The sequence below is a fragment of the Myodes glareolus genome, chromosome 17, assembly GCF_982192425.1.
Source record: "Myodes glareolus chromosome 17, mMyoGla1.1, whole genome shotgun sequence".
In the NCBI taxonomy this organism is placed as follows: domain Eukaryota; kingdom Metazoa; phylum Chordata; class Mammalia; order Rodentia; family Cricetidae; genus Myodes; species Myodes glareolus.
In genome coordinates, this window is record NC_142042.1 from 26,956,806 (window position 1) to 27,028,529 (window position 71,724).

The 71,724-nt window shown below is 45.1% G+C and overlaps 2 protein-coding genes across 9 annotated transcripts in view; one reads left to right on the plus strand and one right to left on the minus strand.

Annotated features, from left to right (window-relative positions):
* Positions 1–4,387, minus strand: part of Lef1 (lymphoid enhancer binding factor 1) — a 113,512-nt gene extending 109,125 nt beyond the window's left edge. The window contains exons 1-2 of one of the 7 annotated variants that reach the window (XM_087897567.1): positions 2,943–4,387; positions 721–787 (exon numbers count right to left, since the gene is read on the minus strand). In XM_087897567.1, coding sequence (XP_087753693.1) covers positions 721–787; positions 2,943–3,149 — 274 coding nt within the window. In that variant the 5' untranslated portion in view covers positions 3,150–4,387. Of the gene's footprint in view, positions 1–720; positions 788–1,795; positions 2,117–2,942 lie in introns of those variants that run through there. The other 6 variants (XM_087897565.1, XM_087897568.1, XM_087897566.1 and 3 more) reach the window with 6 other exon arrangements.
* Positions 4,388–7,995: 3,608 nt separating this feature from the next.
* Positions 7,996–42,934, plus strand: LOC125414821 (uncharacterized). Of its 2 annotated transcripts, XM_085677708.2 has the most exons (5): positions 7,997–8,188; positions 8,585–8,685; positions 34,443–34,576; positions 41,000–41,092; positions 41,627–42,934. In XM_085677708.2, the coding sequence occupies exons 1-5, from the start codon at positions 8,151–8,153 to the stop codon at positions 41,672–41,674; spliced, it is 414 nt and encodes a 137-aa protein (XP_085533834.2). In that variant the 5' UTR covers positions 7,997–8,150; the 3' UTR covers positions 41,675–42,934. The 2 variants fall into 2 exon arrangements, with proteins under 2 accessions (XP_087753548.1, XP_085533834.2); XM_087897422.1 differs by lacking the exon at positions 41,000–41,092 and having other exon boundaries at positions 7,996–8,188.
* The last annotated feature ends 28,790 nt before the right edge of the window (positions 42,935–71,724 follow it).

Sequence of the window (71,724 nt, forward strand, 5' to 3'; positions counted from 1 at the left end):
AGAAGGAAGGCTGATATATGGCTCTCTCCCTGCCCCTTGGTCGACACACTGATTGTACAAACATTCCATTCTAGACAGGCCAATTGTTAAGTAATTAAAGGAGACCAGAAATGTCAACTGATTGACAACTGAACCCTATGGTGATCTGATTAAACTTAGAATGAGCAAAGAAGGACTCTGTGTGTGTGTGTGTGTGTGTGTGTGTGAGAGAGAGAGAGAGAGAGAGAGAGAGAGAGAGAGAGAGAGAATCAGCAATGGAGTAAATATCTATTATTTACCCCAAGATGGGTGTAGCTTTTAATATGGTTTATATTTTAGAAACTAGGTTCAGTTTTAGTGAGCCCTGACCCATCTGTCCACATGCTCCATTTCTTCTTTTCTGTACTGAGAAACTACACACAGCAATTTTGCAAATGAAAAATTCTAATTGATCACTGCTGACAAACACTCCCCAGAAACATGCTTTCTTCTCTAAGACTCTGGAAGCCAAAATATACCCCAAAGTCCAGACTCATTTAAGGGCTGGTTCTAGATACACAATGAGAGAGAAACTGAGTCTCTGGGCTTTCTTTCCTAGTCGGTCAAAAGAATACCTATGTGGGCACAGCCTTGCATATCTGGTCCCAGCCGTCTGAACTAAATGGAAGTTATCAAAACCAGGCACTCAGATTGCACATGTCCTCTGGGAAAGTCGGGGGGAAAGGGAATCTGGCATCTTACCGTCATCCGGGTGTTCTCTGGCCTTGTCGTGGTAGGACTCCTGAGAGGGCTGTGCTTGTCTGACCACCTAAAGACATGGAGAGCCACCCCCAAAAGAAAGAAGATCATCTTAGAGTTTGTAGCAGTTATGGTGTGTCCACTGGTAATTCAAAGGAAAGCATTTAGGTAAAGACAGGCTAGGCTAGGCTTGAGTACTGGAAAATCTTTTCAATGTGTCTTTTTGGGTGATTATTAGGAACTCTGAATCAAAAGGTAAGAAAGGTGGCAAACAAAACAAAACTGAATTTGGGGATGACTGTCCTGCTCTAACAACCCTTCAGAGCTTCCTGGGTGCCCCAACTTTTAGGATGTGTTAGCCTCTTCAGCCTTGGTTCACTCTATCAAGATCTGATTAAATGCACCAGAATGTTGTAACTGAAAATGAGATCTGGAAACATAAACACAACAACCACTTTGCTGAGGTCTGGGGGAAACTGCCGAAGAGCTTCTTTTACAACTTAAAGGCTGAATGCTAGCAGGCTAGCAGCGTAGAACTGGTCTGTGGTTAAAGGAGGAAAGACTGAGAGTCGGGTAACAGACATCAGAAAGGTAGCCCAGTTAATATCAGTTTTGGTAAGCGCCACCGACCCGACTCAACCACGTGCAAATCAGTGGTATCACCCTTTCACCATCTTCCGCTGGTCTGCCTGCTCCACTTCCACCGTGGAAAAACGGGCAGTTGAAGCTCCCAACCCCAGGGGTTCTCGATTTCCAAAGGGCTACTTTTCTCCTCGGACTAGTAAACCGTGGAAATGGGAGGTAGATGGAAATCTGTAGGCCACTCTAGTAGAAGGAGGCCCTCTAAGGTCTGGCAAAAACCCCGGAGCTTAGGTGGTATTTGATTCTTTGAACCTGTGTCCTCCAGGCGACCTCATCCTTCAGGCACACAGAAAACTTTTTTTTTTTTAAACCTGATTTTAACTGCACCCTAGCCGCCCTCCACTACTTTTTGCAGGACTTTGGGAACTGAGAGTCCTCTTATATTCTAGGAACCAGCCCCCCCCCCCCACCCCAGACTTCTCAAGAGTGTACTCACCCCTGCCATCGGGACAGAGAAGGTAACTCGGAGGTGTTCTTAAAAGTACTCTTTAAACCCAAAAAAGTCTCCGCCCCCGAAACCACCCTTCCTTTGGGGTGGGGGCAGAAGGCTGCCATTTAAGGAAAAGGGTATAGTCTAGTCTACAAGTTTCTCTGGAAGGAAAAAAAAAGTTGGGGACATCATTTGGCTATCAGAACTTTTCTACTGGATGTCCCCGTGAGGTTTCCCCAGCTGCTGAGCCAGAGCGGCTGGTGAGGTGTGGGCTTTGGGGATCTACGCCCATCCGATGCTCGCGCGCGGCCGGGCTCTCTGCTCTCACGCGCCGGCACCCACGTGTCTCTATTTACTCTACTCGGGTTACCAGCGCCGTCGCCTGCAGCTGGCCCCGAGATCTGATAAGCGTGTCCCTCCTCCCCAGCCTAGGCCCGGCTTCCGCTGCTGCCGCCCTGCTCTCGGGCTCGCCTTTCTTCTACAGAGATCCAAGGCCTGCCTAACCCCCAAATAAACGCCTTTCTTTCCACTTTAAGTGCCGGAGTTGCGGGCGGAAGGACTGCGGTGGCTATGCTGTTGAGTGGCTCGGATCGGCTCGCCCACGGCTCCCCGCAGCAGCCTCGCCCGCCGTAGGGACCCAGCCCTCGCAACGCCCCCGCGCGCGCCCAACTCCAAGGCGGTTGGGACGGCCCCTCCTGGCCAGCCCACGCCCGTCTCTCCTTCCTCCCGCCTGGGGCTCGGCTCCTTGGAGCCTCGGTGGTTTAACGCACTTTTGCATGCTGTACGGAGAGAGCTAGCGGATGCATTTTGTGTTCCGCCCCAGGATGGACTTCGCAGTTGTGTTTAGAAATCCCTGCTTTTAATGCTTCGTGACCCTCAGCCCCGCCGAAACTTCCGAGGATGAAACGGGGTCGGGTAAAGGCCAGCGTTTCCTGTGTATTCACCACGGTTTAGCCACAGACCCACTTGGAAAAAATTCCCTTGACCGCCGCTCACACACGTGCGCACCGTGGACCAGGGGCCGTTATTCCCCGCCCAGCCCGCGAGGGACCAGGGCGCAGCGGCCACAGTGGCACAGTGGCCGCGCGCTCGGCTTGCTTCCTCCCTGCGTCCCCGGGACCCGCCACGCCTCTCAGGACAGCGGCCCACTCACCTCATGCCCGTTGCTGGCTGGGATGATTTCGGACTCGTTAACCAAGGATGACTTGATGTCGGCTAAATCTCCCTCCTCTTCGGGGTGACTGATCTCGGCGAAGATCTTCTCCTTCTGGGGATCGCCCTCATCCTTGAAGGGGATCATCTCGTCAGTGGCGCAGAGTTCCGGGTCCCCCCCGCCGCCTCCACCAGAGAGTTGGGGCATCCCGGCGGCTCTGTAATCTCCGCTCCGCTGCGGGAGCACTCGACGACGGCAGGAGAGGGGGGTTCGATGTGAGGTGGCGGGGGTGGGGGAGATGAGAGTTGGAAGACTGCGTGTGCGAGGACGACTAATGGAAGCGGGTGGGCAAACGGGGAGGGCCCGAGGCCGGAGCAAATGCGGGAGCCGCTGCGATCGCGTCGCTTTCCCACTTCACTTAGAAGGACGCCGGCGCCCGGCCCCCAGGCGAAGGGCACCAGACTGCGAGGGCGGCAGCCGCCGGCGCCTCTGAGAGCGTCTGCGGCGCTCCGCGTGCGCTAGGCTAGGCTGCCAGGGCCGGGTGGCCACTCCGCCTTACTGGGGTCTGTGGGCCGAGGACACCAGTTTCGGAGGGGACACTACTTTCCAAAGTGCAGAGGAGGATCCCGTGGCGCGTCACTGTGCAAAACTTCTCCACCGTGGATTCCTCGGATGCCGATTTCGAAGTTGTTTTTTTTTTTTTTCGAGAAGAGGCGAGCTGAGCCAAAAGGCTCCGTTTGCCCCAGCAGAGGTGCGAGGAGAATCAGAAAATACCGAAAGTCCACTTCCTGAAGAGTAAACAATAAAGAGCCACCCGGGCTGCAGACGTCCGACTTAGAGCTTCTTTCCTTCCCTTTCGCTTCGGTTTTCCTTCTGGAGGAGCATTTAATCTGCTGGGGGGGAGGGGGCGGAGGAGGAGGGGAGAAAAAGAGAAGTTTGCCAAGAATAAAGTTTGTGCTGATGAGCGCTGGGAATCGGCAGTGGCTGGCACGGCGGAGTCTTGGGGAGTCACAGCAGGAGCCTCGGGTCCAAATGTTCCAGCCTGCAGCTCGGGCCGGTACACACACACACACTCACACACATATTCTCTCTCTCTCTCTCTCTCTCTCTCTCTCTCTCTCTCTCACACACACACACACACACACACACACACACACACACACACACACACACACACACCACGAGCCGGATCCCTCTTTGTTCCCGGCTCGAGTTTCTGCCTGGCTCGCTGGCTCTGTTACTCGCCTCTTTCCCCGCCTCCCCTCTGTCAAAGCAAAGAGCTGCCGGTGGCCCCACGGCTCCTCCAGGCCGCCGGGAGGAGAACACCCGGAGCGTGGCCGCTTGTAAGGCTCCGGGCGAGTCCGGATGCCAGGGCCCACGGGAGCGCAGCCGGGTCCCTCCGGTGTGCGCTGCCCAGCAGGTGAGCGGTTGCGCCTTCCCACCGCTTCTCCTCGCCGCGCCTAGCCGGCGCTGCAAAGCTATTCACTTGCGTCGCTTCTCCTCCCCCGCCCCTCCCCCGCCCCCTGCTCTCCTTGGCTGCTGGTTGGAGGGGTGGGGAGAAAGGAGTCAGCTTGGAGGAGGAGATCCAGGTTTTCCCCCAGCTCTAGTTCTTTTCCCAGCACCTAGAGGACAAGTCATAGTTTGGGGGCCGCCGTGGGGTGCATGCGTGTGTGTGTGTGTGTGTGTGTACGCGCGCGCGCGCGCGTTCATGTCTTGAGAAGAGAAAAAAAACGCAACCTGGAGAAGGAACGGGTGCTGCTTGTAACCCACCCCAAAGCACGCTGTTGCCGGGGTGAAAATGACAAGAAACTCTACCTGAAAGGCTTAACTTCATCATCTAAGCATCTCTTCTTCTCTTGCCCCCACTCACTCCTGTCCTTTGCCGGTCTCTCTCTCCCACCTCCTTTCTGCCGCCCACTCTAGTCCCCTCACTCAGGCAAGGGGGAGGAAGATGAAAGAGAAAGCCGCCGGCACTGTGGTCGACACCACGTTGATAGATGCTCTGACAGAGGGAATGAAGCGAGAATTAGGGACTAGGAGAAGGAAAAACAGAAAATGTAACACATTGCTCACCTAAGCAGAGAGAAGAGACCCAGCAAGCACAAGGAAAAGAGTTGTGGCTGCACTAAACGTATATCACACGCTCTTCGGAGACAAGGGAAAATAAAATCTCCAGGCTTACCAGGGGGAAATGGACCAGGAAAGAAGGGAGCGAATGAAGACTGGACCTTAATTATCGCTTTTAAAGCACTATTGCTTTCATTGTGTCCTTACCATCGAACTACGTGAATTTTCGGATATGCAAAGATTCCGTGTGTAGAAGATGAAAACGCATCCCAAAACGAGGGAGAAGGACCTAAGAGAGGGAGGCATGACTGCGCAGTTGCTGACATCCTGGACAACAACGCTGAAAGGGACCCTTGAGAACGTAAATCCGAATCCAACCTCAAAAATTCCCCAGTTCCCACTCTCTCTTTGATGCATTTTGTAAAAGGATAGGACTTCTTTTTTTTTTTTTTAAGGGGATCGCTTTGTGAAAGTTAATGTGTGAGGCTTAAGTTTGGAAACACATTACATTTTGTTCCTTAGCTCTTAACCCCTCCCCTCAGTCAAATATTCAGGCAATATTACTGCACCAATGCGGTAGCCATCTCTAAAACCTGGGAACAGTAAACAGGCGACGGGAAGAATTGTATCTCCATCTTCCTTAAATTGAAAATAGCATAGAGAATTATGTGTTAGTGTCATTACATAAGAACGCTTAGGCAAAGATCTCTCTTTGAAAGATGAAATTGTGGGCATTGTAGACTTTAACAGTTCTTTAAGTAGGCATTTAAAACTTTGCTTACAGATAACTGCCAGTTTAAGGGCATGCTAGGAAGTAGTTTTCAAAGCTATACGTCAGTTCAGTTAGTCCCATAGGTAATATGTAATTAATAGGTAATACGTCCCAGATGGTCATATGTAAACTAATAGATTTAGAAACAACTAAGACGCTGGCGAAAGAAGTCAGAAAAACGAAAACTTTTTTTTTAAATTAAATAATCGACAAAGCTATTCTTCCCAGAAGAAAACTGAAAAATGGCATTGTACTTCAGTGTGTCAAGGAGAATAATGAGGAGGGTCGGGAATAAATCCATTTTTATAGTGATGGTATGTAACCTCCATTGCTGTTAATGTGGTAGGCGAGGAGAGGGGCCACAGTTTTAGACATTTATAGCTCCTGCTAACATAAATTTAACAAAGTCAGAATTCCTCCTCCGAGTGCGCCAATTTGTGCAAAAGAACCCGGGAAGATGTAGTTTCATCAAAGCAGCCCGAGTAGATCGGTCCTTTTCATCAAACCCAGAGGGGGAGGGGGCAAGAAGAATGGCCAGAGGGTATTTTTTGAAAGCCAAGAGGAGATTAAATGACGACTCTACATCTTCCCTGTTTAAGTGTTGCAACTAATTCGAATTCCCATTTTCTCCCTCGCGTTAATTATCTGGACTCTGTGAGTCATACGGAGCTCAGCTCCAGGTGTCCCGGAGATTAGGAGCTCAAGAAGATGGGGAATTTTGGCGCAATACCTAGCGAGAACGGTTTACAAAAAGGCTGAGATAGGTGGCTGCGTTTGGTACCTTGCGGTAACCCTCCTTGGAAACATTGGCTCTAACGAAAGCACCTAATGGCCTCGCTCTGTGTGCGTGGCGGTGAGTGGTCTCCTCAGTGTGCTGTCTTTAGCAGTGTTCCAAATCTTAGATAAGGGCGCCCTTAAAACCATGCGCCCACATGTTTTCGAGCTTTGACGGCAAAGGAGGGTGACTTTTCCCTGTGAAATCTGCCCCTCTTAAGAGAGAAAAGCAAGGAGATGCAGGAGGGGCGAAGTAACCCCAGGAAGTGGTGTCTCTGGACTTTGCTTTCCTGGCAAAGGCATTCCAGCCGCCTGGCAGTCTCTCCTAATTCCTGTGGGGCTGTTATTAGCATAAGCAGCCGCTTCTTCGCTTCTTGGGGTAGAGCGAGTGGGAGCCTAGGTCTGGGATGTGGTGGGTGCGGTACAAAAGCAGCCCCGCCGCCCCCTTTCCTCGGATGTAGAGGCAGGTTATTCGTGTGAACTCTAGCGAACCACTGGAGGTTGGCTGTAGTAGGTTTACTCCTTCAGGATGTGGGTTTCAGGGGGCGTTTTGATGTGATTTAATTCCGACCGTGAAACAATTGCTAGGGGCTGGCTCCGTTGCTGTTGGTTTCTCCCCTCCTGGTGGCATTGGGTTTAGTTTGGGAGCGAACTTGTTTTATATCAACACTTCCTTTTGCACAAGGCGCTGTCGCTGGTGCTGTGCCTCTGAGTAGGGGTGGGAATGGGGAGGGGGAGTGTAGAGGGAGCCAGGCGCCCAACCTCACCCAGGCTGCGGGGAGCAGAGTTGGCCGTGCTGACCTGAGGTGCGCTTAGCCCAGTGGGCCGCGGGGGATGGGGGGCGACAGGAGGAATGACCCAGACCCACACTAGACCCCTCCCCCACTTAGCGATTTTGCAGCTAAGTGGAGTCCACTGCAGACGGTCCAGCGTCCTTAATTACAGGGATGAGAAGCGCAGTTCCCCCGCACAGCCCTCTCCACCCCCTAGGTCCTAACCCCGTCTTCTTTTTGTGTGGCCTAGACTCTCTGCCAGCTGCAACCTAGGTGGGATCCCAAAGGAAGGAGGTGGCGGGGCCTACGGAAGAAGATGCTCTGAAAGACAGCCGAGAAGGGACTAGAAAAACGAATTCATGTGATTCCAGGGGCGGAACCGAGACCCCGGTTTCCCACCCCAGCTTCGGCAGGAGGCTCAATCTGTGGGCACCCTTCAGTTTAACCGACGTCGCGGAGAAGGGGGATGAGGGAAGTGGCAGTTTGTGTCCCAAGGGCTCTTCCGCCTTAGACAAACAAACCCAAAGCCCCCTCCTCCAGGGCCAGGGAACTCGTGGGACCGTGAAAACCTGCAGACACCGGGTTTCCGCGCGACCGGCGCCCGTTGGCGTCTGTCATGGCCTCCCGGGCGGGAGGGCAACTCGAGCGCGGGACCCGCGGCGGTCAGCACTGTGTACCCTCCTCGAGGGAGCCCCATCCACTCTGGTCCGTGGGATGTCAACCCCAGACCGGAGTGCCATGCCAGCCTGGACGGCGTGGAGCTGAGGGTGGCTGAGGGCAGACGGTGGAGTGGACAAGCAGGGTGGACACGGGGGAAACAGAATGAATCAGAAGGGATGCGGAGGTTCGGCTCTGCACCGGTAAGTGGAAATCCCGCACCTAGGAGCCCGCGTGACATAGGAACGAGGGGACACCGCACGTGGACTTCGGCTCTGGTACACACGTGCCAGCGGGGAACCGCTAGTCTAGGGGGCTCAAACATCACATTCTTTTCCTCCGTTTCTCAAAACTTTTCTCACTCCCCTTAATATGGCGTGGGCACCGGCTTCTAGAAAGCAGGCCCCTCGGTCTCTCTCTGCGGTCTCTCGGCCCCCTCCATCCGCCCTGGAGCCGGGATGCGCGCGGAAGGGCCGCCCGCGCGCGCGGGGCTCGCCTTATATCTGTGGAGGGCGGCGCCTGCGCAGGGCCCGGCGCGGCGGCGCGGCCTTTGAAGTCGTGGCGGCTGCGGCTTTCATCCTTTCTTTTTTCCCTCTCAGGCCCCTTTGTGTGACTAAATTTGGCAAGAATATGGATCCCAGCCAGTCTTTCCACGTGTGCTCCCAGCTCCCAGCTGAGAAGGCCAAGGGTTCTCTTCCGGGTAAGGAGACAGGGAGAAAGATCAAAGAGTTTGGGGAGCTGGATCTGAAATGTGAATTGAAAATAAAAATCAAGCCTGGACACATTCCAGTTTCTAAAGCAAAACCAACCCTCTGCAGAGGCCATCTCGCCACAGCGCGCTTTCTCTCTGCTCCCTTTGCTCCTTTTTTTTTTCTCTTCTCCTTCTCAAAATCACTCGAGCACATGGGATAAAATAAAGGCAACATAGGGAAGCACTTAGATTCTCCAGATTTTGTTTTGCAGTAATTTTATTAGGGAAATATCTTGTTCATAATTACCGTTATGTGGGGCCAAATTTCTTCAGCCATAAATATTGTCTTCTTCCAGCATGCTTCACACTTTCTTCTGTGGCCACATTTTTTGAGAGCGAGCGCTGACACACGTGGGTCAGCCCTGTTCCTGCGTCCTGCTATGTTAACCCCTCTGCTCACGGGTCCGGTGCACTGCACATTTCGTCCACAGAAGTTAGATTCTGGAAAACTGATGTTAATACCATTTTTAATCGCTTTCCCAGTCTGCCTCTGATTGGAATCTGTCTCATCGGTGGGTCAACCCACATGTTTCAAAAGCGAGACTCCGCAGAAAAGCTTGAGTCTATGGCGGAAGGCCTGTAAGTTTTCTTCTCAGACACATTTTCCCCGATAGTGTGATGCGGAAGCGGACATTCCAGGTCCAAGACAGGCTCAGCACTGAAGTTAGGTAGGGCATCTGACCTCTCGTAACCTCATTTTCTTTGCAAATGACTGTGTAGTAGCCTACCTTTCAAGGAGATAATGCTTGTGAAACTGCGCAATAGGGTAAGGCATTGGACCATGATGCGAGAGGCTTCTTTAAGGGGAAAAATCTGTTCGTTGCAGAATCAAAGTTAATAAAGCCCCGGGAACTTTTACCACGAAGGAGATAAGCATGTTTGTGGGGGTAACGAGTACGTGGGTAAAGTGCTTGAAGGATCGGCAGAAGGAACTCTGACACGCTGGCGGGAGGAGGTCCTGAATGGTAGGCTAGACATGTTTTGAGAAGCGGTGAGACTCTCCCCAGAGTCTGTATCTTAGAATATGGTATCCCGGGCTGCAGGGTCCCAAGCTCATAGTGCTGTGATGACGGTGACCAAGACTTCCTGGGAAATGACAGGAGCAAAGCGGAAGACTTAGAACAGCTGGCTCATGAGTGATACTAACTCACCCAAGGTAACCCCACCGATGGAGTCACTCTCTGGGCCGTCTCTCAGCATAAGCTCTTCAAAGCAGCCTGTGGACAGACGGATAGCAGTGTAGTCGGCATGAGAATGTCCAGTGTTGCGACATGGTCCCCGACTGGGGACTTCCAGGGCAAAGGAAACAGAATCCTGAGATATCACTCGGCCTTCTGCTGCCTCCTGCTAACAGCAACACCCAGCTTCCTGATTTGAAGGACTCCACAACCATTTGGCTTGATTGACACTTAGGAGGCTCCTTCTATTTGTATATCTTATATTTCCCCAAAAGTCACAGGTTAGAAGTGGGTGCCAACCCAGGTCAATAGCAATTCTTCCTTCCTTTCTTTCTTCCTTCCTTATTTTATTTTTATTTTATTTTGTTTTGTTTTTCAATACAGGGTTTCTCTGTGTAACAGTCCTGGCTGTCCTGGAATTTCCTTTGTAGATGGGCCTGGCCTCTGCCTCCCAAATGCTGGGATTAAAGATGTGCATCATCCCCACCCACCCCCACCCTTGCACCCCCACCTCCAGCTCCTTCCCTGGGCGCTCTCTCTCTCTCTCTCCCTCTCTCTCTCTCTCTCTCTCCCCCTCTCTCTCCTTTTGGTTTTTTGAGACCGGGTTTCTCTATGTAGCCTTTGCTGTCTTGGAACTCACTCTGCATCTGCCTCTCGAACGCTGGGATTAAAGGTGTGTGCCTGCTGGTCTCCTTTCATATTTATTTTTATTTTATGTGCATTGGTGTTTTGCCTGCATGTGTGTCAGTGTGAGGGTATCGGGTCCCCTGGAACTGGAATCACAAACATTAATGAGCTATCATGTGGCTGCTGGAAATTGAACCCAGGTCCTCTGGAAGAGCAGTCAGTGCTCTTAATTGCTGAGTCATTTTTCCAGCCCCCCCTCCATTTTCTGTTTGTTTGTTTTGTTTGTTTGTTTGTTTGTTTTTCAAGATGGGGTTTCTTTCTTTTTTAAAAATTGTTTTTTATTGAGCTATATATTTTTCTCTGCTCTCCTCCCTTTCTTTCCCCTCCCCTTCTATCCTCTCCCATGGTCCCCATGCTCCCAATTTACTCAGCAGATCTTGTCAAGACAGAGTTTCTTTGTGTAGCCTTGACTGTCCTAGAACTTGCTCTGTAGACCAGGCTGACATCAGCCTCACAGAGATCCCCCTGCCTCTTACTCTTGAGTTCTGGTATTAAAGGCATGTGCCACCACTGCCTGGCCTCAGACACAAACTTTTTAAAATTTAGTCCTGGCCGGAGGGGGAGTATCAGCAAAGCATCGAGGGCTGCTTAGCGCTATCTTATTTGAGTGGGCAATGAGGAGACCACGGAAATACTAAAAACAGCAACCAAACTGGGTCTCTTTAAGAAACTCTGAAGAAGGCTACCTAGCTAAGGGATTTACTTCGTATTGTAAATCTGTGTCCTTGGTGGACATGGAGGGGCCTCTTGAATGGTGGTAAATGTGCCTCATAAGACGGTCAGCCCTGGTTTGTTTTCTGGGGCTTCCAGGACTCCATCAGCATTGGGAAAGCCCCTAATCCCTGGTTTGAGGCTAGAAACCAAAGCCACAGCCTTCTTTCTTGCCTAAGGGCATCAGTAGAACCAACTGAACCAGAGGGAGATTAATGCAGAGCAAGGTCATTAGCCGCATTGTCCACCCAGTTACTCCCAGCGCACATTGATAGAAATTTCACCTACAGGGACTGCAGGCTGCCTTTGATGTATATGATCTATAGTTTAGTGTTCTGGGAAAGTGCCCGACTGACAGGATCTCCATCCAATGTCTGGAAAACACATCTCCACGGCACAGATTTTTCAGTGTGGGTTTCATCAAAGTCAATAAACTAACCTGGATGCCTGGGGCGGAGCCTCCTGGTTTTTATAACATGACTTTTGTTGGGGGGAATCATACTTAATCTGTGCTCTTTCCATTAGAAACTGGGTAACTTCCAAATTTTCATTTATTTCTCAAAGGAGAGAGTCAGCTACCCAACATTTGACCTGGAGAAAGCTTTCATTTTATAAGTGTTGCTGTCCATAAAAATAGACTCTCTGGATGAAATTATCTCTATTAATGTGTGCGCGTGTGCATGAGCACAAAGCCTTGTTTCTAGCTCTTAACCGTGTCTTGTTTGCACAGCTACATGTAACTCAGAATATTCAATTAGGGGAGAGAATTTAGAAGGTTGAAGGTGCCAATACAAATAGTTTAGATTACAACATTGTCATCTGGCTTGAGCAAACAGTTATTTGGCAGAATAAGTCTAATTGCCTTATCTGAATGTGGCTTAAAAGGTCCTTCGGTCCCATTCTGCCAATTCCAGATCTCAAGCCTGTTTCCCTTAGGTTGAATTGGCAGAAAGCAAATCAGAGAGATGAATGACTTTCCTATCAAGTTAAACACGTTGACTGCCAGTTCTGATTGCTCTCCAGACTCCTAAATGCGTTTTAGGGCTTGACTTAAACAGATACGTGGTCTTTGTTCTTTGGTTTCTCAGGGTTGCCTTCAGACAGCCTTCCTTTGCAGTACAGGAGCAGATAACTGACCTCGAAGAAGCTCCCACTCCTCTGGTGAGCTCAACCTTCCTGTGGTAGACAACTCACTAGTCCTCAGCCTCCACTCCGCTGGGGTCCCTGCATGTCCCCCCACACTTCACAATAAAACCCTTTGTTTCCTGTCTCCCATGCAAGACTCCCCAAGTGTTGTGTTAACTCGTTGGTTGCTGCCTCTTAAAGCCGTTATATAAATAGTTGATATAGGGAATGTACTGGCTGGTTTTGTGTGTCAACTTTGACACAAGCTAGAGTCTTCAGAGAGAAAGGAGCCTCAGTTGAGGAAATTAGTCCTTAAGATCATAAGATCCAGCTGTCAGACATATTTTCTCCCCTAGTGATCAACGGGGGAGGGTCCAGCCCATGATAGGTGGTGCCATCCCTGGGCTGGTGGTCCTGGGTTCTATAAGAAAGTTGACTGAGCAAGCCAGTAAGCAACCCCCCACCCATGGCCTCTGCATCAGCTCCTGTCTCCAGGATCCTATCCTGGTTGAGTTCCTGGCCTGACTTCTTTCAATATGAACAGTGCTGTGTGAGTCCAATGAACTCTTTCCTTCCCAACTTGCTTTTTGACCATGGTGTTTGGTCATAGCAATAGAAACCCTGATTAAGACAGAGATTTATAAGAAAATAAGTCTATATTCAGTACAGTCATTAAATATTTACACCTATAGTTCTATTTCATTAGAAAGCAAAATAAGTTTTTGTGAATAGCTCAAAATTGTAACAACCAACATATGAAAATCCATCAATGTAATCCACCATATAAACAAACTGAAAAATAAAAACCACAAGATCATCTCATTAGATGCTGGAAAAGCCTTCATCAAAATACAACATCCCTTCACGATAAAGGTCTTGGAGAGAGTATGGATACAAGGAACATACTTAAACATAATAAAGGCAATATACAGCAAGCCAACAGCCAAAATCAAACTAAATGGCGAGAAACTCACAGCAATCCCACTGAAATCAGGAACAAGACAAGGCTGTCCACTCTCTCCATATCTATTCAATATAGTTCTTGAGGTCCTAGCTAGAACAATAAGACACCAAAGGGAGATCAAGGGGATACAAATCGGAAAAGAAGAAGTCAAACTCTCACTATTTGCTGATGATATGATGGTTTACATAAGCAATCCCAAAAATTCTCCCAAGAAACTTATACAACTCATAAACACTTTCAGTAATGTAGTAGGATGCAAGATTATCTCAAAAAAAATCAGCAGTCCTTCTTTACACAAATGATAAATGGGCTAAGAAAGAAATCAGAGAAACATCACCCTTCACAATAACCACAAATAGCATAAAATATCTTGCAGTAAGTCTAACCAAACAAGTGCAAGACTTGTATGACAAGAACTTTAAATCTTTGAAGAAAGAAATTGAAGAAGACATCAGAAAATGGAAAGATCTCCCATGCTATTGAGTAGGTAGAATTAACATAGTAAAAATGGCAATCTTACCAAAAGCAATCTACAGATTCAATGCAATACCCAGCAAAATTCTTCACAGATCTCGAAAAAACAGTACTCAACTTTATATGGAAAAGCAAAAAACTCAGAATACCCAAAACAACCCTGTACAATAAAGGAACTTCTGGAGGCATCACAATTCCTGACTTCAAACTCTACTACAGAGCTACAGTATTGAAAACAGCCTGGTATTGGCATAAGAAGAGACAGGAGAACCAATGGAACTGAATAGAAGACCTGGATATTAATCCACACTCCTTTGAACACCTGATTTTTGACAAAGAAGCAAAAAATATAAAATGGAAAAAAAGAAGGCTTATTTAGCAAGTGGTTCTGGCATAACTGGATATCAACATGGAGAAGAATAAAAATAGATCCATATCTATCGCCATGCACAAAACTCAAATGGTTCAAATAGTTCAAAGACCTCATCAAAAAGCCAACCACACTGAACCTCATAGAAGAGAAAGTGGGAAGTACACTTGAATGCATTGGCACAGGGGACTACTTCCTAAATATAATCCCAGTAACACAGTCACTGAGAGAAACAATTAATAAATGGGACCTCCTGGAACTGAAAAGCTTCTGTAAAGCACAGGACACGGTCAATAAGACAAAACGGTAGTCTACAGAATGGGAAAAGATCTTCACCAACCCCACATTGGACAGAGGTCTGATCTCCAAAATATATGAAGAACTCAAGAAAGTGGACACTGAAAGTTTACATAATCCATTAAAAAGAAATGGAGTACAGACCTAAACAGAGAACTCTCAACAGAGGAATCTAAAATTACTAAAAGACTCTTAAGGAAATGCTCAACATCCTTAGCCATCAGAGAAATGCAAATCAAAACAACTCTGAGATTCCATCTTACACCTGTAAGAATGGTCAAGATCATAAACACTGATGACAACTTATACTGGAGAGGATGTAGGGTAAAGGGAACACTTCTGCATTGCTGGTGGGAGTGTAAATTGGTACAGCCACTTTGAATTTCAGTATGACGATTTCTCAGAAAATTAGGATACAACCTTCCAGCAATACCACTTTTGGGTATATATCCAAAGGATACTCGAAGGTGCCAAAGGACATGTGCTCAACTATGTTCATAGCAGCTTTGTTCATCATAGCCAGAACCTAGAAACAACTAAATGTTCCTTGACTGAAGAATGGATAAGGAAAATGTGGTACATTTACACAATAGATTACTACACAGCAGAAAAGAAACAAAAAACAAACAAACAAACAAACAAAAACCACGACATCTTGAAATTTGCAGGCAAATAGATGGATCTAGAAAACATCATTTTGAGTGAGGTAAACCAGACTCAAAAGACAAATATTATATGTACTCACTCATGGGTGACTTTTAGTTGTAAAGCAAAGAAAACCAGCCTACAATTCACAATCCCAGAGAACCTAGACAACAATGAGGACCCTAAGAGAGATATACATAGATCTAATCTACATGGGAAGTAGAAAAAAACACGGTCTCTCGAGTAAATTGGGAGGATGGGGACCATGGGAGAGGGATGAAGGGGAGGGGAGAGGAATAGAGGGAAGCAAAGAAAAATTTATAGCTCAATAAAATCAATTAAAAATTTTAAAAAATGAAAAAAATAAGAAAAGAAAAAAATTGTAACAAGTTTTTATGGATGTTTTTAATTCTGCTTTTGCTTTGAGATGGGGGTCTCAGTATATAACCTAGGCTGGCCTTGAGCTCCTGATCTTCCTGTGCCAGCCTCACAGTGGGATTGATGGTATGCACCACCGTGCCCAGCTTTTGTGAAAACCATTTAGAGGTGTGGTAACAGGACTGTACCCCCAATAGATGCGCAATGAGTATTTGCGCTTCAGTGTGTTGTTGGATTGTTTGAGTATTTCTTCTGCACTCTAAATAATGCATTTGCCCTAGAATGTGAAGCAGTAAGAACCCGAAGGTGCTCTGCATTATATATTCTAGGATAGTTTTCTCTGCCCTGTAAAACTGCCAAACTCACAGCTCTCTGGGTCCCTTGGGATCGAAGTTTATCCAGGAAATCTATAACACTGCACGGTATCTGTACCCTTCACAGAGTTCGTATTCGGCTACACTTCCTCGTCTGTGTCTTGGTATGTGTGGATAAGGTAGTAAATCTCTGGTCTGTGCCTGGAGTTTTTACCAGAATACCTTCCTAAACCATCTTCCTTAGAATTAGGCCAATGCTTTATGGGCATGAAACTCATATTACCCATTTCAGAGATGTAAATGAAGGTGAAGGTAAAGCAAAAGGAAGCAGGGTTATTTCCGGGAGGAATAGAAAGAGCAGCTGCTATGCCAGGCCTGGTGGTGTGGGAATGTAACTCAAGCACTTGGCAACCGAGGAAGCGGGATGGTGAGTCGGAAGACAACACAGGCTACAGTGTGAGGCCATGCCCGGAAAAGTTGGAGAAAAAGAGGAGAAGGAAGAGGAGTTGTCATCAGCTCCTTGGTCTTTGTTGTGCCTTTTCAGTAGAGAACGATATGTGTGTTGTCCCTTCCTATGACTTTAAATGTGACTCAAGAGGGGCCAATGAGAAGGCCTGACAAATGTGCTTGCTGTCCAGATAAGTGTTGTTGGTTGTTATTTACTCTTGGCTCTTTTGGGGACCCACCACCCAGCTCCCAAATAAACCCACACACAGAGACTTATTCTTACTTATGAATGTCCAGCTTTAGTAAGACTTGTTTCTAACCAGCTTATATTAAATTATCCCATCTATCTTTTGCCTCTGGGCTTTTATATTTCTCTATTTCTGTATACCTTTCTTGACTTTTTTCTCTGTGGCTTGTTGTGTAGCTGAGTGGCTACCCCCTGGAGTCTTCCTCTCCTCCTTTTCTTGCTTCTTGATCTTCTTTTTCTCCTTCTATTTATTCTCTCTGTCTGCCAGTCCTACCTATCCTTTCTCCTTCCTTGCCATTGGCCATTCAGCTCTTTATTAGACCAATCAGATGCTTTAGACAGGCAAAGTAACACAACTTCACAGAGTTAAAACAAATGCAACAAAAAAGAATGCAACACATCTTTGAATCATTAAACAAATGTTTCAAACATAAATAAATGTAACACATCTTAGAATAATATTCTACAACAGACAAGTCTGATCTCCTGAGTTCGATCCCTGGAATGCACATAAGGGTGATAGATATACACGAAGTATTGGTTGGTTTCCTGTTGCTTGGATAAAACACCAAGGCAACTTAGGAAAGACAGAGTTTACTTTGGCTCGTGGTGCCAGACTGCAGGAACAACATGGCAGCAGGCAGCAGGCAGCAGGCAGCAGGTGTGGCTGCCAGAACGGCAAGCTGGAAGCTCACACCTTCAACTCTAATAACAAAACTGAGAGTAGGGAGAGACTTTAAGAGTGCAAAGCCCTCTCTAAGTGACACACTTCCCTTAGCAAGGCCACACCTCCTAAGCATCCCCAAACAGCACCACCAACTGGTGACCCAGTATTCAAATACATGAACCTATGGAGGACATTCTCACTCAAACCACCATTGACTAATAATAATAAATAGAATTTTAAAACAACCTATAGATTCTTTCATAAGAAATAATAGACCAGGCTGTGGACAACAGAGCAAATTTCAGAACAGGCAGGGCCACACAGAGAAAGGGGGGAAAAAAGAAAAAAAATTTTTTATATATTTTGAAAATGTAATATATATATACATATATATGAGTGTGTGTATAAATAGCCTCAGTGCCTACATAAAAACTAGGCATGGTAGCCAGGTGGTGGTGGCACACACTTTTAATCCCAGCACTTGGAAGGCAGAGGCAGGCAGATCTCTGTGAGTTCGAGGCCAGCCTGCTCTACAGGGTGAGTTTCAGAAAAGCCAGTTCCAGAAAAGTTAACACAGAGAGACCTTGTCTCAAAAAGCAAAAACAACAGCAAAGACAACTAGGCATGGTGGCTCATGTCTCTTACACCAGCGATGAATCAGGAGGAGATAGACAGATCCTTGGAGCTAGCTGGCTAGCCATTCTAGTCATTCAATGAGCTCGAGGCTCCATGAGAGACCCTGTTTCAAAACTAAAATGGAGAACTGTTTGAGGAAGACATCCCTGAAGCCCACCTCTGGCTGCTTTGTATAGATTCCTTCAATTCTGTCATTTCTCATCTCCATCTGAAAAGCTTGTTGGAGTAAAGCCCACCTTTCTAAAAGTATGCTAATCACACATTGTATAGAGAAGATAGAAAGGGAAATCAGGTTATTGGCATGACTGCCGAAGTGTTGAAACAGCAGCCAAGTAAACTCAGTGAGATGATATGTATTGCAAAGTGTTTCCAGTTTAATAGATACAAGGGTGTCAATGGCCCCACGATACCAAGCAGTAAGGTCTTGGACACTCCAGGCATGGGCCTTTGGGGAAGGAGGCTCTAGGAGCAAGTGGTGAGGTCATTTCCAGAGGCGATGGCATCACAGAGATAAGGGACTCTGGTGAACGCAGAACCAGGGGGTCATAGAGTGTGCTGCTGTGCACCGCTGCACAACTACGCTTGGCTGTCTTCTGCTGTAGCCCACACATACAGCCATTACACACAGCAGCAGCAAAAGTCTTTGGGCTGCAGCACAAAGCTACACTCATGAAAAACAAAGGGCATTTTCTGAATCTTTTTTATAGGAAGTGTTCAAAAATACAGCTGAGATGTAGTCTTGCTCCTGCCCCTGTTTTGAAATACCTCAAGTTCCTTCCCATCTCTCATTCTCCCCTCCAGTCGGTCCTCCAGGTCCAAACAAGTGGAAAGTCAGTCAGCTTAACTATTGAATAGGGACTCAGAGAGCCTTGCCCAAATATTCTGATCAATGTAGATATCAGAATTTTTCAGAAGGGGACTGTGAAGGGAACGGAAGCGTGGGTAAGGTCAGAAAAAAACTTGAAGGGTCAGGATTTCTTGGGTTGCTCTCTTGGGTCCAGAAGATCATTGCGATCAGCCTGGAGGATTGACTCCAGGTGTGGCCTTCAGCGCCGACTGACACCGTGTGTCTTGCTATCTGCCTTTCACGGCCCCTACTTCTCTGTGGGCCCTGCAGCCTGCTAGGTGTGAAATCACTCAGGAAGCTGTTTCCACTGCTGGGCTATGAGATTTTCCATAGTTTGGTTCCTGATAATGGAGAGGAGTAGAACTGATGGATGTGAAGGATGACTTGGTACCCAAAGAGGTGAATCGGTCGCCCAAACGCCCCCCACCAAGTGAGATGCAGCTGCGTGGTTCTTCCCGTTTCTAGGGAAATCAGCAATAAGGGAGCTGAAAATTAGGAAGAAAATGATTGATTTCATGCAAAGCCTAACGGGACAGAGACGGACAATATGTCCTGTTATAATCTTAGAGGGGAAGCAGGAGAGAGAAGTTATGTAACTAAATATTGTCTGTTGTTTCTCTCCTCTTAAATAAGATGGTGTCTACTTTCCACGCAGAAGTGGGGTTCCATACTTAACGACATTCTTTATTCTAGCATCAGCAACAGAAACCATCTTTAAGTGGATATCACTGCTATATTTTATTCATTGGTTACTAAAATGAGGAATCACCAAAAATCAAGGGGACATTGTATATTAGTTACTGTGAATATCTCACTTACTATGGATGATTTAAAAAAGAATAGCCCTCTATTCTGTTTCACTTAATGCTTCAAGTAAATTACATTTTCTGCCTCTCCTATTTGAATACAAGGCTGTTATCTTAGGGTTTCCAGCACTGTGGAAGAAGCATTTCATGAAAGAAACTCTGCTTCAGCCTTAAATTCTCTTCCTTCTCCTTTATTTATTTATTATTATTAAAGAAGAGGGAAAAGGAAGAAAAAAGAAATAAGAATTTCACTGTAGCTTGGGACCATGAGGCTGTGAAGAACACTCTGCCCTCACTCCCATTAATCAGGGAATGGCTGGTGTTGCATTTCCTTATAGCTTCTTCCGGTTCAAGATGAAAGAGAAATCCGTAATCAAATAAAAGTTGCACTGCAAGCATTATGAGTAATTTATATACTTAAAAACCCAGGGTTGTATTCAAATCTGACTGGGAACATGACACAAGATTTAATTTACAAGGAAAGAGGGGCAATTTCTCCTTTCATATTGGTAACTCAATTTACATTGTGCCATGACTTAGTAATTACGCTGCCAGTCCCACTGTGAACACTGACAAGGAGACTCAACTTCACGTCTCTCCATTCTGTGGATACTGAATTCAGACAGAACGAACAGCCTCACTCAGGTGGTGTAGAACTTCGGCAGTTTCCTCCCTTTATTCCTATGGTCTCCTTTTATGCTGCCTTCCTCGTTGCTGGTGCCTTCCAGGCACAAAGAGGCTACCCAGCATTACACATGCTGTAGGATGGAGACAGTATTTCATTTATGTTAAAGGTGAAACCGAAGGCTGGAGTTGTAGCTCAGTGATAGAGGATCTGTCTAGCATGCACCAGCAGGAGGTTCAATCTCCAGCGCCCCACCTCATCTCCAAACAAGAAATGTCTGAAAACCAGTAACAGTTGCGTGCAAAATCCTGTTTGTTTGTTTGTTTATTTGTTTGTTTTTTAAAAGTAGGGCCAATCTAGGTGTGGTGGCTGGCACACGTGTTTAATCCCAGCACTCAGGATGTAGAGACAGACGAATCTCTGTGAGTTTGAGGCCAGCCTGGTCTACAGAATAAATTCCAGGGCAGCCAGGGCTACACAGAAAAACCTTGGGGTGCAGGTCTATAATCTCTGCATGGTTAAGGCCTGCTTGAGCTGAGAGGTGAGTCCAAGAACATTCAGAGAATTTTTAAAAAGGAAAGAAAAACTGGATATAACTAAGTGATAGACACTTCCCCAACATTCAGAAAGTCCTAGGTTCAACACCACTCCCCCCCCCGTACCACAAAATCAAAGAAGTACATATATAAATCATGTAATTCACGCAGAGGAGGAGGTATGACGCAGTGGCGTGTATGCGAGTTCTTACAGTCTGTCCCCAACCCCAGCACTTAACTAACTAAATATCTTGAATACGATACCATTCCATTGAAAAGAGGGATTAAAGATGTCAGTTAGGTAGAATTCTGTGAAATCAGGTTTATTATTTTTTTTTGTCCCAAATAATTAGACATTTTTCCAGGTCTTAAGTAGAATGGAAATCAGTAGCAAAGGACGAAGACAGCAAAGGCATCTGCATTTCTCCTATTTTTTCCTAGTACCATGCGAATATGCTTGAGGCTCACACTGCTAGGCTGACAGTCAGCTACGATCCCACGGTGCAACCATCACTAGCCTGTGACATAGCTGATCATTAAATGTTTTCTGCCCTTGATCCTGGGATAAGACAGCTTCGGGCTCTTCCCAGCTCTCTTAGGCCCCTCTTCTGTCCCTTTGTTCTTCGCCTTTCCTCTGAACTCTGGTAGGCAAAGCCCCTTCAACTCAGCCCCTTCTCTTTCTAGCTCATTCTCCTGATGGCTTCATCCACTCTCGTGCCTCTATGTACTCCGTCTGCTAACAACTCGCTGAGTTCTCTCCAGTTGATCACCACCTCCGCATCTGAGTGTCCGTTAACTATCTGAAACTTCACATGTCCAAACTCCAATCTCTAAACCAGACAGTATGACCCAAACCTGTAATCCTAGCTCCTAGGTTGCAGGGGTAGGAGTACGGCGAGTTTCAGGCCAGCCTGGGATGTATAGCAAGACCCTGTCTGAAGAAAGCAGCTCTCTCTCTGTGTCCAATCCCAGTTTCTAGTCTCCTCCTCGGGCAGCTCATGCTCGGTCTTCTCTATCTCAAGAAACGGGAGGTCTGTTTTCCATTTGCCCAGGCCAGAAGCCTTCCCATGTCGCTCTCCCCACACGCAATCTATCAACAAATACTTCACCTACAACACGGGACAGCTACTCTCTTCTGACCTGGTGCAAGCTCCCGTCAGCTTCCTTCTGGATTTTATAGTCAGCCAGTTTCGGCGTACTCCACTTGCCTCTTGTCTGGGAAGCTACTGGGGACCGTTTCAAGTCTAAGTCGGTTCAGGACTTGATTCAGCTCAGAGCTCTCTAGAAGTTTGCCATTTCCCAGTGGTTTACAAGACTCTGTGTGGTCTGTGGCTCTTTTATTCCTCTGCCCAGACAAGCGAGCTTGTTTGCTGCATCCGATCTCTGCTCTCTCCCCATTCATCTTTTCTGAGACCTTCCCTGGTCTTACTCCTTTACCTCCTCCCACTAAGGCCCTCTCTGTTCACACTCTTGGCAAGGAACGCCCCCATCGCTACCACCCAGCCCCTGGTACTTCTTATCCTCTGTCCCTGCTTTCAACCCAGTTCTCATCCCCAGCAGCCATCACATATAATTATTAAAGCATTTATTGGCTATCTCACCCTCTAGATCACAGTTCTCCGGAGGGAAGAGAGTTTTGCTCTTTCTTTCATAGCTGTAGAGTCGGGTCCCCTCAACAGCTCCCGGCATGTAAATAGAGTCCAAAACATGTTTGTTGAATGAAAGGATACAGCTGCCGAAATGTGCGCATCCAAATATAGTACCTGGGATGCTGGTGCGCTTGGTCCCTGTTAACAGTGTGATCCCTATGTGCGCATCCAAATATAGTACCGGGGATGCTGGTGCGCTTGGTCCCTGTTAACAGTGTGATCCCTATGTGCGCATCCAAATATAGTACCGGGGATGCTGGTGCGCTTGGTCCCTGTTAACAGTGATCCCTATGTGCGCATCCAAATATAGTACCGGGGATGCTGGTGCGCTTGGTCCCTGTTAACAGTGTGATCCCTAAAATGGGTATATCTAATAAAAAATCTGGGATACTGTTACTAGTAGGAACCTGATGGTCCTTTGAGAAGAATAAAGGTTCTTTTTAAAAAGTGCCATTGCTACAGACAACTAAGGAACACGGAGAGCAGGAGAAATAGTCTTCCCCAGGGAAGAGCATACCTATTGGTTATCCAATTCAAATGGTCAGCTCTGAAAACATATACATACAACTAACATTATACAGACTGAGTAGGTCATATTTAGGAATATGTATATATATATATATACACACACATATATGCATGCAGTAGCAATTAATAAAAACAAGGTCATGAATTTGAAAGAAAGCAGGGTGGGGTATACAGGTGGGCTGGCATGGGGAGGAAAAAGAGAGATGCTGTAATTGAATTATATCTCAAAAAATTCAAAAAGCGCAGCTGGGGTGCTGGGGCGAGGGCTCAGTGGTTACGAGCAGTTGCTGATTTTCCAAAGGACCTGGTTTTGGTTCCCAGCACCCACATTGTGTGACTCTCAACTGCCTGTAATTTCAGCTCCAGTGAATCCAAAGCCTCTTTTGGCACACACGTACACACAGAGACATGCAGAAAAACATAAGTAAATTTTAAAATCCTACAATATTTTCTTAAGGGCTATGAGCACATAGGTGGACAAGATGGCTCAGTGGGTAAAAGGTGCCGACCAAGCACTCAGTCCCGAGGTCTGAGATTGATTCCCAGATCCCACAATGGAAGGAGAGAATTGTCACAGGGGCAGCCACACTTATACACACACACACACACAAACACATTAGTGAATAATAACAACAATAATAAAGTGCAATTATAGTCTCACTTGTCTGTATTGTCAATAGTAACTTTTCATCTTAATGACGTGCTTCCATAGAGTGCAATCTTTTAGAAACTCTACTGAGGGCTGGAGAAGTAGCTCAGTTGGTAAAGTGCTTGCCTTGCAGACATAAAAACCCCAAGTCAAATCCCCAGAACTTGGGTTTAAAAAAAGAAAAGAAAAGTCAGTTATGGTGGCATGCTCTTGTAATCCCAGAGCTCGGGGAACAGAGAGCGATGGATCCTGGGGCTCTCTGCCCAGCCTGGATCTGGAAAGGAAAAAATCAAAGGTAGATGACACACTGTACTTACAAAATAACTCCCCTTCCCACTCACATACACACGTGAACACGCATGCACACACAGCAATAAAAAAGAAAGAAAAGAAACACTCTGGAGTAGACATGTTTGATGAGTCTCCTAAAGCCCGCAGTCTGGCCTTGAGCTTGCTATGTATCCCACAGCTGTCTTCAAAGTTTCAAAGCAAAATCCCCTTGCTTTAGCCTTTCAGGGCTGGGATCAGAGACATTTGCCACCATGCTAGCTTGATGGGTCTGTTCCTTACTGATATTGTAAAAGGTTTGTCTTGCAGGAGTCTGGTGCCGATGAAGGAAGCCAGGAGCGCCGGCACACAGGCTGTTTCTGCTGAGCTGCTCCAGGCAGGCCACCCCGTGTCTGCAAGGGTCTGGGGTCAGGGATCTTTAGCTCGGTAGGACAGAAGATGCTTCTGAGAGGTTTACAGACCCGGCAATAAATTCCTTTGACTTGAATAATGAGAAAGCCATTTCCTTATGTCTTTGAGGCGCAGTCTAGCCCTAGAGTTAAGCCTGGTTTGGAGCCCTGGCCCACATTTCTCCTTCTTTGTTAAGCCTGTGAGTGGCTGCTGACTCTTGCATCTGAGGCCTGCTTTTCTAACACAAAGGAGCCCAGCGCTGAGTAGTCAATGTTGCAGAGATGAACCTCCGACTTATGGCTGGCAGCAGTTGGTGAGTCTGCTGACTCTGAGCTGCGTTTGATATTGGCTCCAGCAGTCTGTACAGGAATCGCTCTTGTTGCCTAGAGAACTAGCAGGCTTCCTAGCACGTCAATCACCGACATCTTGCCTTTCCCCACCTCTTTTCCCGGATTTTCCCTTATTACTTTTGCTAAGTAGAATACTGGCACAAGAGTTCTTATCTCAGAGTTCAGGTCTGGGAAGATCCCAACTAAGCAAACCTGTGACTCTTTAGCTATTCCTACTGGTTTTGCATAGCCGCATTCACCAGACCAACCATATCCAACCCACAACTAAGAACCCCTGAGCTGCCGAGGGCCATCTTGCTAGAATTACAGTTCCCTTTTCTTCACTATACTTACTTAGTGGCCTTCCTTTATATATTATATATAATTTTCCATGTAGTAATTTGCTTCAAAACTGAGTTGGCTTAAACAAGACATTTGTTAAACAGCAGGGCTGGCAACACAAGGATTTGTCCATCACTGAATTGATGGTTCGCATTTGGAGAGCATGCTGCCATTGCATTCGGAGCTAGCCCTTCTGGATGCTGGGGACTTGGGGAGAGAGCAGGAGAGGGGGACTTGGACTTATACCCCATGTTACATGTGATGTTTTTTCCAAATACGAGCAGTAATAGTAGTAGCTGTATTGCTATTTTACGCCTCATTCTCATGAAGCTGGTATCTCTCTCAGGACTTTTCAGTTCTCGAGCATGTGGACCTAATGTTTTGTCTGTCTTCCAATGTTTCCTCTTGAACTAGTGCACCTTCTTCCGCCGTTGTCGCACTGTTTTCTAGGAAGGGGAGAAAATGGCCATCACCCGTCACCCTACCAGTCCGAAATAATTATGCTGGCTTTGTGGTATGTCACCTTCCTGTTTTGCGCAATAATATACACAAATAATATCTACAAATGACACGTGGAACTCATTCTGAGGTAGCTCTCTATTTGATGACCACCATCAACAAAGCCTGTTTCCGTGAGTAAGGTTCCCTCTAATGAGCATGGGCGTCTAAGACATCTTCCCTTCTGCGTGAATGTTCTCTGTGCCTAACTGGTCTTATCCAGTCCCAGTCCACCCCAGGACGCCCCTCCACCATACCAGGAAGCTGTCTTAGCCTTTCGCACTTCTCTCCATATCTACTTCTGTAAGCGGCATCTCTCTCTCCTCAACTCTAGACTCTGGACGTCCATGCCCAAAATTGTGTTCATTGTTCCTTTCCATAAACTTATGGTGCTCTTTTATATCTGGTGTCATGAACCTAGGCTCAACTCATATCATCATTTTGGCACAAAACTTGTTCACGACACTATCTTATTCAAAATACCACTCAATGAAGCATTGAGAAACATGAGCATTAAACGGTTAACTTGAGGGGATGGAGCAGGGCAGTTTGCTTTTTATTCTCCGTCCATCTATACTACCCGATTTTCTAGTGAATATGTGTTACTGTTACAATTAAAGGATATAGGTAATGATTATAATATATCTACCAAAATGTCACATAGTGCCCTGTAAATATGCAGAAATGTTACTTGTCAGTTATAATTTGAAAATGTATTTTAAAATCATGTCAGTCAAGGTTGGGGAGACAGCTCAGAGGTTAAACACCCTGTCTGCTCTTCTAGAGAACCAAGGTTGGATTCTCAGCACTCATATGGCGGCACACTACCATCTGTAACGCCAGTCCCAGTGAATCAAATGCCCTCTTTTGACCTTTTTTGGACATCAGGCACACATGTAGTAAAACATCTGTAAAACCAAATAAAATACATCTTAAAGCTTGTTGGTCAGAGAGGAAGTGTATTCAATGACATCACCCCAAATGGCTTAGAAGTTCTTTGCCTTTTTCTTCTGCAGCTGCTTCTCCTGTTGGTGGTCTAGGCTTGCAGGGAATGCTGTACTCACTTGCTGCGCCCCTTCCTCTCCATCTGGAAGGCACTTGTCTCATGTTCGGGCAACTTTTGCAGCTTAGTCTGTGTCATCTCTTCTCCATGCCGGGAGAGCTGGCCATGAGTTCCTTTGCCTGGCATTTCAGAACTTCGCCCTCAGAAGCTTCTACCCTCAGGCCTACATGGTCCTTTCCATGTTTGTTTCTTTTTCTCATGTTCCAGAGTCTCTTGAAAGTATAGACCACGAATACCACTAAGCACGCCAAAAACCAAACGAAACAGAATCCCAAATGTATTACTTACTGAGCCTTGGGTATGAGGTGTCATTTGGAATCCTGGAAACAATATGCGGGGTAGCTCCATCTCACAGAATAGAAACTGAGGTACAGAGCAAAACCAGGGGTCATGAAGATGCTTGTGATCAAGCTGGGATTTATAACTCATACCCTGTGATGTTACTGAAGGCAGGGTGTGACATAGTTATTCCTTTCTCACCAGCCAGCAGTGATCTAAGACTGGGAGCTGTGTGTGTGTGTGTGTGTGTGTGTGTGTGTGTGTGTGTGTGTGTTGTCTGTCACAGTCTGAATGATGATAAGGAAAAGTAGCAATGTGGTAGGAAAATGAAGAATCTAATCCCCTCTTGCTGGGGAATAATGGTCAGGACACAGTACCAGGTTTGTGAATTCTTATAACTGAAATTAACCTGTTTATATTCATCTACATTCCGCTACATGGCTTGTTTTCTCCCCCTCAGTATTGTACATCCAACTGCCTCTGTGTCTGACTGGCAAGTTCCCTTCCTCTCAGATTTTTTTCAGAGTTCCCATCTCTGCCCAGAAGTCCTGCCCATCCTCTCCTGTCTAGCTATTGGTCATTCAGCTCTTTATTAAATCAATCAGAAGGTACCTTAGGCAGGTGAGGTAAACACATCTTTACACAGTGTGATCAATTACCTGCAGCACCTGGAAAGCCAGAACACGGAGGAAGCAAGAACATGCGGAAGAGGAGGTTGTCACACTATGACCCTCAATGTGCCCCTTCCCATGACTACCTCCTTGCAGTGAGGCCCCACAGCCTAACTTTCCCACAACCTCCTATAATAGCATCATTAGCATGGTCCTGTGGGGCCATAGCTCATCTCAACACCCTTGAACTCCTGTGAAGTGGACACTTCTTTTTCATGCCCAAGACTGAACTGAACTGTAGGTACCTAAAAGCAGCTGACCATTGGTGACAGCACCTCGGTTCAAATCCAGGTCGGCTGGCTGCCAACTGTGTCCCATTTTAGCACACCTGCCGCCAAAGGGGCCGTTGTGGAGTGTGCCGCACACACGTGCAGGTTTCAGCACACTCTTATGTCTACACCCAGCCCTGCCAGTGTAGACAGAGAAGTGGAAACCAAATTTGGTCAGGTTGCTGTCGGGAAGTGGACGGCTTCCTGTTGCCAAATCCTGTTCAGGATTTGGGCCACACAGTGCTTTGATCTAAAAATTTTAGTAGACAAAGAATGAATATTTATTGTTTTTATGATCATTGTTTTATATAAAACAAATTTAGGGGAGTGGGAAGGAATAAATATTTGGGACAGCAAGCATTTAAATGCCAGCGGCTGATTTACTTGGGCTACCTTGATTTACAATGGTAACATTTGGGTGGAGAGCTAAAAAGGAGTATGCTTTTGTTCTTGTTTTATTTAGAATTTCTAAAGTCTAAAGGAATGTTTTTATAGCAAGTACACACAGTAATGGAAGAAGAAAAAAAAAAGAGAGAGCGAAAAGAAAAAGCCACCAAGGATTTAGATACCATTATGGAAGCTTAGACTTTGGTTATTAAATGAGTGAAGGCTAACTTAGGAAATTTCTTTTCAATTTTTTTTAAACTAATTTTCTTGTCTTCTTAAAATAATTTCCACATTATTATTGGAAAGTTCTCATACAAGAAAATAGGGAGAAAGGAGAGTTTGAAAGGGTTGAAAGGGCGGGAGGTGGGGGGTGGTGGTAAAAGGGAGTTATCTGTAGGTGACATCATATCACTGGGAAATGAGCTACCGAGCTACCGTGGTGGGGTGGTGGAGATGGCAGGTGACCACGCTCTGGAGGGCTTTGTTAGGATGAAGCAGAGTTCATGTGACGCCGCTGGCTTCTCAGTCCCTTGCCTGTAGATCCAGCCGGATGACTAAGCAGTTACCGGCTTCAGAGTCTTAGGAACCTAAAATCCTAAAATCACATTTAGAGCTGATAGGAGGTTGAGCAGCGGTCACGGGGGAGGGAACTCATCTGATAGGCTTAGGCGGGTCAGAGCCCGGCTCTCTAGTCCCAGACAAACCGGTTGCAGGGGTCTGATGTTATTTTTGGGAAAGATTTCACTCCCTGAAATCTTAACATGCTCCCAAGTCATCACCTACACGTGTTCAGAGGAAAAGGCCAAACAGCAAGGCCTGTGTTTTCCAGGGTTCACTGTATCATTTCCAATTTGATTTTCCTTGGGTCTTATTAGGTGGCCATTATTCTCTCATGCAGAATGGTGTAGCCAAGGCAAGGCTTACAGATTGTATGTCCCACCCAGAGCGGTCAGTCTGCGAGTCCCGGCCCAGCACACCAACAGGGAGGAAGAGGACATCAAAGGACCTGAAGACTTTTCTGATTCAAATTACTTTGTTTGGAAAATAGTAAACACAATTACCTTAACGACAGAGCTGGGAGGTTTTGAGGATTTAGCACAGTGTTTCCCTAGCAGGCAGCACAGACTGCTCAGGATCACTGCTGCCAGCGGCCTCCAGGACTCAGGTGGCTCTATTTGCTTCCAGTCTTTCTCCGTTCAGAAATGAATTTGGGTAGTTACAGGGCTTTGACCGAGTTCCTTAAAGTTAGCTTTGTTTATTTTCTTTGTTTCAAATGAAGTTAATGTTCATTTCTCTATATAAATAAGACCCAGTCGGAAACCTTACGCATTCCATCCCCAGTCTTACTTTGTGCTTTTCTCCCCAGGAAATGTACCATACACAGATTTTATATCCAGTTATAAACACATAACACATACACACGCCACACACATGCACATAGGCATAAATAAACACACACATACACATACACACACCACACACATACACAAGGCATAAATAGACACATACGCAGACATAAATACATACACACATACACACACACACCACACACATGCACATAGGCATAAATAGACACACACATACACACACACACCACACACATACACAAGGCATAAATAGACACATACACAGACATAAACAAACACAAGCACACATACACACGCACCTCAATAGACACACATCACACACACAGACATAAACAAATGCAAACACACATACACATAGACACGCAAAGACACGCACACCACACACAGACACAAACAGACACAGACCCACATATACATAGACATTCAAAGACACACATATCACAGACACACATACACATACACACACACAGACATACACAAATGGTGATACTCATTCACTGTCTTGTCTTTAAATTTTTTTGTGTGTTTTTATGTGTGTGTGTGTGTGTGTGTGTGTGTGTATGTAAGCACATGGAAAGGCCTTCAGAAGCCAGAAAAGATCACAGAATCCCCCAGGGATGTCATCAAAAGGGGTGAGCCATTTGACATAGGTGTTGAGAACCAAACTCAGGTTCTCTGCAAGAACAGCATCTTTCTTAATAGCTGAGCCCTCTCTCCAGCTCCATTCTTTGTCTTTTTATTTTACTGTGGTCTAGAGGCCTTCTACCCTTGGTTAGTACAGAGTGGGGTCACTGTTTTTGTGTGTTTGCAGCAGTGTTCCCTCATTTGCTTTACCTACCATCTTGATAGCTATTTTGATAATTTTTTTTTACCATTTTGCTCTCGCTAAGAATGTGGCAATTAATATTCTGTTTATGTGATTTTTATAATTATGAGAATGTGCTTGAAGGACGAATAATGATTTAAACTACTCGATCAGACGGGAGGAGCGTGTGTGCTTTGTGTTCAAATTACATTGCCAAATTGCTCTCCATACAGATCATAATTACGTTTCTACCATCCTTAGAGGGCTTGTTTCCTTATATTCTTGATTACACAATATATCAAACCGAAAGATCGCTAGTCTGAAACATCACCTTAACATTTTCATTGCCTTCTTTTATAAGCAAGAAGTTGTATCTTTGCAGAAGTATTAAATATCCTGTGTATTTCCAATTCAGTAACCTGTTTAGGGTCTTTACCTGTTTTAAAAATTGAATTGCTAATTGGGTGTGGTGTGATGCAGGCCTTTAATTCCAGCACTAAGGAGGCAGAGGGCAGATTGCTGTGAGTTCAAGGCCAGCTTGGTCTACAGTGTGAGTTCCAGGACAGTCAGGGCTACACAGAGAAACCTTGTCTTTAAAAACAAGCAAACAAAAAAATAATAAAAATTGGATTACTATTCTTTTTCTTATTGGTTTGTTCAAGCTCTTTCTATATTAAATATGCTATTTTTTTCCTTGAGTTATAATCTTAAGCATATACCAGTTTGTAGTTTGTTTTGTTTAGATTTTTTTCACACAGAAACTGTTTTTAATCTCTTATGATTTAAAGATTTTCCCATTATACAAAAGAAAGCTGAGTTTTTGAAAACAGATTTTTTAAATTTCCATATTTTTATCTACTTTGTTTATAAAAATTTTAACGTATTTGAGCTTTATTCTGGTGGAAGGTTAGGTAAAACATCAGTCTTGGTGATCTCTCCCCAGTTGCCTCAGTACAAAATTGAACAACACATCTTTTGATGCATGCTTTGATAACTAGGCATTATATATTCAATTACCTGGTGAATTTAGGTTTGATTCTGGGCACTGTAATTTTCAGACATCAGCCAGGTTTCATTAGTGTCTCCATCCAAGCCCCTTTTCTCTTCCGGGATTGATTCAGGCTGCCATGTCACTATTGGCACTATTCCCCTGTCATTAGCTCACGCAGAGGCAGCTTTTGGCAGCCCCTGGGTTAACTGAACATGTCTGCATCCACACGGCCAGAAGTATCCATGACTACTGCAAAATCCCTTCATCAGATTGCAGAGGATCAGTGTCAGTACCTGTGCCCTCTTGTGTTTGTACTGTCCCATTAACTTACCCTAAATGATGTGCGTGCGTGCGTGCGTGCGCGCGCGCGCGCGTGCGTGCGTGCGTGCGTGCGTGTGTGTGTGTGTGTGTGTGTGTGTGTGTGTATGTGATCAACGTGCTTTATCTGCCTTTGAGATGAATGTCTTTCAAAGGATGTTGCTGCGGTTCTTATCATCACGGGACGAAGCCATGACCTAAAAGCGTGTGTGTGTACCGTGGTTTAGGCAGGACACACTTTTAAACCCAGCACTCCCGAAGCGGGAAGATCTCTGTGAGCTTGAGTCTCACGTGCTCTTCATTGCGAGTGCCAGGCCAGAGAGGGCGATTTAGGGATACCCGATCTCGAAAACTTTAAAAACGAAATTGCTCTTTTCTGTGGCGGGGCGATGATATCGAGACAGATTTTTATGTAGCCCAGACTGGATTTAAACTCCCTGCGTAGCTGAAGATGGCCTTCACCTCCTGATCTTCCTGCCTTCCAAGCGACAGGGTTCCGGGGTTCTTTTTCATCCTGTTTACCTTGGCCTACTTTGCCCAAATAAGTAGTTACAATTTGGCTGCTGGTTAAAGGAATGGGGTTCTATTCCTAGCTCAGAAGCCAGTTATGCAAACCAGGACAGGTTCTTGAACATGGTTGTCCTTGGTTTCATCCCCTGCAGAATGGAGATGATTTTTATGCTGCCCAGAGAACAATAAAAATTTCTAATCAAGGCTTTCACATACATACTGGCCATCCCCATGGCTCCCCTTCTCAGGTAAGCTTCCTGCTGACATCACTTAGAATACCGCCCGCAGGATGGCTCTGCTGGTATTGGGTTGTGAGAGGACAGAGTTAGGAAGGATTCTGGGTGGCACTGAGGAAGGGACCTGGTCAGTCGTCTTCATCCACTGAGACCACGAACCCCAATATGGACAAGTTCAACAGAACCACCATCTATGGCTGCCCATGCATGCTTCAGCATTGCCAGGGCATGCATTTCAATTTTTTCAAATTTCTGGGCGGCAATGGCTCCAGTCAAACACGGAGCCCTGGCTCCATACCCTGGCTTCTCTGCCTGCGCAGTGCTATTTCTAACTTGTTTCTATCTATTATTTCTATCTGTAGACGGTTTCTCAGATGTGCCGGAGGGAGGACAGCAAAGTTACCTACTTTCTCTCAGAGGGCTCTGTGCCTGGCTGCAGCTGTTGTCCACCTAGCAGGTGGGCTTTGCCAAAAGACTGGGTGGAGCTCACGAGCTTCGTCCTGGGCGAATTCTCTCATCTATTCCATGCCTGGAGGCACGTGCATGTGTGTTGGAGGAAGTATTTACAGAGAATGTCCATGAACAGTAACTGGGTTTTTCTGGATACCACTTCTAGATTCTGTTGCCAAGGGGAAACCTTTTAGTCTACCTGGGGACATTTGGCAAGGGCAGTAGGAGGGGTTCCTAAGGTGAAGTCTTTGGGCTGTTCTAGACAAAGGTGTTTCTGTGAGATTTACTGTAATTAACATTCTTTAGTCAATACCATTATCTTTACAAAACTTGATACATTTTACAATATGTAAATACTTGTTTCTGGCTTTACACAGAGAAACATTCCATCTCAACTCACGTATTTCTTTACCTGGGGGCGATACTGACGACAACTTTTATAATCTTTTTCCTATCACAGTTATAAAACCCTATACTATATATCTCTATAGAAAGATATGCAGATTTTTCTTTTTTAAAAAAAATTCCTCTATTTCTATATTATGTGGTTTTTTTTTTGTTACAGTTTTGTGCCTTGTGCTCACAGAGACCAGAGAAGGTATTAGATCTACTTGAACTACAGTTACAGAAGGTTGTGAGCCATGGTATCAGTACTGGGGATTGATTCTGAGTCCTCTACAAGAGCAGCCACTGTTCTTAAACACTGAGGAAACTGTCCAGCCCCCAATTCCCTCTTCTCTTCTCTTCTCTTCTCTTCTCTTCTCTTCTCTTCTCTTCTCTTCTCTTCTCTTCTCTTCTCTTCTCTTCTCTTCTCTTCTCTTCCCTCCCTCCCTGCCTTCCTCCCTCCTTCCCTCCCTCAGTCTCTCCCTTCTTCCTCCCCTCCCTCCCTCCTTTCCTCCCTCCCTCTTCCCCTCCCTCCCTCCTTTCCTCCCTCTCTTCCTGTCTATCTTTTTCTTTGTGTGTGTATGGGTGTTTGCCTGCATGTCTGTCTGTCTGTGCATTACACACATGCTTGGTGCCCATGAAGGCCAAAAGAGGGTGTCACATTTTCTGGAACAGGAGTTGCAGGTGGCTGTGAGCTGCCTTGTAGGTGCTGGGAACTGAACTCAGGTCCTCTTTAAGAGCAGTAAGTGTTTTTAGTAGCACAGCCATGTTTCCAGCCCCATATAGACATTTTTCTTAAAGCTGTTATGTTCTTTCAAGTCACAAGTAGAAAATTCCCAGCGAGAAAAACTGCACTGAGTGCTCGAAAGTTTGTTTTCCCTGATGATGATTCTCTTAATGGTGTGCGAAAACATCTGGGGGAAACATGCAGCCTCACAAGCCTGTTCATCAGTAAAACCATCCCTAAGTTCAGGCTTGCGTCATCTCTGTGCTACCACATTCTTCAAGATGCAGGCACTATGGTGTTCCAGGGTCAGCCGCACTGGTGTTGAAGGCTCAGCTGTCAGTACATGCCTTCTTACACGACGGTGGGATGATTTCTTTCCTTTGATGTGACCCATTGATATGATGCCCTTTTACCTTTTTAATTAATCTATTCATTGACAGACTCATACACATATAAGATACATTATTTAACATCTTCACCGCTTCTCTACAAAGCCAGTATGTGGCTCTTTACATCTTCCAATGTGAATATAAATTACCTTTCCAGTATTATGGAGGAGAAAGGAGGCTAATACACACATTTCCTGCGACGCTTTCTCTTCTTCTTTCCCCTCCCCCCCCAGGAAAACCAGTTCAGCTATTAAGAGAACCACTCAGTACAGCGGAGCAAGATCAGGCAATGTTTCCCGGAGAAGAGCTGTTTACCATCAAAGAGACTGCTTCCAACAGACACGAGATATTATATACAAAGATGGAGGTAAATGCGCCATGGTTTTCAAGAGCAATTTACTCTGCTTAAAGAAAGGAGCTAGGCTGTCTGCAATTCTCACTGATCTTGATCTTGTTTCTTTTTTTGTTAAAAACTAAAATAGCTAACTAAGCAAATGTAATTAAAAAATCAGCTGTCCGAAGACCCTTCCCCTGCAGGTGCCCGATGCTCCTGTGTTATCAGTACCTGCCTGTCACACAGGAATGAATCGTTCTGTGTGACAAATGCCAGCCAGCCTGGCAACACTACACAAATGGAGATTTACTAGACTTTCATTTTTTTTTAAAGTGCTTTCCTCCTCTTGGTTTTTAAAAGCAAGAATTTTACTTGGAGTTATATATTTCCCGGGTTAATTCATATTTTATAAACACGTGGAATTATTAATTCATTCTATCTGTAGCATGTCTGGACCCTGGAGCTTGTAGCGGAGCTGTTATCTGTTGCAGGGATGCAAACACGCTCTTTGATGTGTTACTCTTAGGGACTTGGGGGATAAAGATGAAACACTCATTTGGCCAGCCTCTGCAGATGGGCTGAAAATGCACTGGCAGTGTCTGCGACTGTGCACCACACCCCTCCTCCGTATCATGGCACTGGTGACCGAAACATCAGAGCGGCATCCTCAGTCCTTCCCACCATAGCCCCCCTAGGCCAAGGCATGGGAATCCCAGCCCACAGATGTCCCTTCTGGCACATGGCTGGCTCAGCAGGTTACCTCCGATGGTGCAGCATGGTATTACACTTCCCAGAAAAGTAGTCAAAGCGAGTGACCACAGTACTTACACGGTGCCATCCTCTGCCAGGTGCCCTTCCAGAGCTTTCTTTACATTAGCCCCGTGGGCATGCACAGCATCCTGTCACGTGGGTTTTTCCAGCAAGTCTGATTTGTAGATGAGCAACTGGAGGCACGTGGTTCTTACCTGTGGCTTTCTTCCCCTCTGGCCCCAAAGTCACATTATTTTAGTAAATGAGGAAGATTCTTGCTATTGAGATGTAGTGTTTGAATTTTGTCGCTGTGTTAATCAGCTTCCTCTTACAATGACAATGCTTAGGATAATTCACATAGGTGTTATTTTAGCTTACAGATTGGGAAGTTTTACATTTCGTGACCATTCGACCCTGTTACTGTGGTTTTAAGGAGAGGCCACACATCATGGTGGGAGTGTGTGACTATTACTTAATTAGCCAGGAAGCAAAAATTGAAGGAGGTGGGGGCAAGGTTTGGAATTCCCATTTCAGGCTCTGCTTACAAAAACTGTACACCCTCCATAAGCTCCCCTTGCCTCCCAACAGCAACACCGTGGAGTCCACATGGACCTCTGGGGGACATTTATCTCTTTTTCTTCTTCTAATTCTTCTTCTTTCTCCTCCTCTTCTTCTTCTTCCTCCTCTTCCTCCTCCTCTTCTTCTTTTCTATATTACTTCTTTTGAGACTTTATCTTTTGGTTTAATAACTGTTCTTTCAGCCAGAAGGAATGTTTTAAGAGATCCTATGAGAGATGCACTGTGGTATCTGCTAAGGATACCATCATGCCCTAAACAAACATGACGGAGACCACACAGTGCTTACACTCTATAGGAAGGACAGATGCTGAGCCAATCCTTACAGTGCACTCAGTGGCGGGTGCTATGGGAAAGCAAAGCAAGAAGATCCGATCTGGGAGGCAGGGAGAGGTCAAGGTCACTTAGCAGGAAGAGTGGGAACTAATCACGAAAAGCTAAGAATATTGCCCTGGGAACCAAAGAAGGAGAACCCGCTGCTGCCAGAGAGGAGGAGGAAGCTTGAGTCTGGAGTGTGGTGCTGTGGGAGAGGGTGGGAAAGAGGCTTCGGGGACTATGCCTTAAAGGGAATCTTTAGCAGGTAATCAGAGGAGTATTGTACCTAATACACACCTTCCAGAAGCTTACCCCTACCCTTACTCTGGAAAAATGTCCTGAAGGGAAGACAGGAGGGTCTGGGAAGACCAGTTATTTGGGTTCCATCAGTGACTGGAGATGTTTAATTTGTTACTCAGCGTGAGGATAACTGTTGGTTTGAATAGGAATGGCCCCCACAGACTCATGAGTTTGAATGCTTGGCCCATAGGGAGTGGCACTATTAGGAGGTGTGGCCTTGGAGGAAGTCACTATGTGATGGGGGTAGGGGGAATTTTGAGCCCTCATATGCTCAAACTATGCCCAGTGTGGGTCACAGGTCTCTTCTGCTGCCTATGGATCAAGATGTAGAACTCTCAGCTCCTTCTCCAGCACCACATCTGCCTGCATGCCCTCATACTCCCTGCCATGATGATAATGGACTAAGCCTTTGAAACTGTAAGCCAGCCCCAATTAAATGTTTTCCTTTATAAGAGATGCTGTGCTCATGGTGTCTCTTCACAGCAATAGTGACCCTAAGACAAATACCAAAAGTGTTCTTCCCAGTCAGCATAGGTCAAAGGTCAACAGGAAACACAGTACTGTGTTCTTTAAAACAAGAGAGAGTAAGAAAGTGTGGGATCTGTATGGCCAGGTCAGACAGATGAGGATCCAGCAATCTGTGTGTTCAATTGGGGAGCGCTGGGGAGACTAGCAGTCAGCATTAAAGTCTTTGCATGTTTGCCCCTTGTCGGTTCATTTAATCTTCATGTTAATCCAACATTGGCCCTCTAATTTTCATCCAGCTGCTAATAATGATAGCTATTATTTCTTAAATATTCAACAACCATTGTCCCAGGCCTCAGTACTGATTATCTTTTATGCCTCATCATTGACTCTGGTAAAAAGGATAGGGAGAGTGAGGGCGGAGCAACAGGCCCAAGGTCTGTGCTTGCCAAGTCAGTGCCATAGTCCACAGCCTGGGATACATCAAGCTGTGTCTCAGCAAACAGAAAAACAAAACAAAACAAAACAAAACAAAAGAGGTTTTGTAGCAGGCAAATGAACCAGTCAGTGAGAGAACTGTGTGTTTGTACCCAGAGATGTCAGAACTCACCTGCAGGAACCAACTATTGGGGTACACTGGAGCTTAAAGTTTCTCCTGGCCAGGAGTTCAGTGGTCACTAATCAGCAATCTATAATAAACAAGGTGACTTGAAACAGAGGTGCATGGAAAACTGTGCCTTGATGGATTGGTGGTACTGCTGTCACCAGAAGCTTGGAGGAACTCTTTTTTAAAATGGTTTATTCTTATTTTATGTGCATTGGTGTTTTGCTTGCATGTGTGTCTGTGTGAGGGTGTTGGGAGTTACAGACAGTTGTGAACTGCCATGCAGGTGCTGGGATTTAAACCTGGGTCCTCTGGAAGAGCAGTCAGTGCTCTTAATCACTGAACCACCTCTCCAGCCCCTAGCTTGGAGGAACATAACCTATGGTTCTCTTCAAAGCAGCAGCTTGGTGCTTCCATAGCTACTGTGACCACGAATCAGATGCATTTTTTGACACCACCATACATGTATATAATGTACCTTGATCTTACGCACCTCAAACTTTTGTTCCAACATCCACACGACCTTCCTCTAACAAGTCCCCTTCCCACATTCATAGCCCCTCTCTCATTTTATTTTATTTTATTTTATTTGTTATAGCTCACTGTATCCATTGAGTGCTGCCTTCTAGAACATCCAAAGGTCTTGTGTAGATAACCAGAGCTGTAGTGGATTCATGAGTACGATGACCACACGTCACTTATCCTTGGTCCTGGCTTATTTTTCTTCCTTTTTAAATCTTATTTTTTGCACATGGATGTTTTGCGTGCATATATGTCTGTGTACCACATGCATGCCTGGTGCTCACTGAAGGTAGAAGAAGGCACCAAATCCCCTGGAACTGGAGTTACAGATGGGTTGCCCTGTGGGTGCTGGGAATGGAACTCAGACCCTCTGGATAGGAGCTAGTGTTCCTACCTATGGGTTATCTCTTCATCCCTGAAGCCTTATAGTCTTTCTGGCTTCTTCATCCACGATGTTCTTTGAGCCGTGTGTGTGTGTGTGTGTGTGCGTGTGTGTGTGTTGTTTAGATTTCCTATTAAAGCCTGAACACTTAATGATCAAGGAATCTCACGCACTTTCTTAATGAATAGTTAGAAGGTTTTTGGTTTACTTTCTATTTCTAAAATGATTTTTAAGTCATATTTATTTATGTGCTGGGGAATGGGGTGTCTTCATTAGGGTGTCTATTGCTGTGATAAACTCAGTGACCAAAAAATCAACTTGGCGAAGAAAGGGCTTATTTCATCTTACACTTCCAGGTATCAGTCCAACACTGAGGGAAGTCAGGACAAGAAGTCAGGTAGGGCAGAAACCTGGAGACAGGAACGGAAGCAGAGGCCGTGGAGGATTGCTGCTAACTAGCTTGATCCTCACAGTTTGCTCAGCTTTCTTTCCTTTTTTGTATTGTTTTGATTGAGCTATATATTTTTCTCTTCTCCCCTCCCCTTCTACCCTCTCCCATAGTCCCCATGTTCCCAATTTACTCAGGAGATCATGTATTTTTATACTTCCCATGTAGATTAGATCCATGTATGTCTCTCTTAGGGTCCTCATTATTGTCTCGGTTCTCTGGGATTGCGAATTGTAGGCTGTTGTTTTATTTTATTTTATTTTTGCTTTATGTCTAAAAGCCACTTATGAGTAAGTGCATATGATATTTGCCCTTATGGGTATGGGTGGTTACCTCACTCAATATGATATTTTCTCGATCCATCCATTTGTCTGCAAATTTCAAGATATTATTATTTTTTTCTGCTGTGTAGTACTACAATACATATGTACCACATTTTCCTTATCCATTCTTCAGTCGAGGGGCATTTAGGTTGTTTCCAGGTTCTGACTGTGACAAACAATGCTGCTGTGAACATAGTTGAGCACATGTCCTTGTGGTATGATTGAGCATTCTTTGGGTATATACCCCAAAGTGGTATTGTTAGGTCTTGAGGTAGGCTGTTTCCTAATTTTCTGAGAAATTGCCATACTGAAATCCAAAGAGGTTGTACCAGTTTGCAATGCCATCAGCAATGCAGGAGTGTTCCCTTTACCCCACAACCTCTCCAGCATAAGTTGTCATCAGTATTTTTGATCTTGGTCATTCTTCCAGATGTAAGATGGAATCATATAGTTGTTTTGTTTTACAATTCTCTGATGACTAAAGATGTTGAACCTTTCTGTAAGTGTCTTTTAGCCATTTTAGATTCCTCTGTTGAGAGTTCTCTGTTTAGGTATATACCCCATTTTTTAAAATTGGACTATTTGTTCTTTTGATGTCTAGTTTCTTGAGTTCATTATATATTTTGGAGATCAGCCTTCTGTCCGATGTGGGGTTGGTGAAAATTTTTTCCCATTCTGTAGGTTCCCATTTTGTCTTGTTGACTATGTCCTTTGCTCTACAGAAGCTTTTCAGTTTCAGGAGGTCCCATCTATTAATTGTTTCTTTCAGTGTCTGTGCTGCTAAGATTATATTTAGGAAGTGGTCTCCTATGCCAATGCATTGAAGTGTACTTCCCACTTTCTCTTCTATGAGGTTCAGTGTGGTTGGCTTTATGTTGAGGTCTTTGATCCATTTGGACTTGAGTTTTGTGCATGATGATAGATATGGATCTATTTTCATTCTTCTACATGTTGATATGCAGTTATACCAGCACCATTTGTTGAATATGCTTTCTTTTTTCCATTTTATATTTTTTTGCTTCTTTGTCAAAAATCAGGTGTTTGTCGGTGTGTGAATTGATATCTAGGTCTTTGATTCAGTTCCATTGGTCAACCTGCTTTCTTACAGAACCCAGCATCACCATTCTAGGTCTGACACCACCCAAAATGTGTTAGGCTCTCGGACATCAATTATTAATTAAGAAAATGCATCACGGGCTTGCCCACAGGTGTATCTGGTGGAGGCATTATGTTACTTGAGAGTCCCTCTTCCTAAACGCCTAATGGGTGTCAAGCTGACATAAAACCAACCAGCCCAAGGGGACAGACATGCCTTGGTGTGCATGTGGAGGTCAGAGGACAAGTTGCTGACGTCACTTCTCTCCTTCTACCATGGATGGAGGCCGCCCGTATTCTGGGTGTCAAATCAGGTCATTAGGCATGTGGCCTGCTGAGCCTGGCTACTCTCCATTCTAACTGAATATTTAGCCAAGAGTGTACTCATGCTACCCCTCACTGCCTGCAGAAAGGGTCTTTTGTGTCATATCTGAACCCCAAAGAAGGAGAATGTGAGCATATATGATATCCCTTCATGCCGTCTCCCTCTTCAGGGTCTTTGGACTCTGTAGTTTAGGTAGTAGTAAAAAACTGCTTTGTCTTGTTATAGTCTGGAACTCTTGGGCTGGTGTTGTCTCTGCTTCTGCTTCAAACTCCTGAGTAGCTGGAAGCACAGACTTGAGAAGTTTTATTCTTTGTAAAAAACGATTTATTTTTTATTTATCTGTGTAAATAGTGTGCTTGTGTGGACGTCTGCTACATGTGTGCAGGTACTGGTGAAGGACTGTGGGAGGCATCGGATTCTCTACTGCTGGAGTCACAGACAGTTGTAAGTCTCTGAGTGGGTCCTGGGAACCAAACTGGGGTCCTCTGGGAGAACATGGCGTGCTGTTAACAGCTGAGCCATCATCTCTCCAGCCTCACATTTTATGTAATGCATTCAGTTTCTTAGTTAGGAAAACACTGGTGTGTATGAAGAAGTATGGAGAAAAAGTTTTAGGGAAAGAAGATGGCCTGATTGATGGTATTGTAGATGGTGGTAACAGGGAAGCCTTCTCTAAATGGCGGAATGCTTTCCATTAAATTGTGTCGCGGTTCTAGTACCGCAGGCCTTCCGCAGTTTGCAGACCTCGGCGGATTACACCCCCATAACCACACCCTCCAAGTCAGTTTCTTTTCTCCTCCTAAATGAGTTCCTTCAGACAAGAGCATCAGAGAGCTAGATTTAAATCCCCAAATTTAATTCGTGATGTCCAGATTTTTCGACTGTAGCAGGCATGCTATTTTGATCCATGAAAGTGTATTAGGAGAACAAGGATCAAGTGAACATAAAATATCACATTGTCACTGTCTTCCCTCACAGCAAAGACTGAAAAGAGCAGACAACATAAGCCTGGTCTGGAGTTGGTGACCTGAACGAAGAGAGAAAAGTGCACAGGAGGAAAAAAAGGACGCATGTACCATCATCTATGACATATGACATTTTAATGACTAATAAATAAGGATTGTATTTTCATAATAGCTACAAGTCCTTGCTCCAAAAAGCACAAAGTTCCAGAAATGGACCTTCATCTCCACCAGGATGAACGAACCAGTCACGGCAGCATCCAGCACATTGATAGAGCTTCGTGCTGAAGCTCTTGGGGTAGTGGTAATTAAACACAGTTTTTTGGTTACTCCTGTCCTATATCCTGCACTATGTTGATTAACCTGTTTAATGAGTATACAAGAATGGCCAAAGCTGCCCTCACATCAAAGAGCCCCATTGTTGCTGTGTGCTGACCTGAATTTTAATTGCCTACCAGGTTCGTTAATTGCACCAGAGATGTGTGAGAGAATGGAGTCGCTTTTTCAAGCTGCATTCCCAGCTGTGTTCAGTTCAGTTATGGTATCCTGCTGAATAGCTAGACACTGGTTTACACACCCAGGCTCAGAGCACCTCCCCCATCCCCCACCCTGCCCTACCCCCCCAGATTCACAGTTTAGCAGCTACCTTTGATAAGGATGGCAGTGGTGACTGGTTTAATTTACATGATAAAACTTATTCTTATAAGTTATTAAACATCACAAAGGGGCTGGGGTGTGCATAAGGTCTGTAAAGAAGTCAATAGTGAATACATTAGGATCCAAATAGTCTTTGTGATTCCTATAAGGGCTCGGCTGCCCTGAGAATCATTAGAGGCAGCTATGGCTTCCTTATTGAGTACAGACATCAAGGATCAACTGTTAATCCAAGCTACAGGTACCCACAGTAGTAAATAGATAGCTAGTTCTTAAGTGATAATATTGAATTTTGTGTTTGTTTTTTTCAAAGACAGGGTCTCGCTCTGTAACGCAAACTCAGGCAATCTTCCTACCTCAGCCTTCTGGCTGCTGGAATTACAGTGGTGTTACAGCCGTAAACCACCATACCTATGAAAACCAGACCAAATACTCTCCCCTACCCTCTATAAAAACAAAAACAATCCCCCTAACTCAATTTTGTTGACTGCCATCTTTCCAATTTCTCTTTATTTTGGCAAACAATTTACAGAGTTGCATTCAGCTATTCACTTTCTGTGGAGGACTGGTGGGTGTGGCCGACAGTCTCGCCTCTGACCTGAGTGCCCCAGCCAGAAGGATGAAGATGTTCCGAACAAAGATTTGATCGTGGTTTAAACAAACACACAGCATCAACAACTATATATTTCTATTTAAGCTTTAATAAAATAAGTCTCAACTCTGTTTGCAATGTGTGTGTGCATATTTACATACACATAACAAACCCCCGCTGTCGGCTGTCCCTTGCTGTACAGATTATGTCCATTCAAAGTGTGAACGGACATAATCAATGGACATAAGTCAATTGGTCCGTTGAGAGTGGGAGGGGCTTCAGAGGACCAGTCTTCTCACCCCCTCTGGTAGCATCATCTTTGGTCCACACAAAGGTACTTTTTCCGGGATGGTCGGAAAGGCCTGGTGATTGGGAACGGCAGTTGGGAGTCCTTAGGAGTCAGAGGCCAGCGACTGATTTGCATAATTCCAGCACTTGGGATTCTTCAAACTGCTTCCTTTTCTCGACTCTCCGTTGCCTGCCTTGCTCGGTCTCTTGACCGAACACTAGCTTGTACTATGATTTCGGATACTCACTGAATTTCTTGGGCCTTGTTGTCTTTATTGGCAAAATGAAGGTTTGAACGTCACAAAAGCTTGTTCCAGGAAATGGGCTGCCTGCCCTTCTGCGACAGTTTGTCAATGTTTTCCACAAGAAGACAACTGAATATGTCTCAAAAAATAGCGTTGCTTTCTAAAGATATTTATTTCTCTGCTTTTCTTCCTGACCCTCCACAAGCCACGCCCCCTCCCCCCATCTATTGGTTAAAGATGGTTTAACAGCCAAGTAGCTGGACCCACATAGTCTCCAAATGAAGCTGGGGTTTTCTTTCTTCCTTCTAGGATTGTGATTAGGTTTCTAAAGGGAAGTGCCTATGTTTGTGTATATTGATACATTATCACAGCCAGAAAAAGGCTGCATTAGGAAGGTCAGAAGAGGCTTTGGCATTTGTGTTTGTGGCACTGGCAAAATCCCATTAGTGGTGATTCTGTCTCCAAATAGAAAATGCTAGATTATTGCATTGTTCGAGGAAGATTGCTAGCGCATCTGCTGGACTTCTCCCTCACACAATAAGCCAGCAGGACGCCAAGGAATGTCTACTCCTTAGTGTGTCTGGTGAACACTAATCCCACATCTAAGTTGATGGCATTATGTTTCCTCCCGGTGTTGACCGGAGTCCCGCAGCGGAGCTTTCTGTGGCTGCTGACAATGTCAGGGAGGTTCAGAAGCACACTTCTCCAAGGCAGGGTCTGCATCCCCTTCCTTAGGGCTGTTCCTGTGGGGTGCAGCCCTGAGGCAGAGAGCGGTGGCAATGGGATTAATGGGGAAGGCCGCTGAAACTGGAGGGGGAGGGAAAGGGGCAGGGGTCAGAGTCCATTGTAGCCAGTAACACACCACACACACACACACACACACCACACACACACGCGCACGCGCGAGAGACCGGCAAACCCACTCAGAAATTGCCTGTCTGTGAATTCTCTTTCCTTCTCGCTAGAAATCCCTTTGACTTGCCTCTTGCATTTTGCAGGTGCTCACTTCTGAAGCCTCTTGTCCCACATAGCGGTCCCAGAATAACGGAGAGTGGCGGTGCTGGAGTTATGGATTTGGGGACATTATTCTACATATTCCCTCTTGTCCCCGTCAGAGAGCTGCCCAGTCCGCTCAGGGATCACACCCTTGCCCCCAACCACCCTCCCAAGCAACACCGGTATGTGAGTGTAAAGTGAGTTTCTGATTGTAACCTCAAAACCCCGAAAGCTGGTCTCTAGCACCGAACTATTAGGAGGACGAGAGAATATAATATTTGTCTAGCTGAGGTGCCAGCAATTCTCCCTGGAATGTAGGCGGATGACTGTGAATTCCCCTAAACACCAGTTCTAGATCCATACTCCACTCACACAAAGCTCTAGTACTTTTGTTATATTTAACTGTAGATTAAAGGAACACGTGAGCCTTTGACCATAGGTGGTTATGACGTCTATTTGGGAGAGATGGCTTAGGTAGGGTATGGTTCAATCGTGAGGCCGGTCAGGCAACAGACTGTAAAACTGGCTGTAGTCCCTGGGAGAGGTCAGTCTCAGTTCTGGCCACGCTGGCTACCCGGTTAGGACAATCAAGTTTCCTGAAAGGCCTGAGATAGAGCCTGGACATTAAACATAGGCTGCGGACATGATCATGCCGGCCCATCCTTGCCGATGTACATGGTAAAGTACACTATGGACACGGTCACTCTGTTGGCTGTCTTTGCAGCTACACATGGTAAAGTCATGTATATACACACTTTGCTCTTGGCTTCATCCATAGCCAAACACAGAACGTCAGGTTTCACGACGTAGGTTTCACACTCGTTCTAAAGTTCTTTTTCTTTCTTTATGTCATATTTATAAATGTGTTGACTGTTTGAATATTTTGGGGGGGGAGGAGATAGGGTTAGTTATTTTGCTAGTGGAGGGTTTAAAGAATTGAGTTATGTGGTATTGCCCTTCGTCTCTTACCAGCAGCTCAGGAGCAACTCTGTTAGTTTAGCCAACCTCAGTTCTTAAGTGTGGTATGTCAAGTACCGCCCTGACCTCCTCTTGACCACTATTTTCTGGGGGTGGTTATATGTGGCCTTTGTTCACCTGGCTGCCAAGATCAATTATGTTGTCCACTTTATTCAGCTCAGGAGTGGACAGCTCTAGCCTTTTGTCCACATACAGTCCAGGACCACCAGCTTTGTGGTCCTTCGCTTGGAGGCCACCTCAGGCCACCTGCTTGCAGAACACATCTCTCAAGTCACGTGGGACATGGGATAGAAACACTAGGAACAATGTGTTCACTCCATAAGTGCTTAGTGATCACCTTACCATCACTGCGGCTCTCTAGGCGATACAGGGCAGATAAGACGTGGCCCCTCTGTCACACAGCAGTGACTGCTGTGTAAGTGACGAAACAGCATGGCACAGTTGGAAGGATGGCAGTGCTGTGTGCACTGTCCCCACCCTGGCCTGCTGTCTCTCTTCAGCCGAGGGAGCTTAGAAACCAACCTTTCCCGACCTCAGTCTGATTTCCTGCCAAGTGATAATGGTCGTGGTTCTCACTGTAGTGCTTGTGATGGGAGCTTGTGAGTGCGGAGATATAGGAGCAGCGTCTGCAGGGAAGACCCTTAAGGGAGGCCCTCGGGGTGGTGGTGAGAGGTGCTCCTGGGTGAGAGGCAGAGGAAGGTGTGCCAGCTGCGTTAGGAGGTGGGGCTGGCCTTGCAGAACTGGCCCGGGCAGAGGAGCGGGAGCAGCCTCGGGGTACACCAGCACGCAGGTGCAGGAGGGTGGGGAGAAAGATGCTTTGCAGTCTCCCGAGCAAGGTGCCCTGGGTCTCAGGAGCTCGCCTCAGAGCTCCAGAGTGGGAACAACCGAGTCTGTTTCTGTTTCTAGAACATTCTGTCTGCCAACATGAGAGAAAATTGTCTGGGCTGGGGGAAAAAGCAAGTTTTCAGGAGGGGGCTTTTGTCAAGTAGACATAGTGAGTGCCTGAAGTGTAGGGAGAGTGGTAACAAAAATCCCTTCTCCAGTTAACTCCAGGTTGAGGAAGATGATTGCTAAGGACATGGAAGTCTAAATAGACTTGAATGAGTTATGCAGCATGGCAATGAGTTCTGAGTTAAGCATAATAATAATAATAATAATAATAATAATAACTTTGAACTTTCTTAACACCCAAGCTAAACCAACTGAAAACCCCAAATCCGTCAAGTCCCAAGAAGACCGTCAGCTTACTGATGGTGTCCGTGTTAGGACAAACGAGGCCGGTCCTTGACCTTTCTCTCGTCAGTCTCCAAAAACTAGTCCTTGAAAAGAAAAGCTTGGGAGATAGCTCAGTCTGAACAGTCTGTAAAGTGCTGGCTGTGTACCAATGAAGACTGAGTTCAGTCCCCCAGAACCCACGTTAAAAAGCCTGTGTGGCATGATGGAGGAGGGTTATCTGTCTATTGTGTTATTTTCATTGGTCAATAAAGAGACTGCCTTGGCCCCTTGATAGGACAGAAAATTAGGTAGGCGGAGTAAACAGAACAGAATGCTGGGAAGAGGGCTATGAGGCAGATGCCATGGAGCCAGCCACCAGGTCAGACATGCTGTATCTTTTCCGGTAAGCCACTACCTTGTGGTGCTATACAGATTATTAGAAATGGGTTAATATCAAGATATGAGAGTTAGTCAGTAACTAACTCTCTAGAGATAATGGGCCAGGCAGTGCTTAAATGAATACAATTTGTGTGTTGTTATTTCTGGGACTAAGCTAGCCGTGCGGGAGCCGGGTGAGGCGAAAAGCAGGCCTGCCCGCAGCCCCTCACTACAGATGGCGCCCAACGTGGATAAATGAATCCACAGAAAGCCTGAGAAAGCTTGGGAAAGAATAGAGTAAAGCATGTTTTCTTGGTAGCAGCAATTTCTTGGGTCTGCGCTGCCTGCTAGAGGCAAGCAAGACTCTCATCTAAGAAAGGCTTCCTGACTCAGCTTTAGCTGCAAAACCCTGCAGCTCTTTTAAGAGGTCCTGCCACGAAGCACTTAAACGGTGTTGATGGAAAGCTGAACACATGCTTTTCGGTTTTCAGCAGTAGCAGGAAAAAAGCTGTACTGTTTTAAAATGCCGACTTTCTGGGCTGTCCTGCCAGGGCAATCTCTAACTCTTTCAGGTAGGCAGTCCGACTGAGTGTAGTCTGTGAGCAGAATACTCCAGCTTGCTTGCTGGCAGGGACCTTGAAACGCTATAGAGTTGTGGCAGTAAAAGACTCCAGTGGTACCTCTACCATGAGTCTGGAAAGCTAACAAATGGACTGGATCTAGCTGTCAAAGCCACAGTTTTAGTCCTCTCCTTAAAGGCTCATGTGGTCAGAAAAAAGAGAGATATACAGTAAAGAGAGATTCAAAGAGAAAAAAAACCTCTAAATATTTTACAGTGTGTTAAAAATATATATGCAGGCTAAAAGTTAAAGTTCTTAATGTAAAAAAAGGAAGAAAGAGAGTAGTTGGGTGTGGTGGTACACACCTTTAATTCCAATGCCTGGGAGGCAGAGGCATATTGACTTCTGTGACTTCAAGGTGTGGTAGCACACACCTTTAATCCCAATGCCTGGGAGGTAGAGGCAGAAGGATCTCTGAGTTCAAGGTGTGGTAGCACACGCCTTTAATCCCAGCACTGGGGAGCAGAGACAGACAGATCTCTGTGAGTTCAAGTACAGCCTGGTCTACAGAGTTATTCCAGGACAAAGATATACAGAGAACCTGTGTCAAAAAGTAAAAGTAAAAATAAAAGAAATAGAGGTTAAAAATAAAGCTGCATAAAGATGGAAAATACACAGAGAATCTTGTTACTGTATACTATTATGCTCTCTTTGAATTGTCTAAATGCTGAGGAAGGAGCAACAGCTGCTAAAAGATATTTGTTTATAAATGCTGCTGAACTAATCCAAGATAGATATTTTGAAAATACCTTGGCTTCAAAATTTGGGTCTAAGAATATGATGCTTTGGAAAGGAGGTCCTTCTTTTGTTTTCACAGAGGATGAGACCCTGTGGATTGCTTCTATCCCAATATGGTATGATAGACCACGTCCTCCTGAAAGGCTGTGAACACCCTCAAGAAATTCAAAGCCTCCTGAAAGGCTGTGAACACCCTCAAGAAATTACTTCACTCAACTGCTAACTGAGATGAACCTGGCAGACAGGTTTTACCATGAAAGACCTGATTAACTGCGCCTCTATACAGCAGGAAGAAGTTTGGAGAGAAATAACTACGTCCATATTCCCAAATATTGCTTATAAATGTTCTTTTACCTTTAAAGGGGGATAGGATATAGATATGAATAATTTGCTTTGTTGTGGATTTTAAGGTCAATTTTGTTATATGTATATATATTTCTGATCTTGATTGAGGTATTCTGATTGTGTAGTTCATTTAAAAATGTAATGGATAAAGCCGGGCGGTGGTGGTGCACGCCTTTAATCCCAGCACTCGGGAGGCAGAGGCAGGCGGATCTTTGTGAGTTCGAGGCCAGCCTGGTCTACAAGAGCTAGCTCCAGGACAGGCACCAAAGCTACAGAGAAACCCTGTCTCGAAAAGCCAAACAAAAAAAAAATGTAATGTATAATTAAAAATATAGGTTGTTAATGGATAATCATTGATAATAGTCAAGCTTGTAGTAATGTTAATTTGATTTTCTAGATGTGCATAGATATATTTCAGATATGCATTCTTCATATCTTTCAAAGACTACAAAACATGGCATTTAATGTTTTAATAACTTAGGACTTTTCATGACAATGAGACACGTCTGCTCCTGGCAGCACCAATCTACTTCAAGAGGAAGATGGGCATCGAAGAGGCTCCTTATGGAGTTGGTTAGCCATTTAGGCAAGAAACTGCTCTTGCCTGGACTGTCATATAAATTGGACACAGAGAACCCGCAGAGAGGACTGCTGAACTTGCCTAAAGGTGAGATGATCTTTCGGGGTTCCTGATTCATGAAAGAGTCTGTGAGACATTCTGCAGGACACAGCAGATAGTGACTGAACTGCCTTTGAAATTTCCTGCTTCATGGAAATGTCTGCTGGATATTATGGGCCTAAAGGCCGAAAATGGATGCCCCAACGATACAGAGGAACTTTGGGTGACTGTCCAGGCAGCGAGATGTCTCTGTCATTTCTAGAGTTTTGGAAATTGCTTACTTCTTGTTTACTTAGGTAATATATCCTTCTGGAGTCTTTGATGGAGTTGAAGAATGGATAGTCATAGTTATAGTTTTCCATTATTATGATAAAGATATAGTTATAAATATTGTGACTGTAATTCTTACTTGATAACTGTTTTGTTATATGTAATTTTACTATGTTAAAATGAAAGCCTTTCTTTTTTGTTTAAACAGAAAAAGGGGAAATGATGGAGGAGGGTTATCTGTCTATTGTGTTATTTTCATTGGTCAATAAAGAGACTGCCTTGGCCCCTTGATAGGACAGAAAATTAGGTAGGCGGAGTAAACAGAACAGAATGCTGGGAAGAGGGCTATGAGGCAGATGCCATGGAGCCAGCCACCAGGTCAGACATGCTGTATCTTTTCCGGTAAGCCACTACCTTGTGGTGCTATACAGATTATTAGAAATGGGTTAATATCAAGATATGAGAGTTAGTCAGTAACTAACTCTCTAGAGATAATGGGCCAGGCAGTGCTTAAATGAATACAATTTGTGTGTTGTTATTTCTGGGACTAAGCTAGCCGTGCGGGAGCCGGGTGAGGCGAAAAGCAGGCCTGCCCGCAGCCCCTCACTACAGTGGCAGGAGCCTGCACCTGGAATTCTAACACTGCTGAGGGTCAAAAACAAGGGACCCTGGGGCTCAAGGACCAGCCAGTCTAGCAGCATATTGACTCAGATTCAGTGAGGGACAGAGGAGGGAGAGAGAAAGACATCTTGTTGACCTTGGCCTCTTGCACATGAGCGCGCGTGCACACACACACACACACACACACACACACACACACACACACACACAACATTAAATGTCTAGGGTTTTCAGAATGACAGAAATAGCTAAATTTGAAATGAAACAACTGGTAGGTTAAAAAAAAACCTCACATAGCTTTAACCTTTACATAAGTAAGTTTACACATACAACTCAGGACATTCTGTTTGAAAACAGTGAATTCCCAAACAGAATAATCAGTTTAAAATTAATGTGGTTTATTAACAATTAAAAGTGATAACTAGAGCTGAAGGAGACTGGAGGTGAAACGCTGGGTTTCCTTTGATAGGTAGAGTAATTACGCAGTGTGCTTTTGAAGTTCAAGAAGACAGCCTTAGGACACAACATTTTTAAAGTAAAAATTGGCTTGCACTCGGCTCAAGTGATTTATTTTGCACTGAGAAATGGGTGTGAGACATGATGTGACTTAAAATGTCATCCCTTGCTGGAGCAACTGGAGGGCTACACGATTTTTTTCCCCCTTTCCTCAGCCTGCTGAAGCCTATGAAGTTTCCTATCTAAAAGTTAATCTTCTGAAATTCCCAAGGAATCGAAGGGAAGCTGATCTTTGGGTGTGTGGATGAAAGACAAAGTTTACTCAAGTACATGGCTCTCCCCCTGATGCTCAGAGGGAAGGAATGGCCGAGCAGCCGCTGGGAGGATCTGGGGCTCTCCCTGCCAGAGCTGAGCTTTGTTACCTATTAAGTAATTAGTTGTAGAAAACCCTCACCTTTCTCATTAAACAGGCTTGAAAGGCGCGGGGCACCGGAGTGGCTGGAGGCAGAACATACCTGCAAGAGGGAAGTTAAAAGGGATCAGGATTCAGTTACAATGGAGGACGAGATTATCAGGCATCACGAGGAAAGATGAATGGCGGCTTAAAAAGCAGTTGACAGTGAAGGGTCTTAGCTGTTTCAGTGGCTTCTCTTGCTCTGTCACCCAGAGAAACAGAAAGCAGACTTTAAAACATGTTCCACCATCAATTTATGCTTTAAAAATAACCCAGTGATTTGAGAACACTTAGGAACTGTCTAACCGCGAGGAGAGGGTAGGCCTTGCCTTGATTTGTAGTGTTGGTTATTGTTTTTAACTTCTGGGGTGTCAGTGTTCCCGCTCCGACAGATTTATCACAAGACATCACAGAATGTTGAGTCAGGAAGAGATACACAGTGCCACACCCGAGGGATGCAGCAGCCACACAGAACCCCAAGAACAGGCAACAATGAGCTGTGGCTAAAGGGAAAGGGATGATGATTTCTGGGTACTCATCACCTTTTTAAAATTTTTCCCCTTCCAAGATATATAATCTATGTATATTACAAAACCCTTAGTTGTTTATTATTATTATTATTATTATTAGTGTGTGTGGAGGCATAGGATGTGCATGAACCACAGCACATGTAGAGGTCTGAGGACAATTTTGTAGGCCTGGTTCTCTCCTTCCACTTTGCATGGACTCTGGTCACTGAACTCAGTTGTCGTACTTAATCAGCAAGCCTCTTTACTGACAGAGCCACCTTAATGATCCACTTTTGTGGGAGCCAAGGAAGCCCGGAACAAATGTGTAAGGAGCTGATGAAGTCCTGAGTGAATGCATACTATTGACATGGCCACAGCCATGTTGAGGACAGCAATGCTTGAGACCCACAAGAATAGCAACGCTCCAAATAGGAGCGGATCAGTGTGAGCAAAGGACTAGCAACTACAGCTTCCCATGCAGACCTGCAGACCAGCTCACTCATCTCCCCGTGCTGCACACAATAAATGCACGAGGACCCAATTTCTCTGTAGTTGATGCTGCAGCAGCAGCGTGAACAGGGTCCACCCAACTCCAGCTTTTCTGTGTCTGTTCCTCCTTCATTTCTTCAAAGCCCGAGTTGGGTCAAGGGCAAGCCATGTAGGATGTGGCACTTTGGCTTTTACTATAATTTCTTTTTTAAAAAATTCTACTTTATTTTATGTACCTTGGTGGTTTGCCTGCATGCATGTATGTGTGAGGGTGTTGGATCACCTGGAACTGTGCATATGGAAGCCAGTGGTCTACTTCAGGTGTCTTCTATTGAACTCCATTTTATTTTTCAGGGTCTCTCAGGGTCAGGTCTCTCATCGATCCCCGAACTCAATGATTTACCTAGACTGCCTCCACAGTGCTGGGGTGATGGAAATGTGCAGCTACATCTGCCTTTTTACACGGGTGCTTGGATCCAAACCCAGGTCCTCGTGCTTTGATAGCAAGCTTTACCAACGGAGCCATTTCCTCAGTCCTAGGACTTTCAATTTATGCCCTGTGTGTTGCATATATATAATTGGACACGTTGATGTTTTTAAAGGCACTGTGCTTTTTAAGAGCATGGCATAGCATAGACTCACAGGGTGGGATACGGAGCTCGAATGCTCACTGAAGACTCTGGCCCCTTGTCTGGTCCCGTTGATCAGTCCGCCCCATTCCTCTGAGACTTTGTGAAAGGGAATGATGGGATCTGACTCCCAGGATTCCCTGAGAATGCAATGAGTTAATGTAAGTCTAACCTCTATAGAACAGTGCTAAGCATTTAAGCACACAAGTCAATGTAGGATAGCAATAATCATATTTAATTATACCAATATACTATAGTTTACTAATATCTTACAACTGAACTTTTATGTGCCTTCTATTTTAAAAAAATCAATTTTTTTTTTTAGCTCACCAAGTGATTTTTTTCTCCCCTGAGACAGAGTTTCTCTATAACCTCTTGTAGACCAGGTTGGCCTCAAACTCATAGAGATCAGCCTGCCTCTGCCTCCTGAGTGGGGGGATTAAAGTTGTGCGCCACCACCAGCCGGCTAAAAATTAAAATGTTTTAGATGTATTTATTTTATTTTATGTATATGAGGGCTTTTCCTACATATATATCTGTATACTACTTGCGTGCTGGCCTCCTAAGAGGTCAGAAGAGCTGGATCCCCTGAAGTTGGAGTTATAGATGCTTTGGGGCCCTTTGTAGGTGATGGGGATTGAATCCCAGTTGTTTGGGAATACTGACAGTGCTCTTAACCACTGAGCCATCTCTGCAGCCCACGCCTTTTAATTTTTAACAATTTCGATGAAATATTTTATAGTTACATATGTCCTTAGAACAAATTGTTAGATTAAGAAGGCTTGGTGCTCACACTTTAGGGTATTAAACATACATTATGAAACTTAACATCTTCCTTAGACACTACCAAACAAACATCCCTGAATGTGCATAAGCGTGTCCCATCACCCCTTATCAGTGCTGGTGAGCAGCTTGGGCTTCCACATTTCCTTATCGAAATAAGAACTACAGTCTATTTCCATAATATATACAAATCTGTGCTCTCCATCTTAAATGCAAAATAAATGCCCTGAGATACTATTAAACTGTGAAAATTAATTAAATCTGAAGGCAAGCATTCTTTTCTAGAAATTAACTCACCAAGTTATGCCTTGGCATAGAAATCCACCAAGGCTGAACAATTACCCTCGGTCCTACGCTGAACAAGAGTGGAGGAGTCTCAGATTCCATGATGAAACGTAAGTGCCCAGAGTAGAAGGCAAAGGCTTTTCTGTCCCCGGCATCCAGCTTGATGGGCCCTGAAGTATCATTTCCCTATGGAATGGAGGCAGGCTCTTTATTCTGCCTGAGGAGAGGATGTTATTGATGCTCTGATGGTTCCATACTGTTTTTGAAATGTGTGTTGGTATAAATCAGGTCCAGCCTGACAAGGATGCTGATGACCTTACAGCAGGCATTGCATGCACCAAAGTTCTTCCACAGATTCAGGACCAGAAGGAGATGGAGTCTCTGCAGGAGCCAAGGCTGCTTTACTAGATTTTGCTCTTTTATTATTTATATATTTATTTAATTATTTATTAATTATGTATACAATATTCTGTCTGTGTGTATGCCTGCTGGCCAGAAGAGGGCACCAGACCTCATTACAGATGGTTGTGAGCCACCACGTGGTTGCTGGGAATTGAACTCAGGACCTTTGGAAGAGCAGGCAATGCTCTTAACCTCTGAGCCATTTCTCCAGCTCCTAGATTTTGTTCTTAAGGCCTTTCCATGGATCACATGAGGCCTACTTACATTATTGAGGATGACTTACTTTACTTAAAGTCAATGGATTATAGATGTCAACAGATCTATAATATACCCTCATGATAACCATTGAATTAATTGATTTGATAACTGAGTACATCAGCCTAGACAAGGCTGTACACACAAATGACCATCATAGGCTGTCAGAAGAAGCCAGACTTCATGAAAAGTGGGCTGACTCTTTCTACTCTAGGTCCCCAAGTCCCCTTTGGGCTTTATAACTAGCAACTGTGCAATACTTAAGTGTCATGGTATTTCTCTTGGCCATTTCTCTCCTAAGAGAACACTGAGAGGTGTTGTGGAATACTTGTTTATACAAAGATGTGCTGCTTTTGTTTAACTATGTAAAGATGTGTTGCATTTGTTCAAGTAGGTAAAGATGTTTTGCTGTTTTAGCTTGCCTGCCTAAGGTACTTGATTGGTCTAATAAAAAGCTGAATGGCCAATATCAAGGGAGGAGGGAGAGTAAGTAGGAGAAGGAATTTAGGCTCGAGGGGAGAAAGAGAAAGAGATGACAGGGAGACACCAGGGGCCAGCCAGTCAGACATGGAGGGAGCAGGAGAGTAGAGAATGAAAGAAAGGTAAAACTCCCCAGGGTAAAGCGCAGAGGAATAGACACAGGTTAAATTGAATTAAAAGAGCTAGTGGCACAAGCCTAAGCTAGGGCTGAGCACTCCCAACTAATAATAAGTCTCTGTGTCTTTATTCGGGAGCTGGTTGGCAGCCCAAAGAAAATTCCAACTACAGAGGGGACTTCATAGGGAGCAGAAAGAAGTGCGTTGGCCATGTCTCCATGCAAAAGGATGTGGAAATGACAGTTGATCGGGCTTGTGAAATCAGGCATTTTCATGTCTGTAATTCTACCACTTCAAAGGTATAGGTAGGAGGGTCATAATTTCAAAGTAATCCTTAGCTAGATAGGAATGGGGCCAGCCATATGGGACTCTGTCTCTGATAACATGGGACTTCTGGGTCTTTAGATTAAAACATACTGTGTGTGTGTGTGTGTGTGTGTGTGTGTGTGTGTGTGTGTGTCCTGCATCCTCCCTGTAGGTTTTGGGACACAGCTGGCCAAGAGCCTGGCAGTGAGGACACCTGCAAGTTTCCAGATAATTTCCTATCCTGGGGTGGGGGTGTGGCTGCTGATATGCAAAATGGAGGAAGGGCTTCTTCAACAGATTTTCTGGGGAGAAATAAAGGGAGGTGCTAACCTTCCATCATGCATTTGTAACACATCAACGTCCTTACACTGAGCATTTCTTTCACATAGTGCACAAAACAAAAGATGTTAAGGTAGACAAGACATCCTGACAGTAGAAATTTTATTCAAGTTGGAATATTATAAGTAGCTATTTCCCAAGTTGGACTTGGAAATGGACGTGAAGATTGTTCTTTTTCTGCTTACTCAACTTTCTAGATTTTTACTTCTCAACTCCTCCCCTACAATCCCTTCTATTTGCAGGTTTTGTCATCACCAAAGCCTGGATCAGGATGGTACCTTTGGCTGACCATGTAGAGTGTATGACAATCTCATTGCCATCGGCTACAGTTGGAGCAAAACTGTTCAGTTGTATCTTTCCCTTAATGTCCTCCAATTGATTTCTATCCTATCATCTCTGGACATTTAAATTTTATCCAGTGTGCTTCTTTTATGTCTCCATGGGGTCTTTAGAGATCACTGGCTAACCTTGAGGGGACTAGTCATATTGTAAAGTTAATTCTTTCAACCAAATGACTACTCAACCAAAGCAGAACTGATGCAAATGATGAGGGCAATGTCCCCCATAGGTCAGCGGTGATACTCTGAACAGCAGCAATTGATGATATATGCTCGCTTAGCCTTCAGCAGATCACTTAGATTTCTGTAGGCCTCAGTTTCCCCTTCTATAATACAGCATACAATAGGTTTAGAGTTGTTTTGAATATCGAGTGAGTTATAAAACCCTGTGTACTTGTCTCATAGAAAATGTTCTGTAGGGTGGGCAAGATGGGCCACGAGATAAAGGTGCTTGGAGCTCATGCCTGGTGAACCGGGTCTGATGGCTGGAACCCACATGTAGGAAAGAACTGGCTCCTGAGAGCTGGCCTCTGACCTACACACACACACTGTGGCAGATACACACCTAAATCTGCACACGCATCTTTCTCTCTCTCACGATAATAGTAATAGTGATAAGTTTATTTATTTAATGTGCATGAGTTTTTGCTTGCAGGTCTGTCTATGCATCACATGCATGCCTGGGACAATTGGGGGCCAGAAGAGCATCAGATCCCCTGAAAATGGAGTTACAGTTGGTTGTGAGGTACCATGTGGGTTTTGGGAATCAAACCCTTGTCCTCTGGAAAAGCAGAGAGTGCTCTTAACTGCTTGGCTATCGCTCCATCTCCAATAATGATTTTTTAAAGTTTTAATAAAAAATTATCTGTAAAGGCAGCTGCTGACATGATTATGTCCCTAGTTGACCCGTGGCAACTCAGTTCAATGGGAGCAGAGCTCACAGGTCTGGATTCGGGAAGAAGAGTGGAAGAAATCTAGAAAGACTCTTCTGACTTCCTCAGCTCACGCTGGCGTTGTACTCAGCAGAGAATTTAGGTTTGGCCCTAGAGCAGTGGTTCTCAACCTTCCCAATTCTGCGACCCTTTAATACAGTTTGTCACATTGTGGTGACCCCCACCCAGAACATTATTTTCCTTGCTGCGTCATTACTGTCATTTTGCTACTGTCATAAATTGCAATGAAAATACCTGTGTTTTCTGATGGCCTTAGGCAACTCCTGTGAAAACGTCAGTGAATCCCAAAGCCGTCTCTTAGAGGGTTTGCTTCCCATATCGGCGACAATAGTTTTGCAGTTTGAAATTAAAATACAGTCCGGTGTAACTTTGAGTGTAAAGTAAAGATTGTTACCGCTCACACCGAACCCCACCACTGAACCCACCAGGCAGCCGCTTGGGGGAAGGAGATTGGCAAGATCACTTGCCACTGAGCACTGGCTGGGTGGGGACCCTTCCCCACCTTTGAACACCAGGCTTTGAACTGTTGCCTAAGACATTAACACCTTTTCTTCAAGAAGACTCTGATTGTTACCCTCAGGGAAGCCTACTTGCCAAAATTCCAACAGTAATTCTGGCCTGAGATCTTGGGGGTAAATTAGTGCTGGATTTCTGGGCAATTTGCCCTAAATGCTAATGTAGAAAATGCACCTGGATTAGGACATTTTTCTTCTGATTCATGGATTCTTGGCCTAATTAAATCTTACAAACAAGAAGAAAACTGCTGACTTTCTTTCTCTGAAAATAAGTCCGTAAAATAGGTACTGGCTGGATCTCAGCTTCAGAGTGGGGACTTTGATGACACCTACCTACCTGTCTGTCATGGCTTTGGTCCTAGGGCCTGGATGTTGAGGACACGTCACAAACACTATACTGCAGAGAGGATGTGTAAGGGAGTTGAAGGTTCATCTTGGGCTCAAACTCTCGATTTGCCACTTACTCACTCATGGTGGCTTCATAGGTGACGTAGAACTCCCCAGAGAGGAGTCTTCTGAAAGTGGCAATGTCACATTGTGAATTATTACTTCAACTATGTAAAGATGTGTTATGTGTTTCTATGTTGCAGAATATTACTTTAGCTATGTAAAGGGGTGTTGCATTTGTGTATACTGCAATTGTTTAACGATGTAAAGATGTGTTCCATTTGTTTCACCTTGCCTGTCTAAGGCACTTGATTGGTCCAATAAAAAGTTGAATGGCCAATAGCTAGACAGTAGAGGGATAAGCAGGGTTGGCAGGCAGAGAGATAGGACGAAGAATCCAGGCTCAAGAAAGTCAAGTAAATGAGGGAGAAGGAGAGGGAGATGACAGCCAGCAAGACACGGAGGAAGCTGGAAAGTCGGACATATAGAACAAAAGAAAGGTAAAATAGAAAAAGCCCCAAGGCAACATGTAGATGAAGAGAAACAAGTTAATATTAGAGTTAGTGGGACAAACATAAACTAAGGCCAAGCATTCACAATTAATAATAAGTCTCCAAGTCATGTTTGGGGGCTGGAGTCCAAGAAAGCCGGCTACAATGTCACTTTTCAGGGTTTAGGTAAGCTCTGAAGAACATAGTATAGGTAAAGTACCTGATGCATCGTCCCATGGTGATTGTGTGAAATGAAATCGAGGGTTTTTGCTCTATTCTAGGGACCCTCCCTAGGGACTCTTGAGAAGCTTATTTTATAGCCCTTAATTTTACAAACTTAAAAAATCCACTATTTCCACTAGAAAATAATTTCTTCTTCTAATCTATTTTTTGAACTTTGTTCCACATTCACAGCTTTTTATTCATCTGAAAACAAACAACCAGCCCTCAGCAGTTCAGTTCGTCCCTGGTTGGATTCGGGATGTTCCCTGAGGCTCCTGTGTTTTAACTTTGGGGTAAGAGCTTAGATCACTGTTGAGTCTTTTCATCAGAGGGTTCTGATCTCACCCACGGTTAACGTTGATGAGAGTCACAGTTTGATGACATTGGGAGAGGGTGGACAGTTAGGAGATGGGACACAGTTGAAGGCAGTAGGTGCTGTGAGTTGCCTTTGAAGGGTGTTGTGTCCTGCCATGTTTTCTCAAGCATGTCTACCATGTGGCCGAGCTCTCCACAGCCCAGAAACAGCAGAACCAGAGACCGTGGGATGAACTCTGAGAAACGACCCCAGGTCTCTCCTGCGTGAATCGTGTTTCTTGAGCATTTTGTCACAATGATGAAACATGACTAACTCTTTACATCGCTGGTAAGAGTCCCGATTCATCTAGGAGAGCACATCATTTTAAGACATTTTTGAGACGATTAAATTATTGTTATAAAAATATTTCTTTCAGAGAAATATTTTATTTCATATTTTTTGAAAATTTGTAGTCCAAGCAAGACTCGAGATAGAAAAATCAGGTTACTACTTACCAAGAAAGATAGCCAGATTAGAATCTGACTTTGCTTTTTCGTTTTTTTTTCCCTCTAGGCAAACACTGTTAAGAAATGATAGATTTTTTTAAAAAAAAATGTACCATGACTCCAGAATTCCCTTCACAGCCAAATTAACATGCCGGTGTGGACACGGAAACCAGGCTGCCTATAGATTTTTTTCTTTTAAAACATTACCGAAGGAAGTATTTCAGCCAAGTGAAATATAAATCAGAATAAAAGATTCAAGGAGGAAACAAAAATACACAAAACTTAACGGTGAATGTAAAGCTTGCAGCACCCTATGTATAGTTATAAATTTTAATACAAACTTTTAGATCAGGAGAGACAAACTCTAAACCAACAGCCTGTCTGTAACAAATTCATTTAGTTCAATGAGTCCTCAGAGGAAAGTTCAAATTCGGCCGGAGATGTCATCTAGATGGTTGTGTTTAGACATGATCCAGATTCTGGGTAGTTTTTGACTGAAATATAAAATCCAGTTCCATTTGTTAAAGTAAAAACAGACAAAAACTAATAATGGGCTGTGGGAAATGCCTGGGTGGGTGTGCCAAGCCTGGTGACCGGAGCTTAATAATCCCTGGGACCTAAATGGCTGGAGAGAATTGATTCCTGCGAATTGTCCTCTGACTTTCACAAGCACAGTGGGGGAATGCACACACACACCACACACTCAAAAACTGTAAAAGGAAAATATTTGAACTACAGACACAAGCTAATAAAACAGAAAGCAATGAGTAAATTTTAGTTTATTATAACTGAACACCCCAAGCAGAAGGAGTGAACACAAGCCAGCCGTCAGAATGCCAGTGGCTAGAAGCAACGCCAGCCACTGGCTTTTCTCTTACGCAGCTCATCAGTACATCAGCGACAGACTGCGGCATGGAAGTGTAAACTGAAATAAACGTGCTCCTTCCCAAGTTACTTTGGGTCAGTGTTTCGTCAAAGCAACAGGGAAGCAAACTGTTAGTGCTCCCTGATTAGGGGCTTGTCTGGATTGTCCCAGACGCTTTGGGTAGGGTCTGACTGGCGTCCGTGTTTTTACTGACACTTGGCATCACAAGTTGAGTGTCTGGTCTAGCAGTTCTATCTCAGGGTATCCACAGCCACGGATGTCTACATCTGCGGTGCAATGGAGGCCCACCTTCAGCTCTTCAGCATCCCTGTGAGTTCCTTCATACCCCACTTCCTTTCACACTCCCCTCTCTCCTCTCCCCCAACCGTTGTTTCTACTGTGACTATTGTTTCTTCAACTTTGGGCTCAGGTATGGTCCCCAAGAGGATGCCACCACCTCAGTCAGCACGCAGATCTCAGCCAGTCCTGCGTAGAGACATGAATCATGGATTCTGATTTGCTTGCAGGTCTGACTTCGCCTTCAGGGTGCCTCTAATTAGAAGGTAGGTTTGGGCCGTATGCAGGCCTGGCCTAGAGTCAAGCATGCCATGAGTACTTCTCGATCATTTTGGCAGGGGTCTAGTGAGCGGGGAGTACTTTTTCGGAGAAAGAAGTGAAGTGGGGCGGGAGAAGGCGCAAAGATAGAGCCAACTGAAGAAATCCAAGAAATCTGGGCCTGAGCGGCTGCCCGCCTTCCTCTCTGGCACCTGTTATTGCTCTGAAAGGGAAGATTAGGCCACCTGCTGAGAACCAGGGAATCACGGAGCTGACCCTTGAGGAAAGTGGTTAAGGTTTTGAAACAGCTGGTATGGAGAACGGAAATGGGGGATATGAGAAGCACTTGAGGGCCCAGCTGAGGACGGAGCTCATACATTTATAATGCAGTCTAGCAGCATGAATATGCAATTTTCTCCAGAAAGGCTTAGCACTCCTGAGCCAGAAATAAGAAAAAATAACGCTAATTATTGTTTGCTCTTGCTGACGATAAGGCAGGTCCATGCTATATGCTTAAGTCATTTGATTGCTATCCTCACAAGCCTTGGGTGCAGCTGTCCTTATTGCTGTCATGTGGAAGGCTACCAAGGCCAGTCACCATACCCTCACACAGCTGGCAGGTGGCAGAATCAGACACAAGCCCCCGACCGTCTCTAGAGCCCAGTTTTCAGAGATCAGAATTTGGGACCTTGGCATTCCTATGTTTCATCCGCTGGTCCTGTTGGGTTGACTCAAGGTGGGTAGCGATGGTCACTGAGAAGGGACACAGAGGCCAGAAAGCGGTTCCTGTGGCCATTTTGTTAGGGTGATTAGCTGTGGCTCTGTGACAGTTCTCTGACCGCAGGCGTGTTTGGAGACACCTGTGCTAGTAGAGGGCAGGTTTGTGGAGGGCAAAGGAGCAAGAGAGACAGAGACATATGTGGTCTATGAAGTGGCAGTCGCCTGTTCCAGGAAAGCCAGTGTGTGCTGGCGGGAAGGGAGATAATGGAGCAGGAGAAGGAGGAGGCAGAGGCACTGGGTCCTTCTGCGTTGCTCTTCTGAAGTTTACAGTTGGCAAATGTTGATGGCCCATTTTTTTTTTTTTACTGACGAATTAAAGAGTAACCACAAAGAGAAATAAAATAAGCTAAGACTGTGTGTGCACACATATGCATGCTTATGAATGCGGGCATTTGAAGGCCAGAGGTAGATCCGTGTAGGGCGAATTCTAGTTGGTCTTGACAGTTATAACATCTCTGCAGCACCCCGTCTTTCCTTTCCTTTGAGACGTGGTCTCATTGTGTTGCCCAGCCTGGCCTTAAGGATCCTCATGTCCTGTCCCTAGAGTAGCTGCAGAGAAAGATATGCACCTCTACACCTAGCACCTCTACACCTAGCTGGGACATTGTAGCTGTGTGATTTGTGAGTGTGATGACCAGTGTTGATTGTTGACCTGACAGGAGTATCTGAACTATCCTAGGACACAAGCCTTCAGTACCCCATGCAGGGGGCATCGTTTAGACTTGATTAGCCTCTCGATGTACCTGTCAGTAATTACCTAGATTAAACTCATTAGTGGGGGCAGGGAAACCCACCCAATTGGTCCAGGCACCAATTCTTAAACCAGGGGCCTAGACTGCAGAAAATGGGAAAAAAGGAGCTGCATGTCAGAAACCTCTCCTTGACTGCAGAACCAATGTGACCGGCTATGCCGAGCTCCCACCATCTTGATGTCCCCACCACGATGGGCTAGTGTCTCCTTAGACTGAGCATAAGTTGTTTTTATCAGAAAATCTTATCACAGCAGCAAGAAAAGTAAGATAGTGAGCAAATATTGCCGTTTTATAATGGTACCCAACCTATCATTTAATTAAGTATAGGTCACTGGAAGGCTGTCATCTAAGAAAATAATGTGCCCCTTTGAAGTGAATATGTGCTTCTGCAGGGCAGAGATACACTCAAATACTGGGGAGACCTTTTGATTCCAAGAGAAAGCAAAATTCAGTGAAAGTTAAGTTACTGCTGTTATGGCCCAAAGAAGCAATCAGAATATTCAGGAATTAATGGTCTATTGTTTATACGCTGAACAGGATAGGCATTCTGTGATTTGTGTGTGTTACCTCAGGGACCTAGGCTCAGTCAACATTTCCTTCTAGGCTTTGAAACCTTGAATTGAGGCATGAAGTTGCATTGACTCTAAGTCATGATTACTCTTCAGCGCTGGACTATAAAACAGAAGCCTGATTCACGATGGAGCTCATTGTTTGTCCTGCTGACGTTTGTTGGCTACAGTGTGCGTGCGTGCCAAGTGATGAGAGATGAGACAGCATGGTGTAATCAAGTGTGTTTGAAGGGAGCGAAGCCTCCAGGGTATTGGTAAACACACAGTTAAACAGAGCCTTGCAATACACTTCTGTGTTTTACGGTTTTGTCAAAATCAAAGGAAATGTATTTGCTTTGGAACAAATAATTGTGGGAAATGTCTATAGTGTCCCTGTGGCTTGTTTCTCATTGTAACTGGAATTCCCTTTGGTGTGTGAGTGACACCGTGTAAATACGCAGTGCTGGACAAAGGATGAGCTGGAAGGCTGCCTTAATTATGGGATGGAGGCAGTTAGCCCCTGGCCTTGTACTTGGTTTGCCAGGAAACAGCTATGAAAGGTGCATGAGTATTCCAGTTAACAGAATTAAGGTTCCTAGCAGAAAACACTCCTGATGAGACACACGAGTGAGCAGAATTTCCTCCTCTGGGTTCCCCGGTCAGGACAGTGGAAAAGTGTCCTTATCTAGCTCCTGCTCGCCCCCATTTCCTTCCGACTGAGGCGCTGACTGCTGCAACCCAGTCCTCTAGGTTTCCTAGGTTTGTGCAAGCAACATTCAGACCCTGTTCTGGCTTAGTTATGAAAATGAACAGTTATTAGGATGAGATCCTTCTAGTGAAGGCTGCACCTATGAGGTGCAGTCTATGGGATACAATCTAGGAACCAAGAGCTGTGCATTGTCACTGTCCGAACAATACCTTCCCTCCAAGTAATTAAACATCAAACTTTTTTTTCATTTGTTTAAAGTAACAGGAAAAAAAACTCCTCACAATGTGTAGAGGGCTCCAGACGTCACTGACTACAGCATGAAGTCAAAGGTAAATAGTAGAATCAGCACTGCCCTGAGTTGCCTAAGACACAGGGCTATGGGCAAGGAGGCCACACCCACAGTTTCTAAAGGAGCAGTTGGCTATTCCGCTGTAATTGAGAGCTGTTATACTAATTATGAGGAATTCTGCATTATGAAACTAGAGAGCCCTGGGGTTAGTTGATGACATTAACACAGATATATCAAGGCAGAAATAATGATATACTTCGCAGGGCAAGATGGTATTCTAAGAGAGCATTTGCAGAATCGTAGAGAAAGTGAGTCATGGTAGAGACAGACAGAACCAGCAACCTGTCTAATCTCCCCAAACTCGCAAAAACAGAAACTGCACATTGAATTTTATGCTTCTGCATTTGGATTGCATTTGGAGGGGCAGCGCGGTAAGTCTAACAGGGAATGACCCTTCTGGATGGACTCAACTACAGCGAGATGACTAAGATCAAGTTACATGGAGTGTGCTTAATTTGGAGAGTGGGGAAACCAGAAGAGAAATGGCTAAAAATTCGAAAAGGAATGGGGAAACTTGAAAGAACTGACCCAAGCCTTTGGCAGAGACAAAGTAGTGACAATATTTGAGGACAGAGAATGGTATGGTACTCTGCCATGGCTTGAGTGAGAAATGTACTCCCTTAGGTTCCTGTATTTGAATTCTGGGTCCCTAGTTGGTGGCGCTTTGCAGGGGAGGTTATGGAACCTTTAAGGGGCCAAGCCTTGCTGGAAGAAGTGTATCATTGGAGGTAGGCTTTGAGGGTTTATAGCTTCATCTCACTTCATTTTCCCTCTGCTTCCTGTGTGTGGACAGAATGTCATCAGTCAGCTTCCAGCTCCTGTCGCCATGCCGTACCTTCCCTGCCATGATTGATCCCAGCCCGCTGGAACCATAAGCCAAATACACTTCTTTTTTCTTTAAGTTGCTTTTGGTCGTGGTGTTTTATCACAGCCACAGAAGAGTGGCTGGCACGAACTGGCTAAAGGAAGGGCTGCTGCAGAAGAAAGCCAGCTGACACTGGGTGGCAGAGCTTTGACAACGTTCAGTGTCCGACGTAGTAGGTGATACTTTGGGAGGAGGAAACTTAATGGAGAATATGGATGAAGGCCCGGGTTAGAATTCTTAAGATATGTAAGAAAGGGTATTATAGGCTATTAAAGTCAGAAGTAGTTCTGACTATTTGAAACTCACTCTGTAGGCTAGGAACTCACAGAGATCCGCCTGCCACTGCCTCCTGAGTGCTGGGATTAAAGGTGTGCGCCTCTGTGCCTGGCCCTATTATAGATAACTTGATCCATATTCAGGACTGTATGTGGTCAAGGTAGCAGGAAGTTGAGTTAACTGAGGGAAGATATCTGTGGTTCGTGTCTCAGAAGAGCTAACACATAAGCCATGAGGCTCCTATACTTGTTTCCTTGGCAACACTAATTATATTATTGACTTATTATCGGCCCATCTTCCCACTAGACTGTTTATTCCTCTGGAATTGGGTAAGACCTTATCCTCCCTAATATTCTTAGTTTCCTGTACCCATTAGGTAGCATCTCTATTAAATGCACAAATAAGAACAGCATTGGAAATATCTGGAAAGTCGAGATGATTTGAAAGAGCCAAGACACGGGTGCAACAGAGATGGAGAAGGGCCTTGTCTCAGAGGTAGGTAGATGATGGACAGGTGGGAGAAATGGCTCTGTTTGTGACTGGAATTTAGTTCTATGACTACTAAGAGACTCTAAGGAAGTTCAGGTGACCGAAGATATTTGGGATGTGGATCTTAGAAAGCCAAGCATGTGAACATTGAAGTCTCTTTCCTTGGACCACTGAGTATAGCCAGAAAGGAATGCAGAGAAAATGGCGTCTTCAGGGTCAGCTGCGCGGAAGGAGAAAGGGTAAAGAGGTTGTGTGCTTTTCTTGTCATCCAGAGCCAGGGAGACTTGTTTTGTGGGGAGGGATGGGATTGAGTAAAGCAGTCTGAGTGTATGAAGCAGCATCAGAGGGTGAACATTTCCATGTGGATGACTCTTTCTGTAAAGTCGAGGACGCATAGTGAGAGGTGCCAGAGGCTACAGTGGCGACAGTGACCGCCGCTGTTGAGGTGACAAGACGGAGCTGGACTAGCGGCTTTTCTGTTTTTGTTCTAAAACACCATGATCAGGCACCTTATAGAAGGGAGAGCTTATAGCTTGTGGTTCCAGAAGGATAGGAGTCCATCACGACAGGAAGGCATGGCCACAGGCAGTGAGTGTGGCGGTTAGAGCAGCAGCAGAGGCCTCTCCTCTTGAACTTGCAGCACAGAGCAGAGAGAAAGAAAACTGCAAGTAGAGAGAGATTCCGCTCTCAGAGTTCACACCCCTATCCTAGGACACACTTTCTTCTGCAAGATCACACCTCTTATGCCTCCCCAGACAGCACGACCAACTGGGTGGTGCACATGCAAGAGCCTATGGGGACATCCTCATTTAACCACCACATTGGTAGTTACTGGGTTTTCCCTGTTCATGAGTTGACGGCACTGAGCACTTTTCTTGAGTTTCCCCCTGTGAGTCACACGGCAGATCTGTATATGCAGCTATAGTAATACATAGATAGATGATAGAGATAGAGCTGATAATACAGAGATACGTGACAACATTTGTGTTTTCAAGAAGACAGAGCTGCTCCCTTGCTGAATGCCAGGCCTAGCATTCAGACTTCATGACCTGTCCCCATACTCAGTATACATCTAGTCTCCCAAAGTCCCACGATCAGAGAAGCACTGTTTCTTCATAGGGGTGTCCCATGCCCATCCAAGAGCAAACGTTTTAAGAACTCAGGCGGTTTCAGGCCCTTTGCTCTCGTTGGTGGTCAGGAGAAGGACACGCGATTCTCTTCAGCCTGGGTGACCTTCAGAGGGCCATACTGAATCACAGCTTGGAAAGTACCTCAAAGACAGCAAAAGTCACAGCACACATAACTTAGCAACTTACATACTGTCCTTTCTTAAGAAAGGCCTAGGTGATTCTGGAAAAAGCCAGCTTTGATGATGGGGGGGGAAAAAGGTTGTTTAATGACAGGTTGAAAAGGATAAGGTCAAGGATTAACTTTCTGTGTGTATGTGTGTGTGAATATGTGTATGCGTATGCGTGAGTGTGTATGCGTGTGAATATGTATGCATATATTTGATTGTGTATGCATATGTGAGTATGTGTGTTTATGCAAGTATCCGTGCCTGGAAGTACATACCCCCTTCTAAGAACATAACAACCAATGCTTGCCTGTAGAGGCACATTGTTTTGACAGCCGGTAAGGCAGACCAAATGTTGTCCCGAGGCCCCCAAACCTTAGGAGATACAGACAATGTACCTTCTTAAGTGTAAGTGCTACCCCATGCTCATGTGAGAATGGGTGGGACTATGCTCACTGTGGAGAGGGCTGAACAAAGGTCAGGGCTTACAGAATTAGTATGTATGAGAGAGACAGACTCATTCCCAGCTCTGTCTGGAGGCAGCCAGGTAGTGCTGGATCAGGAAGGCGGGAACAGGGATGTCAACAGAGCATCAGGAGGTTTGGTCAGGAGCTGGGAAGCCTGAAAACTGGGGCCAAGAAGCTGCCAGACTGTCAGCAGCAGAGGACATGCAGTGGGAACACATGAGTTGAAGTGCATGCAATCGGAGTGCATGCAGTGGGAGCATATGCAGTTGGAGTGCATGCAATCAGAACACATGAGTTGTAGCACATGCAATTGTAGCACATGCAGTCAGAGCACATGTAATAGGAGCGCATGAATCAGAGGACATTCGTCCAGGACACATGAGCTGGAGCAATGCAATCGGAACACGTGCAGTCAGAGTACATGTAGTAGGAGCAGATGTGGTCAGAGCCCATGCAGTCAGAGCACATGCCATCAGAACCCATGAGTTGTTGCACATGCGGTCGGAGCACATGCAGTCGGTGTGCATGAAGTCAGAATGCATGCACTCAGAACACATGCAATCAGAGTACATACAGTCAGAGTTCATGCAGTCAGAGCACATGAGCTGGACCACATGCAATTGGAACAAATGCAGTCAGAATACATGAGCTATAGCACATACAGTCAGAGCACACGCAGTCAGAACACATGAACTGCAGCACATCCAGTCAGAGCACATACAGTCAGAACACATGAACTAAAGCAATACAGTCAGAGCACATTCAGTAGGCCCGTAGACTTTACCTAAATCTCTGCTATTGCAGGCACACAGTGGGTCTTACTCCTATAGTAATAAATAATAAATATAATAAATAAAAATAATAAATATAGTGTCATTCCCCAGTTTAGTCCTGAGGTAGCTGGGGAAGTTTGTCCTGAAAGATTGATAGCCACCGACAGGAAAATGGTTCTTACCACTACAGGAGGAACAGGAGGAACTAACAGAAGAGTCATCCAAAAAAGTTGTATTTAAGGGCTGGAGAGATGGCTCAGTGGTAAATAGCCTTGACTTCTCTTCCAGAGGACGCAGGTTCAATTCCCAGCACCCATATGGCAGCTTACAACTGTCTGTAATTCCAATTTCAGGGGACCCAACACCTGTGGCAAAACAGCAGTGCTCTATGAAAACAAAGAAGGAGAAGAAGAAGAAGAAGAAGAAGAAGAAGAAGAAGAAGAAGAAGAAGAAGAAGAAGAAGAAGAAGAAGAAGCAGCAGCAGCAGCAGCAGCAGCAGCAGCAGCAGCAGCAGCAGCAGCTCAGGAGGATAGACATGGGGACAGTGACACGGAAAGCTACTATGAGCTTCTACGTTAAAATACTTTGCAGTCACCACTTGGCAAACTCATTTCCCTAAACAACTAAAGCTACACACCTGTGCTCATCATGGTCCCATAATTTCACGGACGGGTATGTGCCCTGTGAGCCTGTGTCTACCAGAAGACATACACAGGCATCTATCTAGCTGTTTTATTCAGAGCAACCCATCGAGAACAACCCAGGAGACCCTGATGATGGTGTGTGCATACAGTAGGATGCTGTATAACAGCTAGAGAGCATGAACTGATGCTACACACGCTGTGCATCAAAGCAAACGGCTGAGTGAAATCAGACTTCTGGAAACTAGTACACACTGGAAGTGGTCAGGTAGCCTGGCACTTCTGCCTTCACAACAGCCCTCACTCCTGCTTGCTCACTCTTTGCTACTGGAGGGGCACCGGACCACAGCCGGTGGGAAAAGTAATGTGTGATTTCTCCAGCAAGGCTTCAATGGCTGCTGCTCTCTCCCCCATGAATTCCACGTGACGGAGCCCAGGCTGTTCAACTGGAGACACCAAGCTCACTCAGAGCCAGTAGAAACCACCAGACACTTCTCCAGTCTCATGAGATCTAATAGTACCAAGGTTTCCAGACACCTGCAGATCCACAGTGACCCGAGGTGACACTCCAGAACAGCCAGGGTAAACATGAAGAAGTGTGAGCAAATAAAATGGTGACTGTTTTAAGCAACCCAGTTTTCGACTGATCTGTTCCATATTAAAGACAACTGCTAGGCTGTGCTATTTTATTTAAATAAAGTTCAAAAGCAGGCTAACCCATACTGATAAAAGCCAGGAGAGTAATCACCTTTAGCTGGTCAAAGACATAGGGAATCTTCTAGAAGTGTTCTGTGTGTTGAGCTGGTCGATGATCCGCTCAGCTTATTCACCTGCAAATCCATCAAGGTGTGTACTTCAGATTGGTGTGCCTTGTATTCATTGCACACATGTGCACACATACACACTACATATGATCCAGATGTGCAGGAGAGTCCGCGAGCAGGCGTGCAGGAACTGGCAAAGTCATGATACACCCAGGATGGTCAGCCATGCTACTAAAGACAGGGGCCATTAACTTCAAACATACTTACTTCCCATCTGCCTTGAGCCAAGGCAGGGATAAGTACTGAAGGAATCATAATGTGTAAATTATACATGTTAGATAAGACCAATGCAGGTCCAAAGTGTGTTTGTTCTTTTACTCCAACAAATGGGCAACTGAAGACAGAAATTACAATTTAAAATCTGGGTTATAAAACCATTGTTTTTGAGAGGCAAACTGAATAAGTACTGTTTTTATGGCTCAGAAGCATCAGCAGGCATACAGCTTGGCAAAAGTTATTCTTTACAACAGATGATGTATTTACGAGACTTGAAGTCATTAAATTCTAGGCTTCCAAAGCTGAGGCACTATCCCTGTGTTTGGACCACAATTTTTTTTATACTTTACATTGTAGCATCAAAAGCAGAGTAGCGAAGCCATTTCACCTGTCCTTTATTAATTATCCAATGTAGTGTTAAGATGGTTCCAGAAAATATGCCACTCCATTCAGCTTCTGTTGAAAATAGCCTTGTTCAATGAATTGAATGAATCTTGAGGACAAAGCTGAGCAAAAGCAGTGTGTGAACTGAATGGGTGGCCTGATCAGGGTCTTCATAAGTGTACACACACACACACACACACACACACACACACACACACTCTTAGCCAATGTCATCAACTTTGTCTGAGTCCCTGCATCTGGCCAGGTCAGTATAAACTTACTTCTTTGATCGCTTACTTGTTATCCTAATAGTTTGTGCCTGGCTTTTTGTTCAGTTGGAAGAGCTCGACTGATGGGGAAGCTCAACCAATCACAACTGGTTAGGGTGTGGCTGCCTGGAGTCCAGGTAGAAAAACCCAGAGTAGGTAGGTGCGCATTCTCTCTCTCTCTCTCTCTCTCTCTCTCTCTCTCTCTCTCTCTCTTTCTCTCTTTCTGTCTCTCCCTCCTCCCCACCAACGGTGCTCACTGAAACATTTTGGATTTCGGACCTCCCACTCTTATAGCGTGAGTTCCCCTCTTTTCCAATTATTAAATTATATCTGTTGTTCTTGAGCTGGTCTGGTTATTTATCGTACCGACCGAATACGCCAACACGTACATCTGACTGGGGAGTGGGCATGGCTACCTCTCAGTTCTGCATCTCCTAGACCTGCCAGGGAAGCCCTTACTTGGCTGCATCTGCCCAGGGACACAGTTACCTAGGTGACGTCTCTGGTCCAGGCACCTGTGTGGAAGGAGAGGTGTGGTGGATGACACCATCGGGGAAGATTGTTGGAGTCTGCATGGTTTTTATTTTTTCCTTGTTTGAAACTGAGTTCTAGAGCCTCTCCTATCTACACCCAAAAGCTCAGGACAGCCGAGCTGGGATTGTCCACACATGGAGTCAAAACTGCCACACATGGCTATTCAAGAGATACTTGCATAAAGCGAGCAGTCAACAGCTTTAACCGTTTTCTTTATCACTCCTTTTACCCTTTCCACTGTGAGCGAGAGCCCATGTACTTTTTATACTTAGAGTAATGACCATCTACCAAGAATTAGGTTTCATTATTTGGAGTCAGAATAATGAATTATTTTATAGCAGGCCTGAGAATATATATACTGCTTATATTTCAGTTGAAGAAAAACTGTATTAATCACGAAGAGTGGGAAGAGAAACAAGGTGGGCCGGAACTTCAGAAGAGGGCAAGTCTGGTAAGCAGTCAGCATGGCTCTAGGGACAGAGTCAAAGGCAGCAGGGCAGGGACTAAGTGACAATTCTCATGCGAGGCTTTAGTTCAGTTAAGAACTTAACATCTCTGAGAGTAAAGCAGTCTCAGCACATGGGAAGTAGTCAGGACTCTTGCATGAGCCTGCAGGGGTGTCTTCCTTAACTGCTACCCACCTTATTTTTTGCAACCAAGGCAGAAATCTGAACGACTAAGTCTAAGTTTCAACAGATTGCTCACTCTGTCCAGAACTGCACAGTGCAGGAAGCGTCCAAGGCTCAGGGAGCATC

Coding starts and splice junctions, on each gene's coding strand:
- LOC125414821 (XM_085677708.2), top strand. CDS start 8,151: ATGAATCAGAAGGGATGCGGAGGTTCGGCTCTGCACCG. Junction 8,686..34,442: donor GGCCAAGGGTTCTCTTCCGG/GTAAGGAGACAG, acceptor CTCCCCCCCCAG/GAAAACCAGTTCAGCTATTA. Junction 41,093..41,626: donor TGCTGGAGTCACAGACAGTT/GTAAGTCTCTGA, acceptor CTTCCCTCACAG/CAAAGACTGAAAAGAGCAGA.